The following is a 72,089-nucleotide window of genomic DNA, read 5'->3' as shown; positions in this document are numbered from 1 at the left end:
ACCGAGAGAAAACAGGCCTGCTCTTCCTTGTTAAGGGAGGGCAGCGGAACGATCTTAATTATAGATTCGGACGACAGTTGTAGTCTTCTTAGATGTGACAGCAGATGTTCGACTTAAGCCCAGAGTTCCGAAATCTTCGGACATTGTACAATTGCGTGCAGAACATGTTCACTATCCTGCTCGCATCTTGGACAAGCCGGCGAAGACGCAGAACCATGTCTAAAGAGCTTATCCCGAACAAGTAAAGCACCTCTGTAACAACACTGCCATGCCAAGGACTTCTGGTAATTGTCCATAGGCCCTGGCCTGAATGTTCGTCGGTACAGGCTGGCGAGTTGACCTTCGTCGAAGCCCAAAGAAGCTCAATAGCTGATGAAAATTTGAGCAGTCAAATGCGCTGTGCAGTAAGTAACCTTGAAATAGATTTGAAGACAATAAATCAAAAGAAAATAAAGCAAATATCTCATTAAATTATGACTTTCATACTTGTTCTATTTTTATTGCATCCTTTATTGTGTAAAGCATTTGTTTCAAAAAATAAATTTAATTTGTAAGTGGCTATAAAGCAATAGCTTACAATTTTTTAATTTTAAACAAACGAAAAGTATGAAAAATTCTTGATTCTGTAATTTGATTATTTGACAATTAGTGCATAAAGTATACAAGCAGCCCTCAAAAAACTTTCTGTCATTAAAGTGGCTCGCAATGTAATTTGAGTTGGTCAGCCCTGTTCTAGAACATCCCACGACGCCCTGGTTCCTTCCTCGCTTCTTTGTCACATGTATTAATGTTTTTAAATATTTTTCTCCCCCTAAACACATTAGTGGTCCTTTGCTAAGATTAAGCAACAACAATAAAAATTGCAATTTACATGTTTAATTCCCCACCCCACCCCAAGCGAGTCCGTATGTGTGTGTGTAACAAAATCATATTTACTAACAGAAAAGTATGTTATTAAAATAAATCATCTTTTACATTTCTTTTTTAAATTACTCTGTCGCCCTGATGAAATTCTTTACACACATACATACACACACACTCACAAACACACTCGGCGTGTGCTATATACTTTTCTAGAGTGTGTAGTAAATATATATAGAGAGAGGAGAAAAGTTTACCGTGCGAAAAGCGAAAAATGAAGATATTCACCAAGTGAATTTTTTTCTGTTACTGTCACAGATTTTGAAATATTAAAATTAAGTGACAATTTTCAAATTTGGTAAATGGCAGTACTTTTTCATGCTGAATCTGAGTTTGTGATTCATTTATTCCAGAAAAATCTTAGTAAAATGTTACAGATGTTTAAAGTTTGATCATATTTACCCAATCCGAAAACAGGATTCGTACAGGATAGCTGTGACAAAATGAAAGTAAACATTAGAAGAGGAAGCTTTAAAAAAATGAAGGCAATACACAAGAGATAATACATATACAGAGTGATAAAGAGCTTGATAAATAATAGAGAGAGATAGGTTGATGGTGACAGAGAATAGATTTTTCCATCTAAAAATTGAGTTATTTCTCGTAGAAAATTTATTTACAGATGGCATTCTCTTTGGGACGTCGAATTCGAAAATGAAATTCGTTTTTCTGGAGGACGCACCGTTTCAGACTCTTTCGAGATTAAACACTCATGCGTGGTCTGATCAATAAATACCCGGACTGTTGCCATAGTAACGAGGCTAAAGCACGCAGAGTGAAGCCACTTGGCACAGATTGACATTGAACTCTGCTGTGCGTGCACACTAAGTTTTAACGTTCTAGCTCACTTCTGCTTTTTACAGCAGTGCTTGGAAGGAAGGTGTGTAGTGTGTGATCGTCGCATTGACCATGACAGAGAAAGTTGAGCAAAGAACCTGCATCAAACTTTGCCAAAAGCTCAGAGGCCTACACAAATTTTTTTTCAAAGTTCTCATCGTTCTCAACGCAATCAAGATCTTGTGCAATTGAAACCCGAGTGTTTTTTTTTTTTTGGTTTTTTGTGTTTTTGTTTTTTGTCAGCTGAAAGCAGTTTTGGAACAAACCTGGCTGACGCGCATCTCATACCCAAATCTTCAGTGATAATGGGCTGAACTGAACCGTAACTAATCTGCACATCCTCTGATAATTCACAGATGGTGATTCGACGATTTCCTCTCACAGCTGCACGCACATCGGCAATGTTTTTCTCAATTCTGCTGGTTGCGAATCTCCTAGAACGTTCGTCAATATCGACATCTTTTCGGCCATCTTGGAAACGTCTGAACCACTCGCACACGTTCGTACATACATACATGCATGCATACATACATACATACATACATACATACATACATGCGTACAAACTGTACACAAGTTGCCTCAACCAATTCCTCCAGGACCATTGTGAGTCGAACAACATTGTGACTGGTGAACAGGCTGGTGGAAAGAAGGGAGTGTGAAGATGTGCCGAACAACTTTTGATAAGCAAAGCTGTACTGTCTGAAGTAAGAAAACAACGTAGAAACATTGTGACAGTATGGCTTGACTATAAGAAGGCATTCGACTCCATCATGGCTGTTGAAGTGCCTACATCTAGCAAAAGTACCTACTACCTTAGTTGCTGCTATAGAGATTCACAAAGACATGGACAATAATTGTTACCTTTACAACTTAGAACAGAATAATTGTTTCTCATAATATAGGCATTTCAAAGGAAATATTCCATGGAGATAGTTTTTCTGTACTTCTTTTCATTTTGGCACTGAATCCATTATCGTTCCTACTGCAGAAAACAAATGGTTACATGTTAGGATCTTCAACGGCTAGAAATATCAATGTAACTCATAATTTCTTTGTAGACGACCTGGATATTTGTACTAAAAGTATTATGAATGCCAAAAAACAACTGGAATTAACATTTTCAGTTGATATAGACATGGAATTTGGCCAAAAGAAATGTTCATATTTGGTAATAGGACGAGGAAAGTCAGTCCCCCAAACCCAAAACCTGGACATCAACGGTCTCCCATTCCACGCAAAGAATGTTACAAGTACTTAGGCTTAGGCAGAAATGTATCATATGAAGGCACTGTGGATACAGATAGAGTGACCCGAGAATATTACACCAGACTTAGGAAAATATGGCAGTCGGAACGCTCCTTCTACAACAAAACAATATCCCACAATGCATTTGCAGTACCGTTGCTGATCCCAACATTTGGGATACTTGATTGGTCTGTAGAGGAAGGAAATCCACTCCATAGATACCCAAACCCGCAAAATCCTGACAACTGGGAACTTCCACAGAAACAGTGATGTTGACAGGCTCTGCCTAAGAAGAAATAAAGGTGGTAGAGGTCTGAGATCAGTGAAGACGGCCTTCGAATGCCGTATGGCATCACCCAAGCAACACCTGCTAAACAACAGCAGCAAAAATAAATATATAAATGCAGTGCTGAAAAGTGAAGTGAGGAATATTGTACGAGTTGGTAGTGAGCTCCTCAGGAAGCACTCTCTTCCTGATGATCTCCTATACAGCCCCAAAACGGACAAGACCTGGATAGAAAGCACTCAACATACAAAAAAAAAAGACTACGCATGGGTATGTTTCCCGGAAGCTTGAAGAAGACAGTAGAATTGACACGAAGCACAGTCTCTCTTGTACACAAGACCACTACAGCACATCATACTTTGAGGGCTATGCGTTTGCAATCTAGGAACATGGGATTGCCACAAGGTACCTGGTGAACAAGAGATACAGTGACGCTCTTGTAATCCCAAGGTGCAACCGCATGTATAGGCTATGGAAGATATGATGCATGTGATTAGCAGCTGTCCTAAAATGTCGTTACAGTATTATCTCCCTATGCAGCACGATGTTGTGGCTAAAACAATTTACAATGTCATCCGCAAAAAAGACTGTCCTGAAATAAACTTAGAAAATCGCTCTGTTATGGAATACTTTCATAAACCCCAACCCAAGGAATACTGGTGGAATATTCCCATCAAAACGTCCGTCAAATGTAAACATAACAGGCCGGATATTGTTGTTTGTGGGAGAGGGACAAATGTATGTACCATCATAGAGGTCAGCTGCCCTGCAAATATAAATATCTCTTTGAAAATCAAAGAAAAGAGGACACCTATGGACAACTGCTTCGAAACCTCCAGCTTCTATATCCAGGCTATGTATTCATATTCATACCAATAATAATTGGCGCATTATATTTTGCTAGTAAACGCTTAAACGAGAATCTGGATAAACTGAGATTTCCAGAAAGAAAAATTGACCGGCTAATTCTTACATTACAAGTGCAATCTGCGAATGGAACAGTAAAAATATGCAAAGCTTTTCTCAAGTTCCAAATGTGAACTTGTCTGTGTTAACTACATCCCAAAGATGGAGCCTTGTATCTCTGTTGGAAACCGGCTCCCTCCTCAGTGGAAGATTTATAATAATTAAAAAATAGAAGAGACACATACATACATACATACAAACATAGACAAGTAGACAGACAGACGGGCAGGCAGGCAAGCGGGCAGGCAGGCAAGCGGGCAGGCAGGCAAGCGGGCAGGCAGGCAAGCGGGCAGGCAGGCAAGCGGGCAGGCAGGCAAGCGGGCAGGCAGGCAAGCGGGCAGGCAGGTAGGTAGATAGGTAGGTTGGTAGGTAGATAGGTAGGTAGGTCCTTGTGTTCTCATTTTAGCTTTAGACAATAATGCTATTTAATATACGTTTTAGTATGAGTGTGAACATCTTTAAATATAAATTTGAAAGCTGAATCAACGGAGAAGAGTTACAACTACATGAAATTTCCAAACGGTTTGAATGTATAAGTCTTCGATATCCGAGTGGCTAAAATGTATCAGCAGAAGAGCACCCGGGAGTCATGGCTTAGATGCGGCTCGACTCCCTGTGTAAGAAGTTAAGAGCCGAAAAATTTGTCCGAGGAGAGTTACTTCTCTGAAGGCCAACTATTTAGCTCTCTTGGGAGTTTCCTACCACTATGTGTGCGTGCGTGCGTGTGTGCGTGTGTGTGTGTGTGTATGTGTGTGTTCAGTACCTTGTAGGAATATATTATCAAGTGATCATTAATACTTTTATCATGGGAAAGTTCTAACCCAATATGGCGTCACAACCCGACTGTCATGTGCCAAGGGGGATAATTCCCAAATAAAAATTTTTCAAGACGCTTTCTTTAAAGGGAGATAACTTGTACATGACTTGATATTAAAAATTAACATTTAGTATAGGTATTATTAATAGCTTGCTTAAGGCCTGGAGCTGACAGGATCGTTAGCACGCCAGGCAAAATGCTTAGCGGTATTTCTTCTGTCACTACGTTGTGAGTTCAAATTCCGCCGAGGTCGACTTTGCCTTTCATCCTTCCAGGGTCAATAAATTAAGTATCAGTTGCGTACTGGGGTCGATGTAATCGGCCAGTCCCCTCCCCAAAAATTTCAGGCTTTGTGTCCTTAGTAGAAAGGATTATTAATAGCTTGCTTAAGGCGGCGAGCTGGCAGAATCGTTAGCATGCCGGACAAAATGCTTAGTGGTATTTCGTTTGTCTTAACGGTCTGAGTTCAAGTGCCGCCAGGGTCAACTTTGCCTTTCATCCTTTCGGAGTTGGTAACATAAGTACCAGTTGAGCACTGGGGTTACAGATCCTCAGCTCACAAAACCGGTTGCTCCATGTCCACGTTGGCACATTTGGGTGGTCGAGACGGTACCTGTCAGACAGTTGAAAGCGTCTGAGCAGATCTCTGAGGCATTTGCATCCCCTTCTATTACTGTCTCTCCCCACGTAGTCTAGATGTGTGTCCAAGGTAGCATTCCAATCCCCCACTAAAAGTAAAGGACGAGACGTTCCCAGGAATACTTCTAGACGTTGAAAGAAATCCGGCCGACCTGTTAAAGGTGGTACATAGACTGCTAGGAGTTGAAAAGCGCACCCATCGCTGCGGTCGACATCCAGGACAACCAGTCTACCCTCTGGGTCTACCAATATCGTCTTTACTTCGAGATCCAGACTCTTGCGAAAAAGAACCGCCGTGCTACTACCGCCCATCCTCAGCAGACAGGGAGAAAAATAAATGTTAAACTGTCCGCCAAACATGGACTTTAAGGCCCGTGGCTCATATAGCCTTGTCTCACTTATGGCTATGATTCCCAAATCATGTGACTTCATGTCATTTAAGAGGTACCCTTGTTTCCAAGGGGACCCCAAGCCACACGCATTCACACAACCAATCTTGACCATGATCCTATTGAGTTGTGTGCTTTAAAACACAAACGAAACGAACAGAGAGTTACTTACCATTCGAAAGTTCAGTTTCCTCCTTTGATTTTTCACCAAGGAGGCTACTATACAGTTTTTACATAAATATTTTTGACATCCCACTACCGCATTGGGGAAGAGGGATTTTAGTGTGTGGTGCAATGTTGGTGAAATGTGGTAAATTTTGATGTTTTCTGGTGGTGTTGTGTATGGGTGGTTGCTCGTTTTAATGTCGTTTTCTGTAATGTTTGTTTTTATGTTGATGTGTTTCATCAACTCTGTGTTTTTAGTGTCTATTGCTGTGAGCATATTTCCTGTATGTATTTTTGTGGTGTTGATGTTGTTTGTGGTAGGTTTCGAGATGTCTTTGGGAGATGTATATCTCCCTGCTTTGTTCGCGTTTGCATCGGGTTTGCTCCATTTTTTTGCTTTTTTTCCTCCTTCCCTTTCTGGCTATTTGCCATTCCTCATTGCTTTCGTCTTCCGACGAAATTTCTGAGGATCCGGAAGGGGGTAGGGGCATGTCGTATGCATCTGCGTTTGCTTGTGTAAGTGGTTGTGTTGTTTTATTTTTGTTGGTTGTTGACTCTCTGGTTGTGATTTATGTGATGTGGGGGAAGGGGAATCAATTTTTGTATTGTCTTTTGGTTTTACTGTTTCTTTAGTTCTTGTTTGTGTACTTGGTGTTTTTTCAGATGCTGTTGTATGTTCATTTGTTGGTGTTGGCGGGTTTGGTTGGTGTGTTTCTTTTGTTTTACTCCCTTTGTTTGTTCTCTATGTTGATGGTGGTGTGGGTAGTAAGGGTTCTTTTTTCTTGTACCTTTTCCTTGTTGTGGTTGTTGTTATTGCTCTTGCTTTTATTGATTTCTTTTCTTTTTTCTTTTTTTTGCTGTTGGGCAGTCAGTTCTGAGGTACTCTTCGCTGCCGCACAAGTAACAGCGAGGCCTCCTACCTTCTACCACTACATAGAGATTATGGCCGTCTGGCAGCTCAATTTAGTGTGGGATGCTATTAATTTGATTTTGATTAATTTACAACAATAACTGAATCGTTTTTCCCAACCAGTTCTGTTGCTGCAAAGTAGCAAACTCGAGGATGTTGATGTCCTCCTCCATGCAGTAGCAAATTGCAGATAAAAGTCATTGTGACTCTACCTCTGGAGGGACATTCTTGATCAAAACTTTGGTCACATGTTGACCAAGGTAGGTCGGAATTAAAATTAGTTTTTCCGACTGTAGAGTGAGTATCGACAGCTCTTTTGCTTTTTCTTTGCTGTCGAAGCGAACCTGTATTGTGGCATATTCGTTCCACCATAACGAGCGCAAACATTTTTCTATGAGTTTTTGGAGTGCTTGTTCTGGTCTGCGTGTTTTTGCGTTTATAATCTTGTACACTATTGTTCTCTTTTGTGTGGTCTTTATGATGTTTTGAGGAATGTTTAGGTGTAGACTTGAGCCCTTTTCAGTAAAGAGGACTTTTGTTTGTTTTATTTGTTCTGGTGTGAAATGTAGAAGGGTCTTCTTTTTTTTTTTTTTGTTTCAATGCTTCTGCGAAATTGTTTTTGGCAGTAGTGTTGGTGGCAGAGGTGTCTGTTTTTGCAGTAGAAGGTGAAGTTTTAGTGGTAATGATGGTCTTTTCTTTCGTACAGTTTGACGGCTTTGCAACGGCATCGTTGTTGTTGCTGGTGGTAGCAGTGGTGGTGGTGGTGGTGGTGGTGACAGGGTTGTTAACGGTCGTGGTTGCAGTATCCATGACGCTGACAGCGTTCACTTTTAAGTCTGTAATACTTGTCATTGATTCATTTGTTTTTTTCATTACTGTAGTTGTTTTCGTGTGTGTGCGCGTGCAGGATTCATTCTTTTTGTCTCCTAGCGTTTCAAGGCTAGGGAAATGCTGGTCCATGAAAGAATTTGCCGATCTTTCGGTACTAGACCACCATAACTTCTGGTCGTTGTGCGCACGCATACTGATTACATCATCTATAGTGCGTTTATTTTTAAATCACTTGAAAATATGAAAAGACAACATTAAATAGAAAAAAAAATGAATGGCCCACTAAACTCAAACCTTCTCTCCTCAGATTCATACAGTTCTCAAACTTTAAACACATAAACACACTATACGATAATGTAATCAGTATGCATGCGCACAACGACCGCAAGTTATGGTGGTCTCGTCCCGAAAGGTCGCCAAGAATTTGACCAGCGTTCTATAACAACATTTCTCGACATTTTTTAATGTCGAGAAGAAAATATATAGATTTAAATAAGATTGAAACTGTCCCTAGGGGCCAATTCCTCCCTCAAACGAAAGTTGGGTGCTTCACACACCTTATGGACAAAAATGTTAACAAAATGTGGGCTCTAAATGGTCAAAAAAAGGATTATCTTCGGAGCCGATGCGACATCACGTCAGTCGATAGATAGATAGATAGATAGATAGATAAATATCCTTTTGAGGTCGATAAAATAAATTCCAGTTGATTACTGGGGTCGATGTAATGGACTTTCCCCAATCCCACCCCCACCTGAAATTGCTGGCATTGTGACAAAACATAGAAACCAATACTAATTATTTCTAGTTAACTTTTTAAAGTTCACTGCATTAAAATATTATTACTATCTCTCTATCGTTAGTATGCAGGTGGCGTCACTGAGTAATTTCTTTCCGTTTCATTTCTCCTTATCTAAAATGTATGCAGTAATGATTTAATTTTGTTTTGTTTCGTTTCGTGTTAGAATTGGGAATCCCGATAACTCTGCAACGAAAAAATCACTCGTATAAAATAGGAATTGCCTCCCTTCAAATGTACCAAAATAATTCGGATTTTTTTTTTAATCGAAGTTTTTTTAGCATAATCAAATATTCTAAAACTACTCTGCTTTATTAAATTACTGCAGCATCAAAATAAACCACATCTTACTTATATGAAAATAAGTAACATATGTAAACTATATGTTGAATCTAAATTCAAAGAAAGATAATTTCATAATTGCAGAAGGTTACCAGCACAATTAAGAAGTAAAGTTTTGACAAATCAAAATAATATAATACTTTACTGTATTTATATATTTATTGATTTACTATTTTTATTGCATTTCTAAAAATCATTTATAGCTAATGATATACATTAGATTTTCTACTAAACTACAGATAACACATTTATTCAAAACAACGACTAAAAATGGCGGAAGGTGAAACAGATTCCCGAATCCATTTCAGTGCAGTAAAATATATTCACCAAGCAGGTAATTTCGTTCTCAAAATGATTTTGATTTACAACCGTTTGGCTGTGTAATTTTTCTCTTTAAAAAATACTGTAAGAAAAAAAAAAGCATCAGTAACAATAAAAGAAATACTTCTAAGCAGACGCGTTGTAAAACGTCCAGCTGATTTGACGACGTTGTTTCAAATCATGGGTAAAGAGGTATTGTTTTTCTTATGTTGTCAATATTCTTGGGAAAATCTTGAATGGTGTTAGTTCGCTCTTTCACTTAAAAATATATAAACTCATCGAGTTAAAATAGAAAAATTATTTGATATTAAAAGGGACGCAAGGGTTGCTTGGAGAAGCAGAAAGTCATGGAAAACATGTTGAGGTTCTGGCCGAAAAATTCTTGAAAATTAGCCCTGAAGATTTTACGACGCTAAAATATATATTAGCCACTCTTTGTGTCTATTTGTATAAAAACAATACTGAATAGCCTTTCTTATGTCAGAAAAACTTTATTACCACTGACCGCTTTTTCTGTTTATTAAATATTGTTTTTAGTTGTCTTCTTATGTTCGGCCCTACTCGAACAGGCTTGTATGATCAACAGCATTCCAACCATGACCATCGCGTAATGTATCCCGGGCTAATGTATTATTTTCTAAGATTAGGATGTGGTTTGATGGATCTTTGTCTAGTATTTCTATCAGATCGAACGGCCCATTGACTTGTTTGCTTTCGTAAAGCCAACTGAAACAAACCAACAAAACACAAAACTAAACAGATAAAAGTCCGTAGTACTGTCTGCAATAAAGATGTCATGGTACATGTATTATCTTTGCATTACCACTGAAGAAGCCTTAACCTAAGACAAATCCGTGGAGGAGGGGTCTTATAAAAGTCATACAAGCAAGCTATATAAGCTGCATGTTGCAACAATGAAACATAAATTATGTTCTCAAAACTGATCTGGTAAAGTTGGAAAGAGTAGGGAATGGCACAGGAAAAAAAATAACGAAATAAGCTTGCTCTTAAATATATAATACAGTTTAAACATTGAACAAAGAATTATCATGTTATTCACCATTACACCATACAGCTAAACAGCAGATCTGTGAAGTTTGAATAAAATCCATTTACATTTACTCGTATATGGGATGATGCAGCATACTACAACTACGGGCTCACAGACACTGTTTCTTCTCAATCTCTTTTTATACTAGTATAGCAACCTCTGCTGTTATATATATTTTCTTTAATTGCTATTTCCTTCTTATGAAAATGATTTATGCTCTAAGCACAAGTTAATTTTTATCACTTTATTTAACCTTAATAGTGAATTTTTGTTCAGTTTCTATCTCTGGTTCTACTAATCTTTTTTTTGAAATCCTCCTATGTTTAACAGGTGAAAGGTTAAGTACTCAGTGTATAAGTTATCACACTGTGTTCATGTAATCTAACTAATCTGTCTCTCTCCTCAGTCAAGGAGAATTGCTATCTCCTTCCCCTTAATCCATTCAATACCAATTCATTCAAGACTACCCTTGGTTCTGTGGAGGCGCAATGGCCCAGTGGTTAGGGCAGCGGACTCACAGTCATAGGATTGCGGTTTCGATTCCCAGACCGGGCGTTGTGAGTGTTTATTGAGCGAAAACACCTAAAGCTCCATGAGGCTCCGGCAGGGGATGGTGGCGAATCCTGCTGTACTCTTTCACCACAACTTTCTCTCACTCTTACTTCCTGTTTCTGTTGTGCCTGTAATTCAAAGAGTCAGCCTTGTCACACTGTGTCATGCTGAATATCCCCTAGAACTACATTAAGAGTACACGTGTCTGTGGAGTGCTCAGCCACTTGCACGTTAATTTCATGAGCAGGCTGTTCCGTTGATCGGATCAACTGGAACCCTCAACGAACAACAACAACCCTTGGTTCTATGAAACAAACTTCTATTTTAAAGTGATCTAAATTAAAATCTTCCATCAAAATTTCAAGTTAATTTAGGTTTTAAACACCAACTTAATAAGGACAAAGTTATTTTTTTAAATACTTCATTATCTTCAAAATTAATTGAAACAACGATAGTGTATTACAATAGAAATATGGTAAACAAAAAGATTAAACAAAATACTTGAAAATAAGATACAGTAATCCTTCACCATATCAAAGTTCACCTATCACAGTTTATCATTTAAGCTTACGTTGATTCCTCTGTGGTGTTGTTTTGCATTTATAATAAAATAAATATATACAAATTATAAAAATAACAATAAAAAATATACAGTTCAGTACCGTTCTTACTTTGCGGATTTTCACCTATCGTTGGGGTTTTTGGAACATAACACCTGAAATAGTTGAGGGATTACTGTAACCCATTATATACTGTTTTGTGATAATCCCAGGTATACTTACTCAGAATTTCAAGCATCCATGCCAAATCTAAGTCTTCATCCCCCTTACATTACCTATTTGTACAGAGTGAAGTTATTTTACAATGTAACATTATCTGAAGACAATCAGACATCAATTTCTAATTTCTTCTTTATAAACTAACCAAAACCAGTCGTAAATTGGAGAAACACAATCACACACACACACATATGACTAGCTTCTACCAATTTTACTCTTGAAATATTGGTCAGCTCCAGAGTACGCTTGAAGACACTTGCCCAAGGTGTTGCACAGTAAGACTAAACCTATTTATAATTATCTAAATCAAAAATTTGCTTTTTTAGTATCTGAATACTAAATTGATTTTTGTAAGAAATTTTATAACCAGTGAAAGTCATTTAGTGATATTAATAGTACTTATTTTCATTTCTTCTAGTTGATTGAAAGGCAATGGAAGATTTTTACTCTAAAATAAGATAAGCTTTGTAAGTTGTGAGATGTGAGTTCTGATATTTTGAAACAGCAAGTTACATGTTGAAAACTTGATTCACAACCTTCAATACACATTTTTTTTTGAAGAGAGACTCAACTCAGTGTACATGAATTAGTCTTATCTAAAACTTGTACTAACGGCTTTTTTTGCTCGCTCACACTAGTATTAGATTTGAATTCTAGTTATTTTTGTGTTCTAAACATTGGTGTGCTAAACTCATATTGTTAAATACCTGTTTCTACCTCATATCAGTCTCAAGTAGTCATAAAAAAAACAAGATTTAGAAATGTCTCATTTCTAACAAAACATTATAATCTGAAAGTAATATGTAAACCTTTAATGTTTATATATATGTGTGTGTGTGTACTTTTTTTTGACAGGTTACAGATTAAAATTGAGTTCAGTTTCTCTAGCAACTGCATCTGTGATCTACCATAAATTTTTCAGAGAAAATTCTTTAAATGATTTCGACATCTATGTAAGTTGTTGCAATTTCATAAAATTTCTCTTGGAGGTGGGGAAAATCAGTTTTTTTCACTTATGTCAATAAACTTTTGTTATAAGTTTTGCCTATCTGACTGATTAATTCTTAAGAGCTGTCAATAACATGTCACCCATTTGTTCACTGCTAGCTAATTAATTAAAACATCTAACATTAAACTTGGATTGAACCTGTTACATTCTTCCAAAATATTTAATTACATTATTATGACTTTAGTATATTAATGTAATAATATAATGCCAGTCTGGTAAAAAAAATAAAATAAATGAAAAAATATCTGTACAAATCTTATGTAACACAGTATATGGGCATATGGTTGTTCTACCAATCAGTACTGATATTGGCTGCAACATCGTACATACACACAACATTTTTCACTCAGTTCAACCAAAGTTTTGTGAGTGGATTTGGTAGGTGAAAACTGAAAGGAGCCCATTGTGTGTGTTTCTGTATATACGTGTGTGTGTATATATGTATATATATATATATATATATATATATATATATAAATTTCAAAAAAGGATAAAACTCTTTTACAAGAATTTTATCAAAAAGCCAGTGTGTAAAAAAATTCATTAGGGAAATTTCTATTCCCAAGAACATAATTATTTGTATATATTTATATAAAGGGCATTATTATAGAAAAATAATAACGCCACACAGTGGACTTCTCAAAAAATAACCACATTTAGTACCTATGCGAGGAAAAAACAACCAACAGAAGATGACCAACTTTCTTTTAAACTTAAGTCTATTTTAAAAGAAAGTTGGTCATCTTCTGTTGGTTGTTTTTTCCTCGCATAGGTACTAAATGTGGTTATTTTTTGAGAAGTCCACTGTGTGGCGTTATTATTTTTCTATAGATGGAATAATGTGTTTGTGTCTCTTTATCTTGATATCAAATAATAGTTGTAAATAAAAATTCAATCACACAAGCAGTGCCATTCATTTCCAATATTCTGAGAACATGTCTGGCTATGGGGAAATACTACATTGCTTGGAAATAGGTGAAGGTTCACAACAGAAAGGGCTTCCAGCCATCAAGTGTCTGCCTCAGTAAACTCCATCCAAATAAACTCATACAAGTATGAAAAGTGAACGTTAAAATGATGATGGTGACTGTATTTCATAAGAGATATATTAAATGAAAGGATTAAGCACTCAGTCCCTACATTGTTGATGATGTTTAGTCTCAAGTCAATTTCTACATTCAAAAGTATTCCCGTTTTGACTGACCTTATTGTGCTCTTCTTTTTTTGAGATAGTAAAGTGTGATTTGTAGGGAAATTTTACTGGTATTTACAGCAGGCTGAGCAACCACAAAGTGTGTTTCCCTCATTGACTTGACTGCCATATTTGTCAGTTACCCAAAAATTGCTTACACCTGTATTTTTTTTTTTTTTTTTTTTTGCTAAGCTAGCACCTAGGACACATTAACATGGTCATCTAAGGCTCTACTTGAAGAGATGTTCAGAACTGAAAACTCCATTTTTTCATGCATGCAGTCTGCTGAACTGAGGAAAACTTGGAAAGGATGCATTGCAAGAGGAAGAATAGTGTTCCTTTTCCTGCCCAACTAGATTCAATATCATAATGGAATGAACAATATTGATCATCGTTAATGATGGTTAAAAGTTGTGACTTTTAATCAATTTAGTCTGTTAATTTTATATATTTCCACTGTAAAATGCTTTTTTTTTTATCTAAATGTGCAAGTCAGAGAGCATGAAATCAGCAATCATTGGGCATTGCATGGTATATTCAAAGTTACAAAATTTTCGTGCACTTTTGTTTAGATGTGAATACTTTGAAAAAGCTACAAATAGCTGAGTTGATAGTGTTGGATTACTAGCCAAAATATGGGTTCTTTGCCCATTCTACATTTTGTCTATAACACTGTCAACGCTACAAAATAACTTTGAAATGGCCCAGCCCACCTAACTGTAAATTATAGCGCAAGATTATAACAGCACACTTGTTAGCATTTGAAGTGCTTGATTCAGTTATTCTTCCTTTAAGTACATCACAGCAAGAGCTAATGAGGTTATGAGACTCACCAACTACTTCATAGAATGCTGACTTAATTCAAATAGAAGCATTGAACTAACACTAAATCTCGAGTAGAAAAGAAAAATTTCCTTAAATATTCTACTTTATAATTCACTAGCTATTCTAAATAAATTATTATAATGCCAGCTTAATTTGTATCAAAATGTATGTGTGACTTTGTTGAGAATGTTACTCTAAATATGAGATATTACCACTCAAAGAAGATAATATGTCCTCATGTACTGCATGTAATCTGACATTGAGAATGTTTTTAATACTTTTAATATCTCACTTAGAAATATGAAGTAAGGTGTTTTTTTTTTTTTTCTTTCTTTCTTTAGTTGATATCTGCTACATCATTATATCTAGCTGGGAAAATTGAAGAAGAGCATCGGAAAATCAGAGATGTTGTCAATGTCTGCTACAGGTGAAACTTAGTTATAAGATTATTTTGGTAAAAAAAAAAAGTTGAGAGAGAAGGTTAGAACTGGTCAAGTTAATACAATTTTGGTTCTGCTGACTGACAGCTCAGTATGTTATATTATGTTGGATAATGTCACTGATGTTGCTGGACTGTGTCACAGGTGAAGTTGTACTGTTTCTTGAGTGACACACTGTATCAATGTTGCTGCTATGTTGTGTCACAGCTGCTGGTTCTACTCTGTTTCTTTTAGTCATACACTGTGTCTGACATTGCCATTACTACACCATGTTTAACATGTTACCTTACTTATGCCCTTTGTATGTGACAAATGTTGAAAACACTTTTGTGATTAACATAAGGTGACGAGCTAACAGAATCATTAGCATGTTGGACAAAATGTTTTGTGATATTTCCTCTGGCTCTTTATGTTCTGAGTTCAAATCCCACCAAGGTCAACTTTGTCTTTCATCCCTTCAGGGTTGATAAAATAAAGTACCAAGTATTGGGGTCAGTGTAATCAACTTACCCACTTCCCTCAAAATTGCTGACCAACATCCCATCCAGGGGCAACTGTGGTGATTTTGGTCACTTATACATCCTGAAAATGAGGTAAATGACCTTGTGAGGCCCAGAACTAAAAAAAATATGAATAACATGTCGTGGTATTTTGACATTCCTACACAGGAAGTACGATGTCTCTTAACCACTTACGCTTTTACAGGAAAGCAACAACATCATCATCATCATCATCATCATCATCATGCAGCTGCCACCAATAGAATACTGTTATCGCAACTTTTTCTTTCATTAAAAATCATTTTTAATTCCAGGACACTACACAAAAGCAAATCACCTCTTGATGTTGGGGAGACATTCTGGGGTCTGCGAGATGCAATTGCCAAATGTGAACTTTATATCTTAAGAGTATTGCGTTTCAAAGTAGCCTTTGATCATCCTCATAAAGTAAGTGACATGCCTAGTTTCATTTCCTTGTCCTTTCAAATGATAGATGACAAACTTTGTAAAAATTCAAAATTATCTTTTAGCTCATTTACACATTAGAATTTCTTCAGTGAAATGATATACAATATATTGAATGGGTAAGACATTAGGGTTTCAGTTATTGGGTGGTTGCAGGTTCAAATTCATTACAAGCATTTTCTTTTATCTCTTTATAAGCTTTACTTCACCAAATTATGGAGAATAGATACTAGAACTACAAAAGAATTGACTATACTTATTTGTAGGGCACAAGCATGGTTGCATGGTTAAGAATTTCACTTCACAACTATGTGATTCTAGATTCAATCCCACTTACTTGAGGAAAGTGTCTTCTGTCACAGCTTCAGTTTCATTTGCTAGACAGAATTGCAGAAAACCTCTCATATATTTCTGCATGTTAGGCATATGTTCTGAGTAAATACTCAGAATACGTAATAGACATTAATAAAGTAAATTATCAACAATATGTTTATATATGTTGACAAAAGAAAATATTTATTTATGAATAAGTATACCAAACCTTTAGTCTTGCTAGTAACATGACAACCTTTCTTGTGTTAATGCCACTATAAAATACACCCAGTACACTCTGTTAAGTGGTTGGTATTAGGAAGAACATCCAACACATCTAGGAAAGCAGTAATTCCAGATAAGAACTTAATTTAGACTGTGAGGACCTGTCCAAACATTTCCAGCATGGAAAATAGATGCAAAATAATGTCAGTGAATAACCAACGTTCCATGTAACAGATTTGATAATTGCTAAGAGATCTCTCTCTTACCATGAAACCTATGATAGCTTGGTTACCTACAAATAAAGAATATTTATCCACCAATGCAGTGTTGAGCACACATTCTCATAACTTGATATTACCATGTATATGTGTGTGTATCTATATAGTCTCACCCATGCTGACATGGAAGGCAGATACTAAACAATGATGATGATGAGATATATATATATATTTACATTCATTCATTATATTTCTTTTACCAAAAGTTTTAACAAAAATGTATCTCAACCCTACATGCATACTTTATTTCATTTTCCAAAGTGGTTAAGTGACTGAGAGTATACGTCTTCCTCTCTGAACCAGTTCATTAGAGAATCAACCTATGGCCAAAGCTGATACTCATTTTCAGCTGAGTCACCTGGAGCAGAGCATGCCACCCAGCCCATGAATCAAACATGTGACCTTATGGTCTTGAGTCCAACATTCTAACTACCATAAAATTCACTCATAAAATGTCTCTAAATATTATCTCAATTACCAGAAGCAAACATGTGCATGGACACACACACACTGTTCACTCTGTAATGACACTGAGCAAAGATATCAGGCTGAGTAAAAAGTAAGCAACGTTTAAAACATGAAATTCACGACAATATATTTCAATAATGCGGAAATTTTATTCATCAAAGCAAGTACAATTACAATCAACACATTTTTGCCGAGTTACAAGTTTGTTTATTCTGGTAACATAAAAATCTGGAGTTCTGGAACTGATGAACTCCTTGAATGCACTTTCAGCATTGGTTTGATTTTTGAACTCCTTCTCTCACAAGAAGCCATCAAGGTGCTTGAAAAAGTGGTAGTCAGTAGGAGAAAGGTCTGAGAAATAAATTGGGTGGGAAAGAACTTCATAGCCAAGTTTCCTCAACTTCTGGAGTGTCATTAGTAAAACATGTGGTCGAGCATTGTCATGAAGAATGACTGGCCCATTTCTGTTAACCAGTCTGGGATGGAGGAGTAGTAGTTTTTCATTCATTTTGGCAATTTCATGACAATATATTTCTGCAGTAATGGTTTTTCCAGATTTTTAAGAAGTTATAGTGGATAAGTCCAGCAGTACACCACCGAACAGTCACCATAACCTTTTTGAAGAGCTCGGCTTTAGGGAAGGTTTTTGGTGCTTCATTTTGATCCAACCACTGTGAAGAATGTTTTTTATTATTGTACAAAATCCACTTTTCACCACAAGATACAATACAGTCGAGAAATGGATCAGTCTGGTTACAGAGAAGAAGCTACGAGCAAATTTCATATTTGCACATTTTTGTAATTTTCATTCAAATCGTGTGGTACCCATTTGTTAAGCTTTTTTGATTTTCTGATCGCATGCAAATGGTTGCAGGCAGTTTTCTGGCTAACCTAAAATTCTTTTGCCAGTTCTCAAGTGGTTTTACATGGATTTTTCTCAATGACGGTCTGTAATTGACTGTCATTGATGACAGATTGCCGTCCACTACACTCACAATTTTCAAGGCTCAGGTCTCCACTACAAAATCGTTTAAACCGTTTTCGAGCTGACCACTCACTGGTCATTGCCTCACCAAACGTTTCATTGATATTGTGAGCAGTTTCAGCTGCTTTACATTCTCTTTTGAAGTTGAATAGCAAAATTACTCAAATATCACGGAGAAATACCTAGCCAAAGATAAACCTCTGTACCTGGCTTTCGTTGACATGGAAAAAGCCTTTGACAGGGTCCCCCACTCCCTTATCTGGTGGTCAATGAGGAAACTAGGGATAGAAGAATAGCTAGTGAGAGCTGTGTGAGCCATGTACAGAGACGCTGTCAGTAAGGTGAGGGTTGGCAACAAGTAATGAAGAATTCCGGGTAGAGGTAGGGTTCCACCAAGGTTCAGTCCTCAGCCCCCTCCTATTCATCATAGTCTTACAGGCAATAACACAAGAATTCAAGATGGGATGCCCCTGGGAGCTCCTCTATGCTGATGACCTTACACTGATTGCTGAGTCACTATCAGAACTAGAGGAGAAGTTTCAGGTGTGGAAGCAAGGACTAGAATCGAAGCGCCAGTGGAGCACTAACAGCACTGTCCGAGCGTGTTCATTGCCAGAGCATCTGTCTGGCTTCTGTGCTAGTGGCCCGTAAATAGCACCATTTGAGCATAATCGTTACCAGCATTGCCTTCTAGCACTTGTGCTGGTGGTACGTTAGAAAATCATTCGAGCAAGGTCATTGCCAGTGCAGGTGAGACGTAAAAAACACCTTTTTGAGTGTGGCCATTGCCAGTACCACATGACTGGCCCTCGTGCCGGTGGCACATAGAAGCACCCACTACACTCTCGGAGTGGTTGGCATCAGGAAGGGCATCCAGCTGTAGAAACTCTGCCAGATCAGATTGGAGCCTGGTGCAGCCATCTGGCTCACCAGTCCGCAGTCAAACCGTCAAACCCATGCTAGCATGGAAAGCGGAAAGCAGACGTTAAACGATGATGATGATGATGATGATCGTGCTTTGACAGTTCCATTTCAGATGATTGTAACAGTGCAAAAAGTATCAATATTAATTTGAGCAAGTCTTTGTCTGTATTATCAGATAATTGCAAAAAAAATGTTTAAAAAAATTCAAAACTCTGCAAAAATCTGGTACAAATTCTTCCTGGTTCAAAACGTTGCTTATTTTTACTCAACCTGATAGAATGAGATCTGTCTTTATGACACTGTTTACATTCTGGTGCTGAATTCTAGGTGCAGAGGTTTAATAGCTTTACATAGAAGCAGTAGAAATTGTGCTTTTCTAACATCAAATTAGTAGCTATTTACTGAATACTATGCATTAAATTAGCATCATGTATTCCATCCCAGTTGCACATACACTTTTTATCATTCTCACCATCAGAAATGTGCTGAACTATTAAAACCTTTTACTGACAATGCCTTTGTTCACAAAACGCATGATATAAGCAAAAATGAATAATTAACATATGTCCTTTTTTTAAAGATGGTAGAATATTGAAGGATCCTCTTTCACTGGTATATAGTATTTCTACAGGGTAACCTATATCTACCTAGATTTGCTTGTCTTACTGATTTTTTTACAGACCTATATTGCTTCAAATTTATATTTATAGGAATATAATTGTATGGATTCATGCCTTTTATTCACAGGAATTATCCTATCAAATGAATAAATGTAACTATTTAATAGCTGGATATTTTTTAGTCAAGTTCGAAATTACCAAAATGTAAACAATTTTAATAGCTGCTTTCATTTTCCTTTATTTTTATAGTATCTTCTGCATTACCTGAAGACTCTAAAAGATTGGTTTCAGCCTCATGTTTGGGATCAGGTCCCACTCACAAGAACATGCTGGTCAGTCCTTCGTGACAGTTACCATGGCAAAACTAGTCTCAAGTTCAAACCGCAGCATATTGCTGTATCTATTATTTATTTATCTATGTTGTGCTATGGTCTGGAGGTACATCTTAACAGAGTAGCTCACACAAAGTGGTGGAGGGTAAGTATGGATTTCATTCTGTTTTTCTTTAGCAATACTGATTTCATATGTATGCATAACCTTTGAGATTTTTTTAACAAGTAGAAATATGGTAATATATTGTTGGTGGTGTTTTATGAAGAGTATTATCAATGTAACTAAAGGAAAATATCTATAACCAAGTTGCTGATTATGACTTCTAATATAAAGCACTTGTTAAAAGATAAATACCACCTTTCCTGGTGGTATTTAACCTTTTTACATCTAATTTACAATGATGCCCTTCCTACTGCTAACCACTCTACCATGAAGTAGGAGTAGAAGCTGTTTTTTTATTAGCATTAACCAAGTAGACTTTTGAGTTCCATTAACTTACTCAGGAATTACATTGAGAAACAATATGTTGTCTTTATTAGATGACAATAAAGGCCACAATAGCTGTGAGAGTAAGATGTTGGTTTACAGATTAATGATTCACCCTCACACACTTGCAATCTGGAATGCCATGCACCTCTGATCTTCTCATTGCAGAGAATTAGCAGACTTCTTTCAGTTTCTTTCCATGTATACCTGACAACTAAGTTCTCTGATACTAACCTTGGTCCTCCTCTCAACCTTTCCAGGTCTTTCTCAGTTTTTATTATTCTTATCTTTTTACCACTTACACCACCATGTCAGCTATCATCTGATCTGTAGCTTGTTCTTAACCATAGATTTAATCTGTGGCTCACAACAGGTCCTCCTCTGTGTTATAGATCTCCATCTCATCATCATCATTATAAATATCACAAAGAACTTCTCTTTAACAGAGAGATCTTTCAATTTCTGTCCATTCCTTCTCCAGCTTGCCTTATCTTTCTAGCTAGCTCTTACTCTATAGTCATTCATCACAAGGCTACACAGTTTTGTTTTATTATTTCTGAGTGTTACTTTCATCAACCAGTGTTTCTAAGGAACTACATTCTCAACTTGTCTAAACTTCCACCTGTCTCTTAACTTTACATAGCTATCAGATTATACATTATAACTTTCTTCATTTCCTACAATTGTTTTACATTCTCCTCTAATTCTTTATCTGTGTGTATGTACGTGTACACACACACACAGATACATATTTTAGTTTATGAAAAAAACTATATGTCCACAATTTAAATATTGCCATCCTAGTAATCCTCATCACCAAAATACCTAACTCCTTTTGTATTAATGATTGATTTGCTTTGGTTAATTAATTAAGAAGCATGTAAATAATGTTTGTAAAATTCTATTTACAGGTGTTTTCTTCAGACTTGACTCTAGACATTATACGAGATGTCATCCTGGATATAATCCAGACGTATGAACTAGAAACTGGTTAAAGCATTTCTACATCAGCTGGCATATATGGTCGCACTTTATGAAACTTCTCATATTGAATTTGTATGTATGTACATATGTATGCTTGTGTATATATGTATGCATGCATGCAAATAGCAGAAGTGACATGCAGTGTCTTCAGCATAATCTAACAGGAAGAAACCAATTTTTTTCTCACCCTACAAGACCTCATTGCCTAAACAGAAGAACTGAAGTGAATATCCAGCAGCATTATTGCCAAGTATATTGCATATATCAATTCAAAGACTCAGTCTTCAGCAGTGACATTGCTAATATTAATATTACACAACTCATCACTTGTAAAAAAAAAAATCTATCTCATATTGAGGTATCTGCATATATCTGAAGTCCCAAAAGGATAAAAACTAAAACATTTCATTTAAAAAAATAAATTATATTTTGTTTCCATTCCACTCTGACATAAAATATTTAATTAGATTTAGTTTACTTACAATTTATCACCAATGTTTAAACTTGAAATTAATTCAGTGTGTCTTACTTTCAATATTTCATGCCATGACTTATTTCAGTGGGGTTAGGGTTTCAAAATATATCTTATCTATCTATATATATATCAAGTCATCCCATAAGTTCAGTTTTAATTTTGAATAAGGGAAACAAGTGATCAAATGTTATATTTAATTGAAATTTAATCATCAGTGTACTTTCCCTGATTGTCCATGACTTCCATCTATTTAGAAGCTTTTTAATCCCATCAATTTAAAACCCTTTTGGTTTCAAAGCGAAGAACTCTGAAATGTCAGTTTCGACCTCCTCCTGACTTGCGAAAGTTATGTCCCCCAAATGATTCTGTAAACTACGAAACAAATGGTGGTCCGAAGGAGCAAGGTCGGGAGAATAAGGTGGATGAGGAATTTTTTCCCAACCAAGCTCGTCAATCTTCTGTGATGTGATCTTTGCAGTGTGGGGTCACGCATTGTCCTGATGAAACATCACTCCTTTTTGATTCACTTAAGTGGGTCCTTTTTTCTTCGAAGCTTGGTTAAAACGCTCTAATTGCTGACAGTAGACTTGAGCGTTGATTGTTGCATTAGGTGGTAACAATTCAAAGTGAATTACTCCTTTGCAATCCCACCAAATAGAGAGAAGAACCTTTTTTCCATGAAATTCCCTTCTCGGTTGTGGTTGAGCTTTTTCCCTTTTAAGACATTTAACATTTCGATAGAAGATCCATTTTTCGTCACCAGTTACGAGTCTATCCAAAAAGGGTGAAATAGGTTCGTGAGAATGGAGAGAAGAGCAGATGTCAACTCGGGATTTGCAGTTGCTTTCAGACAATTCATGAGGCATCCATTTTCCAAGTTGTTGAAGATGACGATGAACAGTTGTATGGTTTGAAATAAGCTTCATTGCCAATTCTTCAACTGATAATGCAGGATTTTCTTCAAGTAATGTCTCAAGGAGCTTATCAAACTCAACTGGACGTCCTGTTCAATCTTCATCTTCAAGGCTGAAATCTCCACGTCTGAATTTTGCAAATCATCTTCTGCAAGTTCTTTCCCATAAACTGAGTGTATGTTTCGAGTCACTTCGGCTGCAGAGTTTCCTTTTATGTGCTCATAAAGCATTATGTGCCTTAAATGCTCTTTGGATATTTCCATGTTAGAAAGGGTTTCAATCAAAGAAATTTTAATTCTACTATTCTGTAAAATAATATTTAATTAGTTTAAATGTACACAAATGCAGAAAAATAATTTTTAATTCCATTAGACATTCTAAAATACTATTAAATTTCATTCAATTTTAAAAAAGGTAAAATCGGACAGAACTTATGGGATCACCTGATATATATATATAATCCAAGAAAGTTAGGGGTTGTGAATCCAACCCACTAAGGGATAATATCTACCCAATTACTATTACACTAGTGTTTTTACCAAGTGCAATAAATGGGTGCGGGTAAAAGGAAATTTTACCCTTAATTTATATAGCAATAAGAAAATGGAGGGGAATATGTGGTACTCATCAACTTGCAAACATTGTATTATGTCAATTTACCTGTTTATTTTTCAACTAAGAGGACAATAAAGACAATATACAAACACATGACATATTGTGTCATATCAGTAATTAAAAAGGACATCTAGTGACTGAAGAAGGGACAATATCTTACAGCTGTTTCAGCTTAGTGTTGACATGCCTCATTCTATCTATATAACTCCAGTAAGCTGGAGCAATTGATAGATGAAATGGATGAAATAGAGGTACATGTATGATTCTCTAGGCCTCTTCATAGATTTACATTTTATCTATCAATTACTCCAGCTTACTGGAGTTATATAGATAGAATGAGGCATGTCAACACTAAGCTGAAACAGCTGTAAGACATTATCCCTTCATTGGTCACTAGATGTCCTTTTTAATTTTTAATTACTGATATGACAATATGTCATATGTGTTTGTATATTGTCTTCATTGTCCTCTTAGTTGAAAAATAAACAGGTAAATTGACATAATACAATGTCTGCAAGTTGATGAATACCACATATTCCCCTCCATTTTCTTATTGCTATATAACTCATGAACCTGTGAATGATACCATGTTAGAAAAACGACATTTCATCACATCTGAACACCTAATTTTTTTCCATTCTGAAAACCATTTGTATGTGTGCAAGTTTACTATTATGGTCTTGTAAACATGCAAATTAAAATATAGAGCAACAGATGATAGAAATCAGACAAAATGCCATCAGGAATCAAATCTGGACCAAGTCAACTGTGTCTTATGAACCATTTAAAGGTCAATAAAATAATAGTCTAGTACAGGGAAAAGAATAATACCACAGATATTCAGTTTAAATTTTTTTGACTAGTAATTAGTGATTTTTAAAAACAGTACAAGATGACAAGAAGAATGTAATCAGTTATATCAATCTCTGAAAAGTGATTTTGGTAGGATTTGAACTCTATCAAAGAAACAGCTAAATACTAAAAGATATATCTAACCTGGTACTGTACGAGTGCTGTCATCTAGAGCTGTTAATAGCAATAATAATAACCTTTACTTTGGCAGAAGTGTGCAGTTTGTATGAGAGGGTATAACCAAATCAGTCTAACCTAGTTTATCAACTCTGGAGCGATGAAAAGTAACGTCAACCTCAGTAAAATATGAACTCAGAATGCTAAGGTAATGAAAATAAAGTGTCTGCCATCACAAACTCTGGAGCGATGAAAAGTAACGTCAACCTCAGTAAAATATGAACTCAGAATGCTAAGGTAATGAAAATAAAGTGTCTGCCATCACACCAACTAGATAACAACAAATGAGAACAGAAATACAATCTAAACTTTTCTTTTTATCACTTTATAGTTGATAAAGTAAGTTCAAACATTTAATAGGATTAGGGTTAATTGAAATAACTAAAACTTTCAAATCTGTCATCTTGAGCCTATGTGAGAAATCTTCAACATGTATGCACTACAATACCAGAAAAACCATTGTATTGATAATACCAAAGTTGATCTGCTAGTTTGTTTTATAAGAACTTGCATTCTATAAGTTATTTACAAATCGTCCATGGTCATCTACACAAGGCTCATTACAAATTGTAACCAGAAATAACATTAGCCTTTCATATGTTGTCACCTTTTGCAATTTGAAGAGTTTGTGATCTGCTTTCCATCCTTCCTACTGTTGTGAATTGTGTTATTACTAAAGAGAGATAACATGAAGTTCAGTTGATTATATAAGCAATAGATATAGCTTCAATATCATTTCAAGAAATAATACAGCATTGGTATAAGAAAAAAAGATATTTTGGTCGGTGCACAGCTGTATGCAACTAAATGATTTCAGGTACAATCACATTGCATGGCACCATAAGCAAGTTTCTTCTGTAACATTTGATCAACAAACCCTTGTAGAAGCTCAAACGATAGATTATATGGGGTAAACTTTACCACTTGGCCTTTCAATACCTTAGTAAAGTCCACTCTGGTGCAGGTCTTTGGTTTAAGGGTGACTTCTTCCCTTCCTACAGAGGTCCTAAAAAGTCTCATGGGTGCAACTCACTTTCCTATGATTAGCCAATAAAAAAAATTAGCTTATCAAACTGTAAATCTCAATGTGATAAGTGGACTAAAATTTTCACACAATAAATGGCTAAACATATTTCAATAAAGTAGCCATGATTTTTACATTGTCTCAAAGGTCTTCAGCTCAATGCCCCTCCTAATGTCAACCACTTTAGGGTGGCTGCTGGGTGCTTTTAACCTGGCATCAGCATGAGTGCTTTTACATAGCACCAGTACAAGACTTTTGCAGACCAATCCTCTTCAGGCAGAATGGCCTTAACACTTTTGCTGTGAAGAAGGGGTCTTCTTGAGTACAGCTGTGGAGGATGGGTCAACACGCACAAATATATGTACATATTGGGTTGACCAAAAAGTCTGGGTTTTTTAAGCAAAAATAGCACAAATTTTAAAACAAAGCAATTTCTTCAATCAATGATATAATTACTGTTTCATTCCAGTATCTTCTACCTTCTTGTGAGCAGAGCCATTATTCCCTGTTCAAAGAATTTCCTGTTTTTACTAGCAAAAAATCTGTTCTAGGTGAATTTTTACATCCTCTTCAGAGTTGAAGGTCTGCCCATTTAGTGAATTTTGAAAACTGAAACTCATAGAAATCTGAAGGCACAAGGTTAGATAAGTATGGAGAGGGTGGCAAAACTTCCCAGCTAACTTCTACCTCATCTGCAAAGTATACAGCCTGGCATTGTGGTGATGAAAGACAATGCCCATACAATTAGCAAGTGCTGGACACTTCCAGTGAATTGCTGCATTTAATCTATCCAGCTGATCTATCTGAATTGATGATCCTGTATGTAAAAGACAACACCCAACTAGTCCCACCAAATTGAAAGCCTAACCTTCTTCAGATGAAGTCCTGCTTTGGAGGTTATTTGTAGTGGTTCACCATGCTTTTCCCATGACCATTTGTGCTTCACGTTGTTATAGATGATCCATTTTTCATCCCCTGTCAACATTCTTTTAAAAATTAAAGGGATCTTTCTTTTCATATTTTTGCTATGAATTGCAAATGGAAATCTGTTGGGCAAGATTAGTTGCATTCAATTGATGTAAGATCCAAACATCAAGCCTATTGATGTAACCAAGTTGATGCAGATGATTTTCAACAATCAAGTTGAACATATTACCCTAAAGTCCATGCATCATATATGATGCACATTCCCAATTTTTTTTTCAACTACAGAGTAACTTGAGACTTATGAAAGGAAAATTTTATATTACTCAGAATGTATGAAACAAGGGCTAGCTAAAAGTTTGAAAACAAATATAAACATTTAAGACAAACTTATGAAAATGCTTTGGACAGGCAAAGGGTTAATGTTTTATTTTAAAGGCCTTTAGTTTTTATATCTTCATCATCACTGTCATCACTTAATGTCTGCTTTCTATGCTGGCATGGGTTGGGCAGTTTGACTGAGGACTGGCAAGCCAAAAGGCTGCACAAGGCTCCAATCTGATCTGGCAAGGTTTCTACAGCTGGATGCCCTTCTTAACACCAACCACTCCAAGAATGTAGTGGGTGCTTTTTACATGCCACTGGCACAAGGGCCAGTCAGGTGATACTGGCATCAACCACGTTTGAATGGTGCTTTTTACATGCCACTGGCATGGAAGCTAGTCAGGCAGCACTGGCAACAACCACACTCTAATGATGCTTTTTACATGCCACCAGCACAGGAGCCAGTCAGATGGCACTGGCAATGACCACGCAATGAGTTGTGGATTATTTTGTTTCTGTACTCTAATTGTCATCATCATCATCGTTTAACGTCTGCTTTCCATGCTAGCATGGGTTGGATGATTCGACTGAGGACTGGCAAGCCAGCAAGCTGCACCAGGCTCCAATCTGATCTAGCAAAGTTTCTACAGTTGGATGCCCTTCCTAACGCCAACCACTCCGAGAGTGTAGTGGGTGCTTTTACGTGCCACCGGCACGAGGGCCAGTCACACAGTACTGGCAACGGCCTCGCTCAAATGATGTTTTTTACGTGCCACCTGCATGGGAGCCAGTCCAGCGGAACTGGCAACGACCTCGCTCCATGACATGAAACTATTAGTAGCTCTTATTTAAATACTGTCTATATTAAATGATATTTATCTCTCATTGGATGGAGTACTTTTTTTGTTGATCCTACCTATAACAGAACAGTACACTATATATATATATATATATATATATATATATATATATATATATATATATATATACATACACATACACACATACAAACACACACACATTTTATTATTAAAGCTGCAAAAATATCACAAAAAACTGCTACTCAGAGTTTCACATTCCCATTCATCAGGCAGTTGTGATCAAGAATCTTGATCACAACTGCTCGACGAACAAGAAAGGAATCTGGCCAAAGAAAAATAGTGGGCAAAGAAGATGGATGTGTGTGTGTGTATCATCATCATTGTTTAACATCCGCTTTCCATGCTAGCATGGGTTGGACAGTTTGACTGAGATCTGGCAAGCCAATGGGCTGCACCAGTCTCCAATCTGATCTGGCAAGGTTTCTACAGCTGGATGCCCTTCCTAATGCCAACCACTCCATGTGTAGTGGGTGATTTTTTATGTGCCACCAGCATGGGAGTCAGTCAAGGGGCACTGGCATTGACCACATTCAGATAGTGCTTTTTACGTACCACCAGCACAGGAGCTAGTCAGGGGGCACTGGTATAGACCATGTTCGGATGGTGCTTTTTATGTGCCACTGGCACAGGAGCCAGTCAGGGGGCACATATTACGATAAATCTAAACAAACCATAGTTTGCCTTAGAAGTGCTGAAACATGTGTTATGAGATAATTTATTTTCAAACATTTAAACTGAGAAAACATTAGGTTCTCTGAGAAATTAAAGTTAAGATGACTGTATAGACAAAGGGTTGAATTACTTGTTTGCTAGTTACAAGTTCAAATCTGTTATTGGTGTTCCATTGCATTTCTGAACAAAATGCTATTTTTAATATTTTCTTTATCTACAAACAATATAAAAATATCTACGGCATCAGGAAGAAATTTAGAGCTCACCTATTTTGAAAAGATAGACTTGATATTGGAGGCAGAGCAGAAAACAGAAACAATTTGAAATGTACAGTCCTGTACATAGGACCGCAGTGTTCTATTTCTCTACACTAGCAGAGATAACTGATGATCATAAAACAATCACAAGAAGGGTAAAATTATAATTTTGAATTATAAATTATAATTATAAATTTTCTTTATAGGTACACGTTCTTCAATATTTAGACTTATACTATGTTTCAATCAGTTTGCTCTCCTGCCAGTATTAATTGTCACATAGTACCAGATATCTACATAGTACCAGATCAGATTTGAACTAGAAACCTTTTTTCTAAATAAAGGGGTTTAATGGTTCAACCCACGCAGCCATAAAATAAGACACCTGTCAGAAATCAAAACAGCATAGATATAAATATTGTAAAAATGCTGGTCTCTAAAAATAAAAATTGTAAATAACACACCTGAAAACAGTTGAACATGTAAAAGAAAAAAAAAGACAAAGAGTCACAGTACTAAAAACATGTGACCCAAATTTAAACAAAGAAATAAAATTTATAATCAAACCCAAACTTAACTTATTTACAAATGATAAAATATCATCATCATTATCCTCATTATTCTTAACAGATTAAAATTCTAATGTTTAGTCTTAAATTTAGATTCATGGTTTTAAATGGATTAAGTCAGGATAACTTTCATGGATCAGATTTATCAGATATATTCTGCATTTACAAAACCTACTGAAATTTTACTTCAAAATAAATGTTTCCTAAGTGGATAATTACAAATGTACACAAATATCACAGTAGAGAAACTAGAAGAAAAAAACAAACTCGCAGAATCTATTATATTTTTTTACTGAAATAAAATGTTTTGAAGAAAGAATTCATATTAAGAATACATATCTATTTACTTTCACAAAATACATAATCCATATGTGAAGCTTTTCTTCCAAGGACAAAATGTTTCTTTCTCTAAAAGATTCTATTTACATAAGATACAAAAAATAAATAAATATAAACCAGAAAGTGCTGAATAAATATAATTTAGACTTTATATTACTTTTTCAGATTGTATCGTCTGTTTTCAGGCACAATAAGGTATAAGGATATAAGGAAAATAAAGTCACATTGATTTCATTATATTTATATATGTACGCATGTATGTATTTACAACCTATTGATAGTTGATGGAAACAATAATAATAATGCACAGAATAAGAGATAGGAAAACATTTTTGCAAACAAATGCTTTCATTTGCATTAAGGTTATGTACTTCCTTGTAATCTTTCCTCAAGCATATTTATTCGCTGCTCTAATGAATTCATCTGAGTTACTACATCAGCAATCCTGGGGCCCGCATTATATATCCTTAACTCATGTTCCAATAACTCGATTTTGTTTGCTTTCTTAACAAGTACCTTCATTTTATCCTCGTATACAGCAAGCCGTTGCTCCATCAAACTCATCGTCTAAAATTAACAGAATTAAAACAGGTTATAGACTATTATGACTTCATGCAAGATGTTTGATATAAAAATATGAACAGCCCCAGCAAACCTAAAAGGCCAGTACTAAACTCTGAATTCATAAGGTTATTGACTAAGGTAAATCTCTATATCTCTAACAGTCTACTGTCATTTATATTCCCAAATAATTATTCTTAACAGCTGGGTGATTGATGTGTGAAGTATTAAGTGTACTACCTAAATACATAACAGAACACTTGCAGTCAATTTCAACAAAAGACCTGTGAGTTGCTTATTCAACACTATGCTTATTTGGCTATTATTTTACTTCTTTAACTTCTTTTCCACTTGATATCAAACAACAAAAACTGCTAAAACTTCTTGTAACAAGTTGTTTGTAGAATATACTGAAGCGAATGATACCTTACTTTATATATATATATATATATATATATATATATATATATATATTAATAGTAATGATATGACAACAAAAAAATGAATGAGACCTCAATATTATGTAAATAGAGGAATTTATCTGTAATATAATATGTGACAATTATTCGGTTGCCATAATAAAACTCCAAGTTTCGGATGTCGGGGCAGAAATCTGCTCCGGCATCTCATCTGTTATCAAGGCAATAAAAAATTTTTTCTGATTGCATTGATAATAGACGAGGTGCCAGAACAGATTTCCACCCCGACATCCGAAACTTGGAGTCTTATTGTGGCAACCGAATAATTGTCACATATTATATATATCATCATGATGATGATGATATTGTTTAATGTCCATCGAGCTGACTAGGTATTTTATAGTATTTCTGTTATAGGTTCACTTCAAGTCAGAGTGAATGAAATTTGTTTCTCTTTCTTCTTTGGATTCTTTTGTATATTATGTAACATCTCTAAGAATTTTCCTTTGAAATCTTGTTGAAGAATGAGCTGTCATATCTTTACCAGCACATCAACAAGCATGAAAATTCAAAGCAGAAATTTTCTAAAATCATTGTCAAATGTAAATTTGTGTCAGTTAAGTAAAATTTTTATAAGGCCTTATTTTCAAGGAAAGCGTCATTAGACTGGTAGAATTAATGTAATTACAGAAGTTTGAACATCAAAACAAACTAATCGTAAAACTACTGAAGATTGACATCCAACAGATCCAATATCTTTTATAAAGCAGTTTACTGGCATGGCAAAATAAATGTTTGCTTGAAGGCCGTGTAACTGGCCAGGATCACAGATTAGAAGAGAATAATCAAGATCAAACATGTGCATCATGATGTGTGTTAAGTTCCAAGACATAAATGATTGTAAAGTCTGGGCAACAGCCTGAAGAAATGATACTTCAGAATTTATTTAGGAGCGAGATCGTTGCCAGTGCCCCTGGACTGGCTCTTGTGCGGGTGGCACATAAAATACACCATTTTGAGCATGGCCGTTGCCAGTACCGCCTGACTGGCCTTCGTAGGATTTTCAAGCGAGATCATTGCCAGTGCCCCTGGACTGGCACTTGTGCGGGTGGCACATAAAATACACCATTTTGAGCATGGTTGTTGCCAGTACCGCCTGACTGGCCTTCGTAGGATTTTCGAGCGAGATCATTGCCAGTGCCCCTGGACTGGCACTTGTGCGGGTGGCACATAAAATACACCATTTTGAGCGTGGCCGTTGCCAGTACCGCCTGACTGGCCTTCGTGTGGGTGACACGTAAAAGCACCCAGTACACTCTCTGAGTGGTTGGCGTTAGGAAGGGCATCCAGCTGTAGAAACTCTGCCAAATCAGATTGGAGCCTGGTGTAGCCATCTGGTTCACCAGTCCTCAGTCAAATCGTCCAACCCATGCTAGCATGGAAAGTGGACGTTAAACGACGATGATGATCATGATCATGAAAGGATTGTTGAGACAGCAGGCAACCAATATTGTAGATTACTAAATTTAAAGTATACTTCTGCTACTGAGTCATTCAGAAATCAGTGATGTCAGCTTTTTGAATATTGTTCTTCCTAAGACCTGAAATGATATTTCTATGTCATAATCAAAAAGACAATTGTATCAGTGATGAGGAGCTTGTAACAATGTTGAATCAGATTAAACATTGTTAATGTTAGTTTTGCTAATTCCCAGCAGTTTGTTAGATACTTTGTATAATGGAACAAGTACAGATTCAGTTAATAAAGGTACACAAATTACATTTTTAAAATTATTTTTACCATCTTACTGGTTTCAGCTATTTGACTGCTTAAGATATTTTATACAAAAGCAGGAAAGGTTATCTCCCTTCGTTTTTGAAATAGTTGTTAGAATGCAATACTAAATTTTCAGGAAACCACCATCTACAATCCGGTTTCACTTATATTGCCCATGCTCTCCACAAACAGCTTCTCTTATTAATATATGTTTGAGGAGATTTCTGTGCATATGTCATTCAATTTCTTTTGCAATTAGTTTGTTAATCTCAATTTGCTATTTAGGAAGTTATTCAATTAACATTAATAAATCATCTAAAACTAATTAGATATAAAATTAAGAAACATGTATGTAAATTTGCATCTCACTTTCCATCTTTTGGCTTCCTATGAAAAAGTCCTCAAAGATAGAACATTTCAAATTTTTATTGCATATTTTAATTTCAAATTTATAAATATCCATGTACATTAGTTAATACAAAATGAAAAGCAAAACAAAATCTAGCATCCTTACCTGAGTAACTGATTGCATCTGATCAACAATATTTCCAAGAGTTCTAGAAATCGAATTTTCAAGTGTATCCCAATTATGCAGCATTCCTAATAATACTTCCTGATAAGCAAAGATCATAATTTAGAACACAGAATAAAATGCAATTGTAAATTATATATATATTGGGAGCTCCTCTATGCTGATGACTTTGCTCTTATTGCTGAGACACTATCAGAACTAGAGGAGAAGTTTCAGGTGTGGAAATTTGGTATAGTGAAATAATTTTCCATGTGAAATCTAATTTTGTTCTTTATTTGTTCCAGAAAAATTGCAGAAAAATGTTACTGAGGTTTAAAGTTTAATCAATTTTACCTAATCAGAAAACACAATTAGGGAGCTGGCATTTTCTGCATAATAGCTGTCTATCACAAAATGAAAGCAAAATCATTACAAGAAGGAATTTTTATTAAACAAACGAAAGTAAAGAAATTATGATGACCAAAGTTGTAAGAACTTCTGAAGTTTTAATGAATAAAGTCATGAGAAACAGTTGAACAGACATGTGAATAATTTAAAAAAGAAAAAAATCCTAAACAAAGTTTTTTGTGGAAAATTGCATCATCATTTAATATCGTTTAACACCCGCTTTCAATGCTGGCATAGGTTGGATGGTTTGACTGAGGACTGGCAAGCCAGGAGGCTGCACCAGGCTTCAATCTGATCTGGTAAGTTTTCTAAAGTTGGATGCCATTCCTAACGCCAACCACTCTGAGAGTGTAGTGGGTGCTTTTTATGTGCCACTGGCATGGGAGCCAGTCAGGTGGCACTGGCACTGACCATGCTCAAATGGTGCTTTTTAACATTCCACCGGCATGGGAGTCAGTCAAGAGAAACTTGCATGACACACACTCAAGTGGTGCTTTTTACGTGCCACTAACACAGGAGCCAGTCAGATGGCACTGGCATCGACAATGCTCAAATGGTGCTTTCTACATACCACTGGCACAGGTGCCAATCAGGTAACACTGGCATCAGTCATGCTTCAATGAAGCTTTTTACATGCCACTGGCATCGGCCATGCTCGTATGGTGCTTTTTATGAACCACTGGCACGGGAGCCAGTCAGACAGCATTGGCATCAACCACGTTGGATCAACAGGCCTTCTCAAGCATGGCATATTGCCTACAATTGAAGGGGTACTTTTAAACTGGCCAGTTATGCAACACTGGCATCAGCCATGGCTACGATCTCACTTGGCTTACTGGGTCTTCTCAAGCACTTAATATCTCCAAAGATCTCAGTCACTTGTCATTGCCTCTGTGAGGCCCAACATTCGAAGATCATTCTTCACCACCTCATCCTGTATCTTCCTGGGTCTACCACTTTCACAGGTACTCTCCACTGTTAGGGTGTGACACTTCTTCATACAGTTGTCCTCATCCATACGCATGACCATAACAGCGCAGTCGTCTCTGTTGCACACCACATCTGATGTTTCTTATGTCCAACTTTTCTCTCAGGGCACTTACACTCTGCCATGTATGCACACTGACAATACACATCCAGCAGCGCATACTGGCTGCATTCCTTGCAAGCTTACGCATGTCTTCAGCAGTCACAGCCCATGTTTCACTGCCATGTAGCATGGCTGTTCATACACATGTTTCACTGCTATATAGCATAACACACAGGTATCATACACTCTACCTGTCACTCTGGGTGTGTTTACATCCCCATAACTTAGCAGTTTGATAAAAGAGATCAATAGAATAAGTGCTAAGTTTAAAAAATAAGTCCTGAAGTCAATTTGTTTGACTAAAGCCTTTCAAGGAAGCACTCCAGCATGGCCACAGTCAAATAACTGAAACAAGTAAAAGAATAAAAGAATATTATATTCACGGGGTTCTGAGTAGTTAAGGCACCAGAATATAAATATAAAATCCATTGAATCAATGCCTTCTACAGCCAGTGTGCTGAGTACTCAGTTGAATTATTTCATGTTGCTTGCCATTGTACTTCTCTTTTCACAATTCACGCAATGTCAGTGATTGCATGAGTGCTATCCATTCTTTCATTCACATTGTTTTTACTGCACCTATTTATCAACGAGTTCTGATGTTAACCAACTTAATGATTTTCATCTATCTATTGAGTATTGATAGTTTTCAATTGAAAAACACAATTTAATTTCTGAATGAAAGCCTGTTAAAAAGTGCGAAGAGTTTAGTGCATTTGTTAACATTTTAATTATACCATCATTTCAAATCAGGTGTATGTGAGACACAGTTTGTCCCACAGTTTTACTCCATATAGAGCAAACAAGAGAGCCCATATGCAGTGGCTCAACCTCCTACAAATAATAGTCATATCTCATTCAAATCATACCCTACTGGACAATGAATCTTGGATACATAAAATATGGAATGGTTATGAGTGGTATGTTTTAATTCACTCAATTATGTCTGACTATAGGCTAAACAAGAACCACATGCACTATTTTACTTCAATTTTTGAAGTTAGAAGACGTGTTATATTTCCTTCGTAGATGCTTTATAGGAAGAAATATAGCAATCCATCCAATACTTGAGTAGGTCAATCAGAAATATTAACATCAAATAAGACAGACAAAAAGCTTAAAAGAAGAGGAAGAACAATATTGTGATAAGAAAATATAGACAACAATAAAGACTTACGGTTTGTTCTGGAGGAAAAGGAGCTGAAAGTTGACTTGCAGCAGCACCTTCACCACGTTCCATCTGCAGAGTGTAAAGAAAATGAAATATTTGAAGCAAATTATTTCTAGATACACTAGTTATTTCCCTGAATAAGAGTTTAAAAATTTGAAAAATTATATTAAGTCCAATACTGGCATGCCACTTCTATGGCTCAACTCCCTTCAGGAAAATAGCTCTGTTCAATATGTCCATTATCTAGAAAAGGTGTAGGTAGAATTTCATACAGTGTATTCAGTGCAAACTATAAATACATAAGAGGTGCAGGGGAATCACAGGAAGGTTGACTGGGAAAATAGACTTTGTGTGTAGCAAATGTGCAGGAGGAATAAACACTGAAATCATACAGAAAACAGATCAACTCAAATATTCAGTTGGATCCCTAGTGGTAGCAAAGTTTTTATTACCTAGATGACCTAATTAGCTGTGAAATAGGATGTTCTGAACATACAGGCCCTAGAATAAGAAAAGGCTAGACAAAGTTCAGGGAACTGTTACTTCTGCTGATAATAAAAAGGTCTCTCTCACAGAGTGAAAGGCAGATTGTATAATTCTTGGGTACAGACAGCAATACTACATGGTAGTGAGATGAGCCCTGAATGCAGGGCACAGGCAAAGACTAGAACGAAATGAAGCTAGCATGCTCCGCTAGATGTGCAACAACTACTAGATGTGAACAACAAATGTTTTGAGAGAAAAATTGGGCTTAAGAGGAATCAGATATAATGTGCAAGAGAGAAAACTGTGATGGTATGGTCATGCAATACATATGGATGAGGACAGCTGCCAATCACTAAATGCGGATGGAACATGTAGAAGAGGGAGACCCCGGAAGATGTGAGAGAAAATAGTGAAGTCCAACTTTAGGATGTTGAACATCACAAAGCAAATAATCAAGAACCAAGATGATTACTGATTTGCTGTACCAGAGAAGAGCCATTGCATCTTCACAGAAATGATCCCCTAAAAACATATGGTTTATGTATATGCCCCAGCACCCAATCTGTCCCTGTCAAGTTTTCCCCATCTCTCATCTTTCTAACACCCATCCCTCCACCATTCTCCTAACTACAGTATTACTCATTCAGCTGCTGAAATTATATGACAGTAGAACTACACATATTTCATCCCCTTTTGTGCTATCAGTTATCCCTTTCCTTGGAACCACTTCCTTTTGTAACCCAATCCTCATTTTCAGTATCATCCTTTCCCACTCTACTGTCCACTGAACATTTCTTTCCCATGATCTACAGACAATGACTACCATACCTAATCCTTAACACCCTCCCATATCTTCTATCATTCACAATACCCTCTCTTATGTATCATCAACGGGCACCCACCTTTGTTCATTACACATTATATCCACCCATATGTACTCTGTCACTGAGGTTGCCATCTTTGTCATTGCACATCCTTCTTTCTCTCCCCCACTCCACCCAGTTACATCATCTTATTCTTCATCTATCTACAGTTTTATTATGCTGCTGCTCTTCGCCCTGCTTTTTCTATTGCCACTTATCCCCTTCTCCCTAACCCACTCCTACATCAGGGCTTAATTCTCTGCCTTCTACTATTTATTATAGTTCTTTAAACCATGACAAAGAGTTTAAGATTTATTTGTTGTACAAACTCCTTTATGTCAACATTCTAGTTCCTATAGTTGAATTAGTCAAAGAATTCGAAGAAAAATTACAAACTCATGCTAGAAAGGTAAAGAGGACATGAGATGGCAATGATAACTAAAAGTATTTGAAAAAAAAAACTCTTACATTTCCAACGGGAGTACTGGCTCTAGCAGGTGCATCCTGATGTTGCTCTGGCAAAGCTTCTTCAGAGTCAGAACCGGAAGAGAAAGCATCTGCTAGACTCTGTCTCTGAGTAGTTGGATGTGCCCTTGTAACAAGGTTCGCCTTCCAAACTAGAACCTGGAAATTAAGAAAAGAGATGTACATAAAAAAGAACTAAAATTAAAACAAAAATAAATTAGATAAAATACAGCTTCATTACAGTAACAGTATAAAGAAATACTAAGTGTTGACTGCTCTACTCTCACCTGTTTTTCAGAAGATACTTAAAATGTTCTATATACATTCCAATAAGGAAATTATCATTTTTGATGATGCCACTCAAAAAAGGCTTGCTCAGTGGCTTTTCCCCTAAAACTTGGTGAGTGTAGATTTTACTTGAAAATAATTGTCACAATCTACAACTATAAAACATTACACAAGTCAGCATCTAATGTTTTATAGCTGTTCAATATGACAATTTCCTGCTCAAAAGCATAGCAAAATGACTGTCAAAGACTTCGACTAATATATTATGAGTTTGTAGTCCAATAGGTTATGCAATTCACTAATTCAGATCAACAACATATACTTTTATATTTCCCATTTCATTGTTGAGTGGTTAGAAGTAGCAAGGCATTCATGTTAGAGAAAAGACATTTCAATCATTATTTACATGGCAGTTGTTGACTTCAGTTCTATATTACCTTACTTTTGGTCCTCAAGGTTTCCATTACCTCTTGAATTTGTACTTTCTATATTCTTACTCAGTTCGTTTGGAAACAGGTATGATTGCTATTTTATTTGTAAGTATATCTTTTTTAAGTATACCTTTTTGTAAGTATATCTTTCTCAGTTCTACCTCTAAATGAAAAATTGATAAAGGTTGATGGATGTTTAATTTTAAAATGTTTATCTTTTAGGAAAAATATTTGTTTGAATTTAGGAAGATATGAGATAATGTTTTATATTGTTTCTTTAATCTAGGGATAAGGGCCTGGTGGTTTGTCTCTATTTCATGCCAAGGGAGACAACAGCATTGAAGTATTTCAAATTACAAGACAATGTATTTTGACATAGGATGTTAGTGTGAATTGCCTGAAATAATAAGTGCCTTCCCCTAATGACTATAAGAAGAGAAAAGAGATATGAGTTTTACTATGTGAGGCACTAAACAAACAGTACAAATGAGGAGGAGAAAAGAGAGAGAGAGAGAGAGAGTTCCAGAACCAATCAATTTCGTATATATACACATGGTCTTCAGGTAAGTTACAACAGTCATAACTTGCTGAATGGATTAACAAATCCTACATAACTGGATCTTTCTAAGACTGTTCTTTTCTTAAGATGGAACTTTGAGCCTGAAATATAAAGGTTTCATTAAACTTTCTGCATTGTCAGAAGCTGTCTAGTGCCGATCTCTAACTGTGGAAGGAACCTGTAGAAAAGGTAGACCCAAGAAGACCTGGGATGAGGTGGTGAAGCATGACCTCCGAACATTGGGTTTTGCTAAGGCAATGATGAGACCTTTGGAGATGTACTATGCTTGAGAAGACCCAGAAAGCTAAGTGAGATCGTAGCTATGGCCTATGCCAGTGTTGCATAACCAGCCCATTTAAGGGTTCCCTTCAATGTGCTGTGCTTGAGAAGACCTACTGAGTCAAGTAAAATCACTGTCATGGCTGATGTCAGTACCACTAGACTGGCTCCTATGCCAGTGGCACGTAAAAAGCACCATTCGAGCATGGATGATGCCAGTGCTGCCAGTGGAATGTAAAAAGCATCATTTGAGCTGGATTTGGTAGACAGAAACTGAAAGAAGCCCGTTGTATATATGTGTGTGTATATATATATATATATATATATATATATATGTGTTTGTGCCTGTGTTTGTCCCCCAACATCGCTTGACAACCGATGCTGATGTGTTTACGTCCCTGTAACTTAGCGGTTCGGCAAAAGAGACCGATAGAATAAGTACGTAAAACACACCATTCAAGGATGGCCAATGCCAGTACCACATGACTGGCTCCTGTGTCCTGTGCTGGTGGCGTGTAAAAAGCACCATTCAAGCATTGTCATTGCCAGTTCCGGTGATATGTAAAAACCACCCACTACACTCTTGGAGCGGTTGGCATTATGAAGGGCATCCAACTGTAGAAACCTTGACAGAACAGATTGGAGTGTGGTGTAGCTTCCTGGCTTGCCAGTCCTCAGTCAAACCATCCAGCCCATGCCAGCATGGAAAGCAGATGTTAAAAGACGATGATGATGATGATGATGATGATATATTCCTTTAATCATCTTATTGTGTATCCCTTCAGATCCTACACTAAACACTTTGACATATCCTTCCTTCTCAAAAATTATGAAATTCTCTCTGCTGTTCACGTTTTCTTCTGCAAATGTCAATCTACAAATCTTCAAATTAGACTGAACACAGAGAAAACTGAGCCTTTTACTTGGATTAACTTATGAACAAAAATGTTCAGTGCATGCCTGATATTTAATATATTGATACCAGAAGGATGAAAACCCAAATCAGAATCAAATTTGAAACCAGAACAAAGAGAGAAGTTAATATTATAAAGTATTTAATCCATCCCTCATGTTTTACAAAGTTGCTCTTCTGCTCTATTTTCTTTTTGTCAATATTAATCATAAATTAAAGAAATCTGCCAACATACCTGATTGTCCCCTCCTCCTGAGGCAAAGTAGTTACCATCTGGTGAGAAAATACAAGCAGTTGCACCATGCTAGTAGGAAAAAAATGGTAATGAATGAAATTTTCAAAATAAACAAACCCATGCTAGCATGGAAAGCGGACGTTAAACGATGATGATGATGAAAGAAAATTTAAAAAATATGAATATGAAGAGGAAGGTGTTTCTGGTAATGACCATAGCGATAATGAATAAATGATCACATAAAACAACACTTATGAATCAAAATGCTTATCATCATCATGATTAAATGTCCATTTTCCATGCTAGCATGCGTAGGACTGTGCATGTGTTATTCTTGGTTTAATGATCTTCCCAAAACACAAGATTTGTTCAACACATGTATTCACATCAAGAATCTTGTAAACCAAATGCAAAGACAAAGTAAAGACAGGGAACCAGCAAGTTGTAGGGCTCTATTGAGCTCCAATGTGATCTTTGACATGGTTTCTACAGATAGATGCCCTTCCTAACACCAACCACTTTACAGAGTGTACTGGGTGCATTTTTTTTTTTTTTTGACAGCCACCAATACTAGTCAATTTGCCATGTAACTTACAAAATAGAAAGAAAAGAGAAAAAGAAAAGGCTCCTACTACTAAGAGAAAGCATTTGGGAGAGGAAGATGGAGATAGGTGGGTTTGTGCCAGATGTTGAAAGGATAAAGTATGAGAGAGAGAGACAAGCACAGGAGTGTCATTATAGAGGAAATATATAGTTGAAGGAGATAAGAGGAAGGTAGTGATGGGGTGCTAGAGTGAAATCTCAAGGAACAAGGAGAGCATGAGAGCATAGGTGGTAGATCAGAGGAGGGGACTAGAGAGTAGATGCTTTCTTAAGAATAAGGATGGAGTAAACACACACACACACACATACTCACATATATACATATGTGTGTGCTACTGTCTCTTTGCTACGGCTTAGCTTGACAGCTGCTTAATGAAGTGCTAATCTCTAAATGTTGAAGGAATAAGTGGAAGAGAAAGACCCAGGAGAATGTGGGACAAAGTGGAGAAAGATGATCTTGAGATGCTGAACCTCACAGAGGAGAGACAAAGGACTCAGATAATTGAGGATTTGCTGTGCTTGAGAAAACCTGTCCAGCTAAGTAAAATTGTAGCCAGAAACCATGCCAGCATGGCAGGCAGATGTTAAATGATGATGACAAAAGCATGTCCTTTATGTCCATGCCCATTCCTCTGTATGCAATCTGTTTCCTGACAAAGCCCGCCCCCTTTCCCCTACCTACACTCACCATTTGCTGTATTCCCCTCCCTTCCCCATAATTTCCCACTCTCTCTCATGAACCTACCTCACACAATATGTCCCTCCTGAGTCGCTTCTCCACAACATATCTCTCCTTATTTGTGCCCCACTCCATCTCCCACACTCCTAATGCAATCTCGCAAACTTACTTGCCCACTTACCCTCTCCAATCCCTGGTCCTCTTCACTATATGCACCTCCATGTAACTTGGGTATATGCCTCACCTCACCTTTCTCTCCATTCTTTCTCTGAGATAGCCATGTTTCTTCTCTGCTACAGGGTTCAATACAAATGACTGGGGTAGCTGTACCCTCAGTTAAGGAGCATTGTCCTGCAAGTTACTTGGTGACCTTGCTGGTGCTGGTGCCACATAAAAAGCGCCCAGTGCACTCTGCAAAATGCTTGGCATAAGGAAGGGCATCCAGCCATAGAAACCATGCCAAAGCAGACAGCAGAGCTTAGTGCAACCTTCTTGCTGACATGCCAGTTCCTGTCAAACCATCAAACCCATGCCAGTATGGAAAACAGATATTAAATGATGATTGTTTACCTACCTTATGACCATAAAGAGTGTAATATTGATGCCCTTCAATCAAATCAAAGATCTTTAATGTGTTATCATCTGCTGCTGATAGTAAATAATTACCAGAGTTATGAATTGAAATACTATTCACATTACTAGTATGATCTGGTAAAAAGTAAAAAGAAAAAAAAACATAACTTTTTTAAATTGATTTTTAACATTTTATTTTGGTTTATTCTAAATTAAAACAAGTTCATTTCTTAATATGATGTGAGGCACAATGGTTGTGACATTAAAAAAAAAAAACGAAACATAGCTATGGGCTCAAATCTGACTGAGTAAAGCTCATAACACTACAAATGACCAGTTTCCACTGCTACTGGATAAGTTGTGACTGATTTGTTGTTGCTTAGCATTGAAGTGAGGTAGTTGATAGCTTCCGCTATCTGGGTGACCAAATTAGAAGTGGGGGTGGGTGCGCTGAAAGTGTAGCTGCTAGAATAAGAGTAGCCTGGGCAAAGTTCAGAGAGCTCTTACCTCTGCTGGCGACAAAGGGACTCTCACTCAGAGTAAAAGGCAGACTGTATGACGCATGTGTACGAACAGCCATGCTACATGGCAGTGAAACATGGGCTGTGACTGCTGAGGACATGCGTAAGCTCGCAAGGAATGAAACCAGTATGCTCCAATGGATGAGTAATGTCAGTGTGCATACCCGACAGAGTGTAAGTATCTTGAGAGAAAAGTTGAACATAAGAAGCATCAGCTGTTGTGTGCAAGAGAGACGATTGCGCTGGAATGGACATGTGACGAGAATGGACGAGGATAGCTGCATGAAAAAGTGCCACACCCTAACAGTTGAGGGAACCAGTGGAAGAGGTAGGCCTAGGAAGACCTGGGCTGAGGTGGTGAAGCAAGACCTTTGAACATTGGGCCTCACCGAGGCAATGACTTCTGACCGAGACCTTTGGAAATATGCTGTGCGTGAGAAGACCCAGCAAGCCAAGTGAAACCTAAATCCAAGGCCTCTGCCAGGGGTGTAGCCAGCCCACTTATGTGTACCTTTCCTTCTTTGGACAAGAAAACTCTGCTTGCGAAGACTTGTTGAGGCAAGTGAAATTGAAACCGAACTAAATTCGACAACTGGCATCCATGCCAACGTCGTCTCCTTCATTGGACACGAAACTCAGCTTGCGAAGACTTATTGGGGCAAGCAAAATCAGGATGGCACCTATGCCCAGCCTCGCCTTTCTGGCACTTGTGCCCGTGGCATGTGTAAGGACTTTCGAGCGAGATCGTTGCCAGTGCCCCTGGACTGGCTCTTGTGCGGGTGGCACATAAAATACACCATTTGAGCGTGGCTGTTGCCAGTACCGCCTGACTGGCCTTCGTGCCAGTGGCACGTAAAAGCACCCACTACACTCTCTGAGTGGTTGGCGTTAAGAAGGGCATCCAGCTGTAGAAACTCTGCCAAATCAGATTGGAGCCTAGTGTAGCCATCTGGTTTCACCAGTCCTCAGTCAAATTGTCCAACCCATGCTAGCATGGAAAGCAGACGTTAAACGATGATGATGATGATGATGAATATAAAAAATATTTGAATAGTTTAAATCTTCACACTCAAATTACTCACCCTTGAAATGAAGTAATCTCATCTTTACCCTTAAGTCCCAAAGTTTCACACTGAAATCATTACAACCAGTTGCAATTGAAACATCTTCAGGGGTAAACTGGAGGTCATAAACTGCGCTGCACAGACAGTAAAATAAAATTTAATCAAACTTACAACACAAATTATACTGATGAAAAAAATGCTATGTGAAATGGTTATTTTCATATTTGTTTAAACACTTGTTATCAGATTCTTTGACAGATGCTAAATGGAACAGTGAAAGTATCAGTGACCTATTAGTGATGAAATTAAACTAATGTCTGTTTAGCCATTGTAATTGGCTACACAAATTTCAATAAGGGTGATACTATATATTTCATTATCATTGAATGCTTGCTACAGTGATTTTCTCTTTGCTAAAAACTTCTATAGTTATCTAAAAACAGAAATCAAAGGTACCACATCCTGACACAAACTTAAGCTGCAGCTTATCTAAGTTAATTTTCTTCCTAATTATTTGTACACGATTCATCAGTGTCATGCCACAGCAGCTGCTTTTTTCTAGAACATATCTCCTTTGCCCTTGTAACAGTTGATGAGGGTACAGCTACACTAGTCATTTGGAGTGAACCCTTTTTGTCAGCTGACTGACTAGTGGGTGTTCTACTTCAGATATTTTCAACATCTCAGCAACTAACTCCAATGGTCTGACTACTTTCCTTATCTTCAAATCTTTAATGGCCATTTCAGTCTTATAGCTGTGAAATTCAGTAACTGATCCTTTGTTGGATCAAATTGCATAGACCCTCTCTCCTATGCCTTCCCCTCATTCAGCAACCTCTCATATTAGCATTTTCTCACTATTAGTGAAGGCAAGTACATTACTGTCATTCTGTACAGACATTTTCCCAATGACATCTTAATTCATACTGGCACATTGCTTTGCAATTCACAACACCTCAAATCTCTGCTCCCCTCTTTGCAGAACATTAGCAAACCACTTCTTTCTGAACTACGTCTAACTTCTCTTTTAACTAATTGATACTCTTCCTTCTAGAAACTTGCTTCATCCACAGATGTGGTCTGAAGCTCAGAGCAGCTTTGTTTCATTGACACTCTTAGTTGTCTCCTATGTTTTCATTGCCTCTTCATTCTCAAAATACACAGCAACCACCCAACATTGGTTTGAACCTACATCTGGCAGTTTCCATAACTTCCTTCACCAGATTATCTGCATCTCTGGGTCTGTATAGCTCTTAATCTAAATGTCACTAAACAGTAGGAAAGACTTAAAATTCACAACCATCTGTCTATGACGTTTCCTGGTGAGGATAAGGGCTATTTCGCTTGAATGTTCACCTGGGTAGTGGATGATCAGGTGGTTAGCCACTTGCAGTACTAACTTCTGGAAACTGGCTATTTGCACCACAGAACTCCAAGAGACTTGATTCTTCTTCATTTCATGTACCATAACCATAGGCTCTGTGTATGTTCAAATATGTGTATATAGACAACGGTTTTTCTCTGGAGATGATAACTGTCTACATCGATATAAAATGTCAGAAAATTTTTTAGATTCCCTTTGACAAATGAAATATGTCATAAAGAAATTTATAGAAAATAAATGCCTGATGTACAAACATTTTAGGAACCCAAACTACAGGATGATGTAGAAATAAATTCAGGATAATAAATACAAAGGTAGAACACCTAATAAAATAAGCAACTATACATCGAGTGTATTGTATGAAAGAGAACATTTGCCTATAGAAAAAATGAACACAACAGTCATTAAATCCAATCATAAACAAGTATTATTTCTCTAAATTCCCAAAACAAATAGGTACTGTAAAAAATAATCAATGGTGACTAACACAGAATTAATACAAAAAAGTAATAATTTTCTACCACTTAAAAGTGGATGTTGTGTTACAACACAGAATACTGAGATAGTTACCAGGAGGGGACCTCTCATATGACTTTGTGGTGCATATAAGCACTTCTGTTTATATTATTAGAGGGAGATAATCACTGCCATTGCCAGTACCAGATCACATGGCTTCAGCCTTCCTTGGCCTTGTCAATGGTAGACAGAGCCAGTCATTAGTTTTGGTTTTAAGTAGCAGAGAAGCAAAATAGTTCCTTGGTTGCAGTTCTATTATAGACAAAAGGTTTTAGATTTATATATATGTAGGAAAATAATACAATGTGACATACATCTTTCTCAAGGCCATCAAGAACATTAGTGGAGTAAAATGAAATCAAAACAACCAGGAAATGAAATTCATAAGCAAAACTTACCCTGTTTCTTTGAGTGTTTGTACACATTTTTTGGAACGAAGATCAAACAAACGCACAGTTTTGTCATCACCTCCAGAAGCCACAAAATTCATGTCATGCGAAAACCTGAAATAAATTTGAACGGAGATGTGTTGATTTGTGCTGCCTCCAAGAAGTAAGGCGGAGAGAAGGTTCCACTAGGTTCCTCACAGGCAAAGAACACAGGTACAAGATTTTCTGGGCAGGGAACACTGACGGGATCAGATGCATGGGTATACTTCTTGCGGAGAAATGGGTTGATAAAGTAATCGAGGTAGTCAGAGTAAGCAACAGAATACTTAAGATTAGATTAGTGCTTCATCATGGGTTAGCAAACATTATCTTGGCTTATGCCCCTCAGCCGGAGCTACCGGATGGGCAGAAAGACAGATTTTATGACACCCTCTTGCAGACCACCTCATAAACAAATTACAGGGACCTTCTCTTTGTGGCTGGTGACTTCAATGGACATGTAGGACAACATGCAGGGGGCTTCCATGGCATATATGAAGGCTACGATTTTGGTTCCCGCAATGAAGAGGGAACCAGGCTGCTGGAGTTCTGCAATGCAAATGATCTTATGGCTTGCAATACTAACTTCAGGAAACCTGCCAGTCACCTAGTCACCTACCGTTCTGGCAGGCACACTAGCCAAATTGACTACATCCTCGCCAGAAAAAGGGAAAGATGGCTGCTTATAAATGCCAAACCCTTCCCAGGCAAAGAATATACCCCTCAACATAGACTGGTAGTTAGCAACTTCAGGATCAGGTCTATATGGATGCCCAGAAGACGACCAGCATGGAGGAGAAGGGACTGGAAGCTTAAAGATCCTGCAAATGTCCTTCTTTAGTCAGTTTATATAATTTATAAGACAACGTTTACAAACCTTGCAATTCGTACCCAATTGGAATGTTCACGAAAATTTTTCACAAATTTTTGTAGCTCCACGGACCATATCTGAAAATATAAATGTCAAGAACAAATGCAACTGAGTTTTTTTTTTTTATTTCATATATAGAAAGCAAAAACTAATTAATTATAAAGAAGGGGTAATTTTGGGCTTACTTTACTGAGAATGGAAGAATATAAAGTAAAACTGACTTTGGCAAAATTTGATTTCAGAAGACAGAACAAAGTTAAAGGTCAATCACTTATTTCAGCCAACTCACCTAAATTACATATGATTATTAATTGTAAAGGAGATGGGAAGCAATAAATAACAAGTAGCAACCTTGTGGTCAGTAGAGCCTGCTATAAACTTCAGTTCTCAGTTGAAACAATTTTACTTCATTGACACAGAAATGTTGGCAGAGAACTGAATTGGTATTAAACAATCAAAAGCTCATATCCTATAGGTGAAACTATGCTCAAAAGCATTTCCTTTGTGATGAGCCATCTACTACTGATCACACAACTGAAATTCTGTATTATCATCACCATTGTTTAAACCAGGAGTTTTCAAACTTTTTGACTTGCGGACCCCTTTATATTTTAGGCTTTACCTTAGGGACTCCCTTATAAACGCTTATGAAATTTACACATAAATATTTGCTTAAAATAACATTTTTACATTTATTTATTTAACTGTATTTAACAAATAGGTTTATTGTCAATTAAAAGATTTCGATTAAAAAACATATATAAAATCAAATTGCCCATAAAGAGTATTTGCTGTCCATGGACTCCCTGTTTTGTTCTTGCGGACCCCTGTGGTCCGGGGACCACAGTTTGAAAACCCCTGGTTTAAACATCCACTTTTCTATGCTTCCATGGATCAGATGAAATCTGTAGAGACAGATTCTCCTATGGCTAGATACTTTCCCTGTTGCCAATCCTCACCTATTTCCGAGCAAAGTAATACTTCCCCTAAGTCCCTCAAACAACAAACAGCTCAATGGTCAGTCATGCTTTTGCAAAAGACTAAACAAAGAACACTGAATGGACAGTGACCGTCTTCAATCACGATATAAATGTCAAGATATGGAGAAGACACAAACATACACATTAATGTGTGTTTGTTACAATCAAATGGAAATTGTAGTTATGACCCCTGTGCCAGTGGCACGTAAAAAGCACCATCCGAACGTGGCCGATGCCAATGCTACCTTGACCGGCTTCCGTGCTGGTGGCACATAAAAGGCACCATCCAATCGTGGCCGAGGCCAGCTCCCTTGGCCCCTGGGCCGGTGGCATGTGAAAAGCACCCACTACACTCACAGAGTGGTTGGTGTTAGGAAGGGCATCCAACTGTAGAAACACTGCCAGATCAGACTGGGGCCTGGTGCAGCCTCCTGGCTTAAAAGACCCCAATCAAACCATCCAACCCATGCCAGTATGGAAAACAGACATTAAATGATGATAATGATGATGATATACATACACACACAAGTAACATAAATGCAAAATAAAGTGGAAAAAATAATAATCAAATACCAGAATTAGGGTAATATGCTTTTTATATTAAAGCCAACTATGTAGTCTTGTATTCAGTCCCACTGCATGGCACCTTGGGTAAGTGTCTTCTACAATAGCCCAGAAACTGAAAGAAACCCATCATATGTGTGTGAGTAACATCATCATCGCCATTTAACGTCCATCTTCCATGCTGACATGGGCTAGATGGTTTTACAGGAGCCGGCTAGGCAGAAGCCGGCAGACTTCTGTGTCTGTTTTGTCATGGTTTTTAAGGCTGGATGCCCTTTCTAACACCAACCACCCAGCAGAGTGATCATCATCATCGTTTAACATCCGCTTTCCATTCTAGCATAGATTGGACAATTTGACTGAGGACTGGTGAACCAGATGGCTACACCAGGCTCCAATCTGATCTGGCAGAGTTTCTACAGCTGGATGCCTTTCCTAACGCCAACCACTCTGAGAGTGTAGTGGGTGCTTTTACGTGCCACTGGCACGAAGGCCAGTCGGGCGGTACTGGCAACGGCCACGCTCAAAATGGTGTATTTTACGTGCCACCAGTACAAATGCCAAGAAGGAGACGCTGGGCACAGGTGCCATTACGATTTCGCATTCGCTTGCCCCAACAGGTCTTCGCAAGCCGAGTTTCGTGTCCAATGAAGGAGACGATGTTGGCATGGGTGCCAGTCATCGAATTTAGTTCGATTTCAATTTCACTTGCCTCAACAGGTCTTCGTAAGCGGAGTTTAGTGTCCGATGAAGGAAAGGTGCGCATAAGTGGGCTGGCTACACCCTTGGCAGAGGCCTTGGATTTAGGTCTCACTTGGCTTGCCAGGTCTTCTCATGCACAACATATTTCCAAAGGTCTTGGTCAGAAGTCATCGCCTCAGTGAGGCTCAATGTTCGAAGGTTGTGCCTCACCACCTAATCCCAGGTCTTCCTGGGCCTACCTCTTCCAAAACAAAACCCAAAACTTATGGAAATAAGCACCAATACATTCATAATATATTTACTGTCGAGAAATATTGGTCAATACTATTGATACCTCTCACTCAGATCTTTCAGTTTAACCTAGACAGAAAAGATTTTCATTTTCTGTTCACTTTTGTTCATGCATACATACACATACGCTTGCCTGGCTACACAAATACACATGAGAAAGGAAATCCATAACAAGAGAGAATTATTATAGGTTATTGTCAGGTAAATAATATTTTCAAAGATCCAGTCTTCAAATAACTCAACAATGCTAATAATGATAATGTAGAAATATTGTATACCTTTACACTTTTATCATCGGATGCTGTACACATAAACGTTCCATCTCCACTGAAGTCCACACTTCTCACAGTAGCTGTATGACTTCTGAGGATTTTCGCTGCTCCATCTCTGATTCAATAGAGCAAAATAAAAATTTAAAACGGACACTTTTCAAAATTAAACAGTAGGCATAAAATCTTGCTTCCTAAACATGTAGTTTGGGGTTCAGTCTCACTGCACAGCACCTTGGGCAAGTATTTTCTACTATAGCCCCGGTACATTCAAATCCTTGTGAGCAAATTTGACAGGTGAGAACTGAAAGAAGCCCATCATGTGTGCGTGTGTGTGTACTCTTGTCTGGATATCAAGTCATAGTTGTAAATGAGCATCATTGTGATAAAAGTGCAGTTGTTAATTTCTAGTCTTCCATGAAAAACATGTCTAGGTAAGAGAAATTTCCTTGCTTGGAAACATGTGAAGCTTGGTGGCAGAAAAGGCATCTACAATAGAAAAATCTGCCTCAGCAAATTTCATTTCACCCATGCAAGCATGGGAAATGCACCTTAAATGATGATAATAACAACAGAAAAATAATTTCTAATCCAAACAATTTTAAAATTTTTTCTGTAATAGTCGTGTAAATGAAAAATTGTTAAAACTTAATGCTTCCACTGATATTTTAAAATTGTTTTCTTTTTTCTTTACAAGTAAAAAAAAATAATTTCTAGTAATTACACAGATGGAACCCAGAGGCGAACTGTTTTGTCTCGTGAAGCTGATGCAATAAGATTTCCATTTGGAGAAAAACATGCATGAAGGACAGCATCCTGCAAAAAATATAAAATAATTAGTTAGAAAATGAAAAGACAATGATGACGTTTAACACATTTAAAAACAAGTTTTTCATACATGAACATTGCATTGTTGTTAAAGAGTATATATAAAATTTGTTAAGTCTCTGACCAATCAAACAATCAAGTTACAACCTGACCAAGTACAGATGTGATCAAAAATATTCAAGTGACCACACCATCTTTTATTCAAGTATAAGGTATCTAGAACTACATTAACTATTGAGACCTCCCTTTTTTAAGTTAGTAGCATGACATGAAAGAAATTTGGCGGCTATTTCTAGCTAGTTGAGTAACTGGTATGGAAGTTTCTATTCAGTTGGTTCTGAAGCCCTTTTATCATTACATTTTGTCAATAGAAAAGGGCTAAAGACTTATGAATGCTACTGGTCATTGCCTCGGTGAGGCCTAAAGTTGGAAGGTCGTGCTTCACCACCTCATCCCAGGTCTTCCTGGGTCTACCTCTTCCACAGGTTCCCTCAACCGCTAGGGTGTGGCACTTTTTCACACAGATATCCTCATCCATTCTTGCCACATGTCCATACCAGCGCAATCGTCTCTCTTGCACACCACAACTGATGCTTCTTAGGTCTAACTTTTCTCTCAAGGTACTTACACTCTGTTGAGTATGCACACTGACATTACACATCCATCAGAGCATACTGGCTTCATTTCTTGCGAGCTTACGCATGTCCTCAGCAGTCACGGCCCATGTTTCACTGCCATGAAGCATGGCTGTTTGTACACATGCATCATACAGTCTGCCTTTTACTCTGAGTGAGAGGCCCTTTGTCGCCAGCAGAGGTAAGAGCTCTCTGAACTTTGCCCAGGCTATTCTTATTCTAGCAGCTACACTTTCAGTGCACCCTCCCCCGCTACAAACTTGGTCACCTAGGTAGCGGAAGCTATCAACTACTTCTAGTTTTTCTCCCTGGAGTGTGGCAACGGTTGTTTTTTGCACATTTTCAGTGTTTATTGCTCCTGAGCATCTGCCACATACAAAAACTATCTTGCTAGTTAGCCTTCCTTTGATATTGCTGCACCTCTTATGTGTCCATAGCTTGCACTGGGTACATCTTATAGAGTTTCTACCTACGCCTTTTCTACAGATTGAGCAGGGCCATCTACCTGAAGGGGTTTGCGTTTTCTCTACCTTCTTACTTATTAGGACTTTGGTTTTAGCTAGGTTGACTCTAAGGCTCTTCGATTCTAGTCCTTGCTTCCACACCTGAAACTTCTACTGTAGTTCTGATAGTGACTCAACAATTAGGGCAAGGTCATCAGCATAGAGCAGCTCCCAGGGGCATCCCGTCTTGAATTCCTGTGTTATTGCCTGGAGGACTATGATAAATAGGAGTGGGCTGAGGACTGAACCTTGATGGACCCCTACCTCTACCCAGAATTCTTCACTATACTTGTTGCTAACCCTCACCTTACTGACAGCGTCCCTGTACATGGCTTGCACAGCTCTCACTAACCACTCATCTATTCCTAGTTTCCTCATTGACCACCAGATAAGGGAGCGGGGGACCCTATCAAAGGCTTTCTCCATGTCCACAAAAGCCAGGTACAGAGCTTTATCTTTGGCTAGGTATTTCTCCTGCAGCTGTCTTACCAGAAATAGAGCATCAGTGGTGCTTTTTCCTGGAACGAACCCAAACTGCATCTCATCTAAACTGACTCTCTCTAATCCACCTCTTTTAAAATGCTACTTTCTTTCACTCTCTTCCATATCTCTCAGCACAGTTTTCTTCTACATCTCGATAGAAAGTGTCCGAAACCAACGAATAAAAATGGTTACACATGACTTGGCCTTTTATAAATAGAAATTTCACGTATAACTAATGTACTTACTCCATGACCTAAATATCGGTAAGCACGCATTTTATCTTTTAAATGCCAAATCATGACACTGGAATCCAAAGAACTTGATACTGCAATACAAAAATTACAAAGAATAAAAATCATTTAAACGTTATACTTTTATTAATGAGTTTGAGGAAAAGCAGTCAAGCTGCAGAAGCACCAGCAGTTGATACAGTTGAATTACTTAAAGTTAGTGAGTGAATGCAGATAGGGAGAGAATTCTGGAGGTATGCAAATCTGAGAAAGGCAAAATGAGTGAAGTGTTATCAAAAGACAGGAGCTTGTAGAGGAATGTCCCTTTTCCTGTCTGGGTAGTACACTCAGTAATGACGGATAGGCTTAGGAATGAGCTTGAACACAACATGATCAAAACCACTAGTCATCTGGCAGGTTGACAGCAAGCACATATATAGTCCAAGTGAAGCTCAAAGCATACCAAACATTAGTATCATCTACACTACGGATTGATGGCACAGACAATATAACACAAATGGTTAAAAAAAACTGCATACATTCAAAAGATACTGGAGACATTGTTAACATCACATAGAAAAAATAAGGCCAAGAACATCCACATAATCATTATTTTTACATCCACTTTTCCAAGCTAACATGAACTGGACAGTTCTTACACTTAAGTATGAAAGTAATTGGTGCACAAAAACTTCTACCAACTTAGGCATGTCCAAAGAAAGGAGAAAACCTAATTGCTAAGATAAGTACTCTATTCACAATTGTTTAGTGGCTGAAAATAACATGCGGAGATTAGACATTGGTACTTACAGCAAGACTACAGCAAATGGGGAAAGAGACCAATGGAGAAGACTGATTCCCTTATGATACTACTGATATAACTCATGACATTTCATATGCCTAGTCATCAATTATTAATGGACTATCTTTGACAACAGGATGAGATACAAAAATGCAATTGCATCAAATAGTGGTTGTTTTGGTTGCACAGCTTCAGATCAGCTCTGATTTTTGAGTAGTGGCAGAGCACAGTGTACATGTCTGAAAGAGAAGAGACTGTTTCACAAGAAACAGAATAACAACACATCAGTGGGCTATTTGCTGAAGACTTGAGATGAGAGACTTACTCTTTTACTCTTTTATTTCAGTCATTTGACTGCAGCTATGCTGGAACACCACCTTTAGTCAAACAAATCAACCCCAGGACTCATTCTTTGTAAGTCTAGTACTTATTCTATCAGTGTCTTTTGCTGAACTGCTAAATTACAGGGATGTGGACACACCAGTATTGGTTGTGAAGTGATAGTGGGGGAACAAACAGACACACAAACATACACACACACACACATATATATATAACGGGCTGCTTTCAGTTTCCATCTACCAAATCCACTCCTAAGGCTTTGGTCAGCCTGAGGCTATAGAAGACACTTGCCCAAGGTGTCATGCAGTGGGACTGAACCCGGAACCATGTAGTTGGTAAGAGCAAGCTACTTACCACACATCCAATATAATTTAACAGTATACCAAAAAGTTTTTTTTTAGTGTAGCAACTGCACTCTTCTTGAATATATGAGAAAGACAAACTTTACCAACTCATAAGCAATTTTTTCTTCATCACCACTAACTTGTTCCATAACTGAAATGATGCAGTGTTTCTTCCATCATTTAAACTATCCATTATCTACATAAACCAAGCCAATAAAATTCTGACCAACCAACTGAAACATCAACAATTCCTACTCTCGCATTCAGATGAGATTCATCCCTCAACAGCCCAATCCATTTGGTTATATAATGGCATAACTAATAAGTTCATCATTCTGAGCAGTAAGGATGTTTCCAGTTTTTTTTTGGGGGGGGGGGGGGGGGGGTTAGAGCTTAAATCCTGTTGAAAGTAAAATAACCTTGCTAAACTTAGTTTGTGATTTACTGCAAGCAAAATGATAATTTATATCATCATTATCAGTGTACTCTAATAATGAGTTGCACAATTTCAACAGGGAAATCACAAGAGGTCATCTATGATGTTCTGGCTTGAGGAAATACATTTATACAAGATCACTGAAAATGTATAAAAGACTTCTAGAAAGTGAATAATTTTGAAAATTTCATTAACTATCATCAACATTGTTTAATGTCAGTTTCCCCAGGCTGACATGGGTTGGTTAAATCAGCAATACAGCTTCATGGCTATTAACTCATAGGCCATCAATTCAAATCCACAGCAAGTATTCATTGTGTAATTGAGGAAGCTACTTAATTTTACATTGTTTCAGGTAAGCTAGCTGTCAAAAATAGGTAAGAAATCTGATGAAAATTTTACCTGTAATAAACTGGCTTCCTAGTAATATTATATTTCATCTAATTAACATCATGGAACTAAAAATATGAGCTCTTATGAGTCCCTTACAACTTCTGGAGTCATTTATAATGCATCTCATTTGCAAGGGTCAATCTTTCCGTGTCTGGCTAAAACAATTTCTCATAAGACTTCCTCAATCTATTTCTGCTATGAACACCTCTATCCTTCATTTTTATAATAGAGTATATACATCCGACAATTCTTTTGTCACCAAACCACTTTCTCAACTCTCACATTTTCTTTTTACATTCAATGGATCACATTTGACACATTTTTAAATATAGCTCCACAATTACGTGTAATTTGCTTCAAAAGAAAAACCATTTATTGTTGTTAAGCTACAGGTCAATTCTGATCAGACAATCATATAATCATATGCATTCTAACTATAACCTCCCTATCCTTTTAGGGGCATCTAAGTATAATATCTACTGTGTCTTTTCCTTATTTAAGTAGACTGTTGAAATTTGGTTGCTATTTCTAGCTGTTTGACCAACTGATTAACCCTTTAGCATTTAAACTGGCGATATCCAACCCAAATATTCTCCATGGTGTACATTCAAACTGGCCATATCTGGCCTCTCGAACCTAATCTACACTGACATTCTTAAAATAAACAATCACATCATCAAAACTGGTTCTTGTGCGGGTGGCACATGAGATGCACCATTTTGAGCGTGGCCGTTGCCAGTACCGCCTGACTGGCTCCTGTAGGATTTTCGAGCGAGATCGTTGCCAGTGCCCCTGGACTGGCTTGTGCGGGTGGCACATAAAAGACACCATTTCGAGCGTGGCCGTTTTCGTGCGGGTGACACGTAAAAGCACCCACTACACTCTCTGAGTGGTTGGCGTTAGGAAGGGCATCCAGCTGTAGAAACTCTGCCAAATCAGACTGGAGCCTGGTGTTGCCATCCGGTTTCACCAGTCCTCAGTCAAATCGTCCAACCCATGCTAGCATGGAAAGCGGACGTTAAACGATGATGATGATGATGATGAAAACCCCAAGGCTATAACATATTGCATGATTAATTAAAAACAATTTGAATAAAAAGACATTATATTTTAACACAGTAATCTGAACACTGAAGGATTAAAGGCTTTTTCATAAGCATTATTTGTATCCAATAACAGTAGCAGTACTTCAAATTCTTTTCCATCTTCCTCACTTCTATTTCATGTAAGTTTATCTACTACTTACAACTTCCAGCAAACAATCTGAGCAATCCCTATTGGTTGGTTCAAGGCTTTTCATTCAGTGCACCTCAAGCTTTGATTGCATAACCAACAACCAGAAATCCAACTACACCTTTTGTCTACTCACAGCTCTTCTAAAACTAACAGTGACGTCAAGGTAGAGCTAGACATACTCAGAGACACAAAACAATCAATAGAAGACAGGTATGGAAGTTGAAGATCCGTCTTCCAGACATAGATACAAAGAAATACTAACTGATGTATATGGCAAGACAGTCTAGATAGTGAGTTATAACACAGAGGGCAACTAGAAGCTTCCTTAAGACAATCTGTTGTAAGCCACAAACCAGATCAATGGATGGAGGAAACTTCCAACCAAACAGAATGTGATAATGATGGATAAAGCCATAAATGCTAAAAGATAGGCCTGGAAAGATTGAAAGATGGAGGGTAGCAAGTGATAATTTCAAAAAGCTAAGCATTAAGTATACATAGCAAGGAGAGAAACTAAAAATAAGAGGTTTACCAATATTCTTCAATGAGAGGATCAGGAGTAAGGTAGTCTAAATTGCAAAGCCATATGTCAGTTTGAACCAAAATGTTAGAGACGAGCTGTGTAGAATCATAGCAGCACACTTATCTTCACTGATAACAAGAGGCAGGGAAATATTACAATAAGAAGTAAATGAATGAAGAGATTGTATAGGAGAGAAAGAGGCAACAGTTATTGGAGTTGACAGTTATACAGCTAAAAGTACAATCATCATTATTCAATGTGTTTTTCATGTTGGCATAGGTTGAACTGAAGGATACAAAGACTAAGAAACCAACTAGACCATGGGGGGGGGAGTCACTGAAATACTGAAACCATCAAGTTGAGTAGATCATGTGCTAGTCCCTAACACAGTATAGGAAGCAATCATTCCCTATTACAAGGGCAAAGGAGAAGCAACTTCAATGGCACTAAATTAATGGACCAAATTATGAAAGTAACAAAAAGAATTACAGATGTTTTTAGCAAAAAGTAAACCAAGTATTCCTAGCAACATGGAGAAGGCCATGCTCTGTAATCAGTTAGTTGCTAAGAATAGATGAATGGCTTATTAGAGTCATGCAAACAATGTACAGAGATGCTGTCAACAGAACAAGAGTTAGCAAGGAATTCAATGAGGAATTTAACATGCCAATAGGTTTTCATCCTCCTACTTCATTTATTTTAATTCTCCAGGTCATAATAGAGGAGTTTAAGACTAACTGTCCATTGGTGCTTCTGTATGAACAACATAGTTCTCATAGATGAATCTATCAAAGAATTAGAGATAAATATTCCAAATATGGATACAAAGACCAGAAACAAGAAGTATTGAGCCAAGCAAATACAAAAGTTCTAGTTAGCAGAAAAAAACAGAAAGGTAATAATGTTCAAAATACAAGAAGGGAGTAGCTATGAACTCTGAACTAATAAACTATAGGATCACAAGAGATACAGTGGAATCACAGTTAGCCTGAGAGAGGAAATACACAGTAGTTAGTAGTAAGAGCATGCATGAAATTAAGTCTTTCAAATACTTGAAAAACTTCCTAGAAGTAGGTGACAGCGTCTATTACTTAGATAACCTAATTAGCAGTGGGGAAAAATTCAGGGAGATATTACCTCTGCTGGCAAGAAGGGGATTCTCTTTCCATGTGAAGGGCAGACTGTATGATGCTTGTGTATGAAGTGTGGTGTTGTATGTTAGCAAAACAAGAGCATTAAATGCAAAAACAAACAAAAACTGGAAAGAAATGAAGCAAGTACACACTATTGGATGCATAATGTGAGTGTGTATGAGCAAGCACAAATGAGCTGAAAAAAATTACAAGTGGTATCAGATGTAGCATGTTAGAGAGCAGACTCTGCTGGTATGGATATGTGATGTACCCAAGTGGAAAGATCATGTGAAAAAGGAAAACTGAGCAAGATATGAGAAAGAGTTGATGAAAGCTGATATCAGGAAGTTGAACTTCATAAAGATGACAAAGGACTAGATACTATGATGGACTTGCCCAACTTATACTAACATGGAAAAGAAGACTTAGAATGATGATGATGATGACGATGATGATGATGATGACAATGATGGTTTTCTGGCTATGAAACAGAAAATGAAAACAAAATATAACTCAATGAACCAAAAACAAAAAAAAACGCTTACCTAACTGATTCATGTTAGGGCTAAAAGATACTGATGTAACACTATTTTTGTGTCCTCTGAAATTTTTTTCCAAAACGGGATCTCTCTATAAAGAAACAGAACATTATTACCATCATCACAATATAAATTTCTCTCAACTAAGGCTTCTCAATTTCCTGGGGCTCATTATTTCCAGGAAATCAGAAACATACAAAAGTAAAAAAAAACATTAAACACATTCATGTTTCTGTAATTTATTAAAACAAAAGCAGTGGGTTGAAGAATCACATCGTTTTTCAACATAGTCTCCTTGCTTTTATAATGCACTTCTTCCAGCAGTTCACAAGCTTTATTCCATTAGAGAAGAACGTTTTTGGCTTGTCATGCAGCTATTTATGCACCACTTCCTGCACTTTATCCATAGCAAATCTACGAATTTGTAAAAGATGTTTGGGTGGTCCATAGAGGTGATAGTCAGAAGAGCATGATCTGGACTGTATGCAGGATGTTCCAGAAACTCAAAACTCAATTCTTTAGTGGTTTCAATGGTGTTGACAGCTGTATGTGGGCATGCATTGTCATGCAACAGTAACACGTTGACAACAGACTTCAACTTTTGGTGTGACTTGCTGGTTTCAGTTTCTTGGCCGGTATTTCACTGTAGCCTACAACAGTGACTGCAGACCACTTTTCCAGAAAATGTTCTAGTATAGACCCTTTTGCATGAAAAAAAAAAACGGTTAGCATCACTTTTTTTCTGCAAAAGGTTGAGTCATGAATTTCTTTTTCACTGACAATTCCAGACGTTTCCACACCATACTCTATCTTTTGGATTCTAGCTGAAAGTAATGGACCTAGGTCTCATCTCCTGTGGCTATTCTCTCCAAAAAAAGCTTCCTCTTCATCATTGTAGCAGTTGAGTAAGCAGTGACATATCTCAACATAAATATACACTTCAGTAACCTCTCTTGGAACCCATCGTGCACACACTTTATAAAAGTGAAGCTTGTTGTGGATGATTTCATATGCATAACCATAACTAATTTGCAGAGAACATGTCAGCTCATTGATGGTCACTCATCAGTTCACCAGAACCATCTCTCAAGCATGTCGAATCTTCATGTCAGTCTGCATGTTGATGGGTGTCCTACTCCCTCTTAGTGCTTCTTGCTTGTCTGACCATTTTTAAATTTCTAGATCCACTCATACACACTTCTATACAATAGTGCTGTTCCTGTATTGTATCGAAAGCCTATAATGAATTTCAGCCCTTGACACACCTTCAGACTCAAGAAAATGGATCACTGATCTGTTTTTCCTTGATACACACTGCAAGCAAAGCAACTGTGTTTACCCTGTAACACAAGAAAACTGGAGTGATCAAGGTTAAGCCTTAGTTACATAACTACAAGAGTATCACATTCTAAGTTCCCAAGAACAGGCTTCAATCTTTATTTTTCCTTTTTTTAAACTTTCTTAATTTAATGATTTAAAGTTTTGTTGGATACTAAAAAGCAAGACACATGACCATCAAAATTTGTTCCATTAAAAAACATGGATACTTGCATAAAAACTAACAATTCAGAAACAAAGAAATCCTGAATACCATAAAACAGTTCAAGCAAATTGATACTATTAGCTCAAGAAGTATATATCATTAATGGTGTTTTCATTCAAACAAGACTGCAGTTTTGTAACAAAGAGTTCTAGTGCAGAAAAGGCATTCTCTGTTTCAAAGTTGGAGAAATAGTAGAAAGAGCAAAAAAGTTTCTACAAGTTAATACCTCTATGTCCAGTTATTTCAAATATTTTCATCTTTTCAACAACGTTTTTTTTTTTTGGGGGGGGGGGGAGGTCACAAAATAACTGAATACTCTCTTGATTGTTTTCATTTATTAATGGCAATGTTTAATCTTTGTAGCAAGACGTTTCATTCGATGAAGTGGCTGCTTCAATTACCATAGAATTAGAATAGGAAGTAGTGCATCTAAAATTAAAAGAGGATTGTTTAAATATTTCATCAATTCTCTCGGATGAAATTATTTTGCTTCTCATTTCTCTTTTTCGACGCAGTCTCTTGACAAGACGGACATGAGAGTATTTTTTTTAATTTTAGAATTGAATCAACTAAGCTTTCTGCAGAAATCAGGGTTACGTCCCTTTGACCGAATTTTTCAACTCAAAATTTTAATCGGTTTCAATGTTGTAACATTTATTAAACGTTTTGTAGTCGCCTGATATTTTTGCAATACAAGTTTTAAAGAAGAACTGTTCTAACTTTGCAAATAAACTATTCTATCTTGTTATGGTATCATTGATTAACTGCAATTCACCATATTCCACTTTAACATAATTCTGAAGTAATTAAAAAAACACTGACTAACGAGATAAGGTTATCTCGTTAACCAGCTGAGTGGTCAGTGTCACTTGCACTAACTGCAGATATGGCTATTACTAACACCTCATCCTCAACAGTTCGGTCCACCAACGAAATGAACTGACAATTATTCTCGCTTCTTTAATGACTTTGTCAACGCTTAAATTTTCTCAAGTAAAAGGGTTCTTTAACAACCGCAGCCTTTTCACTAAGTGAAATTTGCTGCAAATCAATCATCATCATAAATATATTTATTAAACGCCTTCATAACCGCGGGAACATTTTCATCATAATCCTTGAACAAACCTTCTTCAAACTTATCGGTTGTTGCATGTGTCGTTAATTTCATGACAATTATTGTTTTATTGAAGATCATCATAAATAGTCAAATAAAGTCAATGTAGTTCTATATTTAAGAGATGAGGAATTATTTACATTATTTACATTTGTCGGATATTTGTCCTCATCTTCTTTGTTGTTAACACAACGTTTCGGCTGATATACATTCCAGCCTTCGTCAGGTGTCTTGGGGAAATTTCGAACCTGGGTTCTCATTCCTAACGACCTGATTAATAATAGTAATAATAATAATAATAATATAATAATAATAATAATAATAATAGTAACATCGTTAGGAATGAGAACCCAGGTTCGAAATTTCCCCAAGACACCTGACGAAGGCTGGAGGGTATATCAGCCGAAACGTTGTGGCAACAACAAACAAGATGAGGACAAATATCCGACAAATGTAAATAATGTAAAGTCAATGTAGATAACATAATTGGTGCCCACAGTTAATATCCTTATGAAATTAGTCAGGATATTTGTCTTAGTATCATCCAGTGAAGGATGTCTGATCCAATTAATATCTAAAGCAGTTGTTGTTTCGTCTAAGTCATCTCTTATTAAGCTCTATTCCTTCGGGCAATGTCTAGAACCAGTTTATTAAGTGTATCTTTCCTTCTGTGAAAAGAGTGGAGATTGGGTAAGGAGATTTAGTTGCTATTTCGGCAAGACTTCCGCGTCCCCAACCTCAAACTACCCTTAAGATTTTTTTGTTTTTTCAACACAACCCCGCCTCCTTTCGTCTACGGGGAACATGAATCTGCAAAAAAAAAAAAAAATTGGCAAAAATCGACATTTCTAAATTACCACACCTCTCCCCCATTTCCTTTGTTTTTAACTTTTTTCAGACTTTTTTTTAATATGCGGAAAAATACAGAGATTATGATTCTGAAAAAAATTTCCAAAAATCTTTGTAAAATTTTTTTTTAACAATTTTTTTTTTTCTAAATATGCAGAAAAATACGGACATCATGATTCTGACAAAAATTTCAAAACATTTCGATACTTAGGGTTACAAGGTTAAGGTTTTAGGGTTAGGGTGTTAGGGTATTAGAGTTAATGTTAGGGAGAAAAGTCAAAATTGAAGAAGTTGGGGGGGAAAGGTGGGGGGATAATTTCACAATGCCGATTTTTGATAATTCTCCGAAACTTCCGTATCCGAAAACGGGCACTCTAGGCAAAAAAAAAAAAATTACAAAACTAAACAAATTTGGGAGAAAATGGGAAGAGGGGCCGAAGTCTTTCTAAAAACTGAAAATAGTGTAAATACAAATGGCAAAATATTTTTGAACAATCGCGACATAAACGCTTCAAATAAACTGATAAAATCAGGTAAAATGTTTTAGAAAAATATTGTTAATGTAAATTATTGTTAGTTTGAACAGGTGGAGAAGAATTACTGATTTTTTTTTTTTATCCGGAGTTTAGAAAAAAAAATAGCATAAATAAAAGAGCAACAGATTGGAGTGTTATGAAGTAATTTTACGAAGGAAAATGAATTGCTGCGTAAATATTTGAAAAGAATGAATGAAATACTGTTTTATACCGGGTCGAAATCCGCCATAGTGGTGATTGGTTGTATTGTCTTTAACCGTGAAGTTAAAACATTTGCATGAAATACATGAAATTGTGGTATAAATGCAAATAAATTGCTGAAAAATCGTGTTCTATCACGTTTATTTTGTTTTGAATAATGGCGGTTGTCTAGTTACAAGGGGAACAACTCGTACAAAGACAGGAATACTGATTACGATTGATTATCTTCAAATAATTGTTGTTGTTGGCACTCCGTCGCTTACGACGTTGAGGGTTCCAGTTGATCAGATCAACGGAACAGCCTGCTCGTGAAATTAACGTGCAAGTGGCTGAGCACTCCACAGACACGTAAATACATACGTAGTCACATACGTACGTACATACATACATACTTAGTTACGTACGTACATACATACATACGTATATACATACGTACGTACGTACATATATACGTAGTTACGTACGTACATACATACATACGTAGTTGCGTACGTACATACATAAATACATATATAAGCTGTTAAGTACGAACGTACATACGTGCATACATACGTAATTACGTGCGTACATACGTATATAAACATGTAGTTACGTACGTACGTAAATACATGCGTAGTCACGTACGTACATACATACATAGTTACATAAGAACGTACGTACTTACATATGTAGTTACGTATGTACATACGTGCGTACTTACGTACGTACTAACGTACATACATGCGTAGTTACGTACGTACGCACGTACATACATACGTAGTTACGTACGTACATACATACGTAGTTACGTACGTAAATACATACGTAGTTGCTTAGTTACGTAGTTGCTTAGTTACGTAGTTGCTTAGTTACGTACGTACATACATACCTACTTACGTTACGTACGTATATACATAGTTACGTACGTATATACATAGTTACGTACGTACGTACTTACATACGTAGCTAAGTATGTACGTACGTACATACATACGTCGTTACGTACGAACGTACGTTCATGTATACGTAGTAATGTATGTACGTACGTACATAGGTACGTAAATACGTATGTATGTACTTACTACGTAACTACGTATGTATGTACGTACGTAGGTAACTACGTATATCTGTACGTACGTAACTACATATGTATTTACGTTTGTACGTACATAACTACGTATGTATGTACGTGCGAACGTACGTAATTGCGTATGTATGTACGTACGTAACTACGTATGTATGTACGTACGTACGTAAATACGTATGTATGTACATACGTACGTACGTAACATCGTATGTATGTACGTACGTACGCACGTAACTACGTATGCATTAGTATGTATGTATGTATGTACGCAACTACGTATGTATGTGTATAAGTACGTACATACATTTCTTTAATTAGGCACGCAGGGCTCAACGAAGATGGGACAAATGCAATGTAGAGCTTTTCGTTTTGGGAGGGGGAAGGAGCAAAAAAAAACTATGTATGTATGTACATACGTACGTACGAACGTAACTACGTATGTATGTACGTAGTACGTACCTAAGTATGTATTTACGTACGTACGTAACTACGTATGTATGTACGTACATACGTGACTACGTATGTACGTACGTACATACGTAACAACGTATGTACGTACGTACGTACGTAAATACGTATGTATCTACGTAACGATATATATGTATGTACGTAGGTACGTAACTACGTGTATATGTATGTACGTACGAACGTAACTACGTGTGTATGCACGTAAGTACGTACCTAACTACGTGTGTATGTATGTACGTACGTACGTAACTACGTATATATGTACGTACGTACGTAACTGCGTATGTATGTACGTACGTACATACGTAACTACGTATGTATGTACGTACGTACGTAATTACGTATGTCTGTATGTACTACGTAACTACGTATGTACTTACGTACGTACGGAACTACGTATGTATGTACGTACGCAACTACGTATGTATATACGTACGCAACTACGTATGTATGTACGTACGTAACTACGTATATAAGTATGTACGTAAGTAACTACGTATGTATGTACGTACGTAACTACATATGTATGTACGTACGTACCTACGAATGTACGTACGTATGTAACTACGTATCTATGTACATACGTACGTACGTAACTCCGAATGTATGTACGTACGTACATATGTAACTTCGTATGTATTACGTAAATACGTAACTACGTATGTATATACGTACGTACGTAACTAGGTATGTATGTACGAACGTAACTACGTATATATGAACGTACGTACGTAACTACGTATGTATGTACGTACGTATGTATGTACGTACGTAGGTAACTACGTATTTATGTATGTTCGTACGTACGTAACTACGTATGTATGTACGTAGGTACGTACGTAACTACGTATGTATGTACGTACATACATACGTAACTATGTATGTATGTAAGTACGTAACTACGTATGTATGTACGTACATACATACGTAACTATGTATGTATGTAAGTACGTAACTACGTATGTATGTACGTACGTAACTACGTATGTATGTACGTACGTACGTAACTACGTATGTATGTACGTGCATACGTACGTAACTACGTATATATGTACGTTAGTACGTACGTAACTACGTATGAATGTGCATACGCACGTAACTACATATGTATGTACTTACGTACGTAACTACGTATGTATGTACGAACGTACGTACCTACGTATGTATGTATTACGTACGTAACTGCGTATGTATGTATGTACGGACGTACGTTAATACGTATCTATGTACGTACGTACGTAACTACGTATGTATGTACGTACGTTCTTACATAACTACGTATGTATGTATGTACGTACGTACGTAAATACGAATTTATGAAAGTACGTACGTAACTACGTGTGTATGTACGTACGAACATACGTAACTACATATGTATGTACGTACGTACGTAACTAGGTATGCATGTATGTACGTACGTACGTAACTACCTATGTACGTACGTACGTATGTAACTACGTGTCTCTCTATGTACGTACGTACGTATCTACGTGCGTATGTATGTACGTACGTATATAACTATGTGTGTATGCATGTAAGTACGGAAGTATCTACTAGTGAATGCATGTACGTTCGTACTTAACTACGTGTGTATGGATGTAGGTACGTACGTAACTACGTGTGTATGCATGTACGTACGTAACTACGAGTGTATGCATGTACGTACGTAAGTTACGTCAAGTGTATGCATGTACGTATGCATGTAACTACATATATAAATATTACGTACATACGTACGTAACTACGTCTGTATGTATGTACGTACGTACGTACGTAACTACGTATGTATGTACGTACGTACGTACGTAACTACGTATGTATGTACGTACGTACGTACGTAACTACGTATGTATGTACGTACGTACTTCACTACGTAAGTACGTACGTAAATACGTATGTATGTACGTACGACCGTACATAACTACGTATGTATAAACGCACATACTTACGTAACTACGTATGGATGTGCGTACGTATGTACGTAACTACGTATGCATGTAGGTACGTAGTTACGTAACTATGTATGTATGTACGTACGTACGTAACTACGTATGAACGTACATACGTACCTAACTACGTATGAATGTAGGTACGTCCGTAAATACGTATGTATGTATGTACGTACGTAAATACGTATGTATGTACGTACGTACGCACGTAGCTACGTATGTATGTACGTACGTAATTACGTATGTATCTACCTACGTAACTACGTATGTATGTACGTACGTACGTAACTACGAATGTATATACGTGCTTACGTACGTAACTACGTATGTATGTACGTACGTACATACGTAACAACGCATTATGTACTACGTAATTATGTTTGTATGTAAGTACGTACGTACGTATGTACGTACGTAACTAAGTGTGTATGCACGTACGTACGTACCTGACTGCGGATATATGTACGTCCATACATACGTACGTGACTACGTATATATGTACGTACGTACGTAATTACGTATGTACGTTCCTACGTACGTACGTAAAAGCGTAACTACGTATGTATGTACGTACGTACGAAATTACGTGTGTATGCATGTACGCACGAACGTAGGTACGTAACTACGCATGTATGTACGTACGTAACTACGTATGTATATACATACGTACATAACTACGTATGCATGTACGTACATCCGTACGTACGTACGTAACTACGTATGTATAAAAGTACGTACGTATGTAGGTATGTATGTAAGTACGTACGTAACTACGTATGTACACACGTACGTACGTAACTACGTATGCATGTACGTACGTACGTAACTAAGTATATATGTATGTACGTACGTACGTAACTACGTACATATGTATGTACGTACGTACGTAATTACGTATGTATATATGTACATACGTAAGTAACAACATAAGTAAGTAACGAACGTAAGTAACTAACGTACGTAACTACCTATTTATGTACATACGTACGTACGTAATTACGTTTGTATGTACGTACGTACATAACTACGTATGTACAAACGTACGTATGTACAAACGTACGTATGTACAAACGTACGTATGTACAAACGTACGTACGTACGTAACAACGTATGTATGTGCGTACGTACGTAACTACGTATTATGTACGTACATACATACGTAACTACGTATGTATGTACGTACGTCCGTAACTACGTATGTATATGCGTACGTACGTAGCTATGTATATATATGTATGTACGTACGTACGTAATTATGTACAGATGTATATACGTACGTACGTTATTACGTATGTATGTACATACGTACGTACGTGCATAACTACGTATGTATAAACGTACGTACGTAACTACGTATGTATGGGGGTACGTACGCACGTAACTACTTATGTATGTACTTATGTACGTACGTACGTAACTACGAATGTACGTACTTACGTAACTACGAATGTATATATTACGTACATACGTGCGTAAGAAGGTAACTACGTATGAATGTATGTGCATACGTACGTAATTACGTGTGTATGTATGTACGTACGTAACTACGTGTGTAGGTATATACGTACGTAACTTCGTGTGTATGGATGTACGTACGTAAATGTATGTACGTATGTACGTATGTACGTATGTACGTATGTACGTATGTACGTAACTACGTATGTATGTATGTAAGTTCGTACGTAATTACGTGTGTATGTATATACGTATGTACATAATTACGTGTGTATGTATATACGTACGTATCTGCGTGCGTATGTATGTACGTTCGTACGTAACTACGTGTGTATGCATGCACGTACGTATGTAACTATGTGTGTATGCATGTACGTACGTAAGTGTGTATGCATGTACGTACGTACGTAACTACGTGTGTATACATGTACGTACGTAAGTAACTTCGCGTGTATACATGTACATACGTACGTATCTACGTATGTACGTAGGTACGTAAGTAATAACGTATGTATGAACGAACGAACGTAAGAACGTAACTACATATGTATGTACGTACGAACGTACCTACGTATGTATATACGTACGTACGTACGTAACTACGTGTATAAGTATTATGTACGTACGTAACTACGTATGTACGTATGTTCGTAACTACGTATGTATGTACTATGTACGTAACAACCTATGTATGTATGTACGTACGTAACAACATCTATATGTATGTACGTACGAACGTACATAACTACGTATATATATATATATGTACGTACGAACGTACATAACTACGTATATATATATATATATATATATATGTACGTACGAACGTACATAACTACGTATATATATATATATATATATATGTACGTACGTACGTAACAACGTATGTATGTACCTACGTACGTACTATCTACGTATGTATGTACGTACCTACGTACGTATGTATGTACGTACCTACGTACGTAACTACGTATGTATGTACGTACCTACTTACGTAGGTACGTATGTATGTACGTACGTACGTACATATCTGCGTATGTATAAACGTACGTACGTAAGTAACTACGTATGTATGTGCGTACGTACGTACGTAACTACGTATATATGTAGGTACGTAACTACGTATGTACGTATGTACGTACGTAACTATGTTTTATGTACGTATATACGTACGTAACTACGTATGTATGTACGTACGTACGTAAATAACTACTTACGTATAAACGTACGTTCGTCCGTAACTACGTATGTATGTACGTACGTACGTAACTACCTATGTATTAACGTATTCACGTAACAACGTATGCATGTACGTACGTACGTAACTACGTATGTATGTACGTACGCATGTATCTACGTATGCATGTACGTACGTTCGTAACTACGTATGTACGTACGTAACTACCTATGTATGTATATATGTACGTACGTACATAAAAACGCAAGTATGTATGTACGCATGTACGTACGTACGTAACTACGTATGTATGTATTACGTACGTACGTACGAAGAACGTAACTACGTATGCATGTATGTACGTACGTACGTAACTACGTGTGTATATATGTACGTACGTGACTTCGTGTGTATGTATGTACGTACGTTCGTGAATACGTGTGTATGTATGTACGTACGTACGTATCTACGTGCGTGTGTATGTACGTGCGTATATATGTACGTACGTACGTAACTATGTGTGTATGCATGTACGTACGCATGTATCTTTGTGTGTATGCATGTACGTACGGACGTATCTACGTGTGAATGCAAATACGTACTTACGTAACTACGTGTGTATGCATGTAGGTACGTACGTAGCTACGTGTGTATGCATGTACCAACGTACGTAACTGCGTGTGTATGCATGTACGTACGTCAGTACCTTTGCGTGTATGCATGTACGTACATACGTGTCTACCTGTGTATGCATGTGCGTTCGTACGTACGTAACTTCATATGTATGAACAAACTTACGTAAGAACGTAACTACGTATGTATATACGTATTCACGTAACAACGTATGCATGTACGTACGTACGTAACTACGTATGTATGTACGTACGCATGTATCTACGTATGCATGTACGTACGTTCGTAACTACGTATGTACGTACGTAACTACCTATGTATGTATATATGTACGTACGTACATAAAAACGCAAGTATGTATGTACGCATGTACGTACGTACGTAACTACGTATGTATGTATTACGTACGTACGTACGAAGAACGTAACTACGTATGCATGTATGTACGTACGTACGTAACTACGTGTGTATATATGTACGTACGTGACTTCGTGTGTATGTATGTACGTACGTTCGTGAATACGTGTGTATGTATGTACGTACGTACGTATCTACGTGCGTGTGTATGTACGTGCGTATATATGTACGTACGTACGTAACTATGTGTGTATGCATGTACGTACGCATGTATCTTTGTGTGTATGCATGTACGTACGGACGTATCTACGTGTGAATGCAAATACGTACTTACGTAACTACGTGTGTATGCATGTAGGTACGTACGTAGCTACGTGTGTATGCATGTACCAACGTACGTAACTGCGTGTGTATGCATGTACGTACGTCAGTACCTTTGCGTGTATGCATGTACATACATACGTGTCTACCTGTGTATGCATGTGCGTTCGTACGTACGTAACTTCATATGTATGAACAAACTTACGTAAGAACGTAACTACGTATGTATATACGTATGAACGTAACTACGTATGAACATACGTACGTAACTACGTATGTAAGTGTTTCGTACGTACGTAATTTACTACGTCTGTATGTATGTTTCGTACGTACGTAACTACGTATGTATGTTTCGTACGTACGTAACTACGTATGTATGTACGTACGTACGTAAAAACGCATGTATGTATGTACGTATGTACGTACGTAACTACGTATGTATGTACTTACGTACGTCCGTTACTACGTATGTATATGCGTACGTACGTAACTATGTATGTACGTACGTACGTAACTATGTATATATGTATGTACGTACGTACGTAATTACGTACAGATGTATATACGTACTACGTACGTAATTACGTATGTATGTAAGTACGTACGTAAGTAACAACGTATGTATGTACGTACGTACGTAACTACATGTGTTTGTAAACACGTACGTACGTGCATAACTACGTATGTATAAACGTGCGTACAAAACTACGTATGTATATGCGTACGTACGCACGTAACTACATATTATGTACTTATGTACGTACGTACGTAACTACGAATGTACGTACTTACGTAACTACGAATGTATATATTACGTACATACGTACGTAAGAACATAACTACATATGAATGTATGTACATACGTACGTAACTACGTGTGTATGTATGTACGTACGTAACTACGTGTGTATGTATATACGTACGTAACTACGTGTGTATGGACGTACGTACGTACATGACTACGTTTCTATGTATGTACGTATGTACGTAACTACGTATGTATGTATGTAAGTTCGTACGTAATTACGTGTGTATGTATGTACGTATGTACATAAGTACGTGTGTATGTATATACGTACGTATCTACGTGCGTATGTATGTACGTTCGTACGTAACTACGTGTGTATGTATGTACGTACGTATGTAACTATGTGTGAATGCATGTACGTACGTACGTAAGTATGTATGCATGTACGTACGTGCGTAAGTGTATATGCATTTACGTACGTAACTACGTGTCTCTGCATGTACGTACGTACGTAACGACGTATGTATGAACGAAAGTACGTCCGAATTTAACTACGTATGTATGTACGTACGAGCGTAACTACGTATTTAAGTACTTACGTACGTAACCACGTAAATAAGTATTAATTACGTACGTAGCTACGTCTGTATGTACGTAACTACGTATATATGTATGTACGTACGTACGTAACTACGTATGTATGTACGTAACTACGTATGTATGTACGTCCGTCCGTAACTACATATGTATGTACGTACTTACGTAACTACGTATGTATGAACGTACGTACATAATTATGTATGTATGTACGTACGTACGTAACTACGTGTGTATGTACCTACGTACGTAACTACGTATGTATATATGTATCTACCTAACTACATATATATGTATGTACGTACGTATGTATCTACGTACGTACGTACGTACGTACGTAACTACGAATGTGTAAACGTACGTACGTAACTGCGTATGTATGTGCGTATGTACGTAACTACGTATATATGTAGGTACGTAGGTACATAACTACGTATGTATAGACGTACGTAACTACGTATTACGTACGTAACTACGTATGTATATACGTACGTCCGTAACTACGTATGTATGTACGTATGTATGTACGTACGTACGTAACTACGTAATCATGTACGTACTACGTAACTACGCATGTATGTACGTACGTAACTACGTTTGTATGTACGTACTTTCGTGCCTGACTACGTATGTATGTACGTTCGTACATACATACGTGTCTACGTATGTATGTACGTACATACGTAACTACGTTTGTATGTATGTACGTACGTTACTACGTGTGTATGTATGTACGTTCGTACCTAACTACGTGTGTATGTATGTACTAACGTACGTAACTACGTGTATATGCATGTACGTACGTATGTATCTATGAGTGTCTGC

At 37.1% G+C, this 72,089-nt stretch overlaps 2 protein-coding genes and 1 long non-coding RNA gene across 3 annotated transcripts in view; 2 read left to right on the top strand and 1 right to left on the bottom strand.

Annotated features, from left to right (window-relative positions):
• The window catches only part of LOC128247423 (uncharacterized), a 4,154-nt gene extending 3,394 nt beyond the window's left edge, over positions 1–760 (top strand). Inside the window, exon 3 of the long non-coding RNA XR_008263810.2 lies at positions 1–760. This exon is cut by the window's left edge and continues 426 nt beyond it. This is a non-coding gene — a long non-coding RNA (uncharacterized LOC128247423).
• An 8,213-nt stretch (positions 761–8,973) lies between these two features.
• LOC106879276 (cyclin-Q) lies at positions 8,974–22,367 on the top strand. The gene is made up of 6 exons (XM_014928771.3): positions 8,974–9,484; positions 12,709–12,806; positions 15,221–15,306; positions 16,134–16,266; positions 20,346–20,573; positions 21,827–22,367. The coding sequence occupies exons 1-6, from the start codon at positions 9,421–9,423 to the stop codon at positions 21,908–21,910; spliced, it is 693 nt and encodes a 230-aa protein (XP_014784257.1). The 5' UTR covers positions 8,974–9,420; the 3' UTR covers positions 21,911–22,367.
• A 7,491-nt stretch (positions 22,368–29,858) lies between these two features.
• LOC106883357 (uncharacterized) lies at positions 29,859–63,202 on the bottom strand. The gene is made up of 14 exons (XM_089348698.1): positions 62,504–63,202; positions 58,257–58,341; positions 52,518–52,597; positions 50,548–50,639; positions 49,833–49,941; positions 47,024–47,094; positions 46,117–46,221; positions 43,837–43,952; positions 42,235–42,368; positions 40,379–40,447; positions 37,677–37,832; positions 35,866–35,928; positions 33,194–33,292; positions 29,859–30,489 (listed from the first exon to the last, which is right to left on the bottom strand). Exons 1-14 carry the CDS (start codon positions 62,519–62,521, stop codon positions 30,286–30,288), a joined length of 1,401 nt encoding a protein of 466 aa, XP_089204824.1. The 5' UTR covers positions 62,522–63,202; the 3' UTR covers positions 29,859–30,285.
• Between the last annotated feature and the right edge of the window lie 8,887 nt (positions 63,203–72,089).

Source organism: Octopus bimaculoides, chromosome 3, assembly GCF_046866305.1.
Source record: "Octopus bimaculoides isolate indiv1 chromosome 3, ASM4686630v1, whole genome shotgun sequence".
In the NCBI taxonomy this organism is placed as follows: Eukaryota; Metazoa; Mollusca; class Cephalopoda; order Octopoda; family Octopodidae; genus Octopus; species Octopus bimaculoides.
Note: the sequence above shows the minus strand (reverse complement) of the source record. Positions and strands in the feature narration are given on the sequence as shown.

Bases quoted from the DNA above. Each gene is read 5' to 3' on its own strand.
- LOC106883357 (XM_089348698.1), bottom strand. The intron at 52,598-58,256 runs GTAAGCGTTTTT...TTTGTATTGCAG, and splicing joins CCCTAACATGAATCAGTTAG to TATCAAGTTCTTTGGATTCC. The intron at 50,640-52,517 runs GTAAGTACATTA...TATTTTTTGCAG, and splicing joins ACCGATATTTAGGTCATGGA to GATGCTGTCCTTCATGCATG.
- LOC106879276 (XM_014928771.3), top strand. From the start codon at position 9,421: ATGGCGGAAGGTGAAACAGATTCCCGAATCCATTTCAGTGCAGTAAAA. The intron at 12,807-15,220 runs GTAAGTTGTTGC...TTCTTTCTTTAG, and splicing joins TAAATGATTTCGACATCTAT to TTGATATCTGCTACATCATT. The intron at 15,307-16,133 runs GTGAAACTTAGT...TTTTAATTCCAG, and splicing joins GTTGTCAATGTCTGCTACAG to GACACTACACAAAAGCAAAT.